The sequence below is a fragment of the Haliotis rufescens genome, unplaced genomic scaffold, assembly GCF_023055435.1.
Source record: "Haliotis rufescens isolate VD_foot unplaced genomic scaffold, xgHalRufe1.0.p SCAF_27, whole genome shotgun sequence".
Lineage (NCBI taxonomy): Eukaryota > Metazoa > Mollusca > Gastropoda > Lepetellida > Haliotidae > Haliotis > Haliotis rufescens.
In genome coordinates, this window is record NW_025963968.1 from 3,440,675 (window position 1) to 3,512,763 (window position 72,089).

The following is a 72,089-nucleotide window of genomic DNA, read 5'->3' on the forward strand; positions in this document are numbered from 1 at the left end:
CTGCATAGCGAATCGCTGCGCCTTAGATGACTCGGCCACCCGTGCCCCCCATGGTTATTGAAAATAGATAACAAAATAAATTTGAAACCTTACATGTAATCATCAGCATGACCAACATCCCCACCCGCATCATCAACCAGGGGTGTGAATTTGAAGATGATTTTCTCTATGTAAATATTTATAAAGAAAATGTTTGAAATTTTTACGTAACTAAATGATCATCAGATCTTCATCAGTTTATGAAACGCAACATAAATTCGCTTTTCATGTAAATTTAGTTCCCAATTCCAATGAGACGTTACAGAAAGTGAGACGTTGAGACGTTACAGAAAGTGGTGTGAACGTGTTGAGGTGAAAATCGTTAATGTACATGTAACAATATATACACTGTCGTGAACGACACGACTCTGGGTTAAGATGGCATTGAAAAGTGCTGTTGATTTCCCTGTGTATATATCATATGTTTCCTTTTAACATTATCAAATTGTTCAACTATCATATAAATGAATACTAAATCTTAAAACGATTCCGTCTTTTATTCATGAATGGTTTGACGTTGGCTATCAGACATTCGTATGTCATGCCCCTTTAACTCCACGATCACGTGAAGGGGGAGTAGACTCGGTACAGTAACAGGCCCGTGGCAAGATGATGCAAGCCATGCAACGCCCACTGTGTTTGGCTGCTAACTTAAATAGCGTTATGCATATCAATTCAGCATCCGGGTCAGAAGATGTCTTCAGCAACCCATGCCTGTCGTAAAAGGCGACTATCTTGTCATAAGAGGAGACTAACGGGATCGGGTTGTCAGGCTCGCTGACTTGGTTGGTGCATGTCATCGTATCCCAATTACGTGGATCGATGCTCATGATATCAATCACTGGATCGTCTTGTCCAGATTCGATTATTTACAGACCGCCTTCATACAGCTTGAGTATTGCAGAGTGCGGCGTTAAACAAACAAACTTATCACAACGTCCAGGACAGGTAATAGACCTGACCCGCTGAAGTTACCCCCCTACCCCCCTACCTATAAAACTTGTCTTGGGGGGCATTTTCGCCATGTGGATGGTTGAACGAGATACATATATATTAATCAATGAATTGGATGCAGCTATAGTGAAGACAGTTTTCAATGTGTAGTATTTTGAAAAAAAAGTAGAAAAATAATTAAAAAGGGGAATGTCTCTTTTCCGGTCCTGTGGTCGGTCGTGACTGGCTGGCGATCAACTGATCTGGTATGTAACAGTATAACACCTGTCTATTTTGGGAGTAGTTATGTGTTTCATCATCAATGCTGCTCAGCCCTCGCCATGTCAAATCATAACAGTAAATAAACACCTTCCATATTCATAAGAAATCACTGCCAAAAACAGTCGGTTGTACGATTCCGGCGACATCACGTGTTTATGTACCATAAATTTATGTTTTCAAAAAGGTGAGCGTATCCTGCCCCACCTGTGGACCCGTCACAAACACATGAAAAAGCATGTCAATTGTTTACCTGAAAAAAACCCAACAACACAGGAACATGTACAAATAAAAGAAATGTGGAATTTCACCAGACATCATTTTTGTCATTAATGGATCAAATTTGGAAATATCCTCCACATGTCTGCCATAAGACCTTTTAAAAGCTTTACCGAGGACTTGAATATTGTAACCTTGATCAAACAACTTCTGAGCAAGAGTCGTATGAAATCTCCGTAGAAAGAGCATGGTCGATTATACGTCAAAAGTTGTGAACTGTAGACACCCATGTCCCCGAGCACCTGTTGATGGTGGGTCCACCAGGCCAGGCAAGTCTTACATATAGGTTTGATAGGAAAGAAATATTGAAATACTAATATTTGTGACACACACACAAGCACACACACACACACACACACACACACACACACACACACACACACACACACACACACGTAGATACACATACATACGCACGCACGCAACGCATGCACGCACGCACGCACGCATGCATGCATGCATGCATACATACATACATACACACAGACATACATACATTGTGTATAAGCTACACTGTGGGGTGAAGATACAAATTATACAACAGGCCATTCAACACCAACTTAAACATGCATGTATGTCATAGCTAATCAGGATATACCTATAGTTATGCATTTTTTATATTTATAATATTATTGTTGAATATTATATATCTTTAAGTGTCATTTTAAAATAATAATATCGAAGACCTCCTCTAGGCTGAAGCCGCGCAGTGAAAGAAAAACTCGTTCAACCCATGCCAACACTCTCTTCCTAAATATTAAGTGTCATCGTCAGGTCAACAAGCATGACATATTTGTAACTATTTTTCTGTCGTTCTATGTTTAACTACACCTGCAAGACTCTGCCCCTTTAATTATCAAACACATGCCTTATGCATGCCAAGTCCATAAGACGATACGCCCTCTGCAAGTCAGGAAACTGTTACATTTCTCCTGTGTATGGAGAACAAATACTATACGTGACAGTATCCCGTTCGATAGCATTTTCTTGAAAGTTGTATCGCTTTGAGTAAATCCTAAACCCTTCACTCTTGTCTGCCTGGATACATCCGGCTAATTTAGGAACCTAGGAAGTACAGTTCAATATCAAAATAGCCGAGGTGAACCGAGGCTAGCGTAACTTCGTGATCTAACCACACTGTATGTTTAACGCTAAGCTATGCGCCGATTCTTGCACTTAACACACGTACAAGCCGTTATAAAATGCCGTCATCGCGAGGGACATCGAACAAGTGGATTCAACGTCGGAGCTAACGATTTCGGGAACGTACTAGCCCTTCCTCCAGTGGGCAGACTGCAACCTGCTAATTTCGCGAGAAATGTCTAAACGAGGGGGGAAGGCTTGCTGAGTTTTATGTGCAAATATTGAGTTACTCACTAAGGCCACTCGCTGGTGAAGGGACCGACACAGGAACGCTGGAGATCTGAGTGGGTTAGAAGAACACACAGCGTGGGACTTGACGCAAACATGGTGAGTGCCATTCCGTATGGATCTTTGCAGTTTCTTTACCTGCAAAACTCTTCAGTGGTTTAACGCAACGATTTGGGGGTTTATCCATGTATTTGTGAATCATTGATGTTTTCTTTCCGTAATCTCTCAAAGCATTACACAAGGTGGCTTAGGGTGGTTCATACGCTTCAAACTGATAATATATTTGAGGAATATGGATTTCATATTTGAATATGTGGTACCGTGACATGCGATTCAGGGTTCAATTTTTTTATTTAAGCATTGTCTTTAGAAAATGGTTGTTAGGCTGTGTTTTGAGAAAGTGTTGGTTGGGCTGGGAATAGGGAAAATGTTGGTTGGACTATGATTTGAGAAAGTGTTGGTTGATCTGTGTATTGAGTCAGATCGATGAGTCAGTAGCTTTATCTACCCTACACACTACCCTACACTAATCACTTGTAGCCGAATTTCTTGACTTTCCTTTATATGTGTTTGTGCCAAAGGTGGGGGCAGGATACGCTCACCTTTTCGGACCATCACTATTTGATGGTGATTCATAAACACATGTTCATGATACAGTCGGAATGGTATTATCGACTCTGCTTTTAGCAGATATTTCTTCTGGCTAAGTATGGAAAGGACTTTGTCGTTTTTATTATTCATTGTGCATGTTAATCGTGTAAGGGTTGTTAACTTTGTAAGTGAATAAATTCGTTTCATTGATGAAACATTGTCATGTTTAGATTTAAATAAAATAAAATTTCCAAATTCACACATTTATTCTCTTTTTAAAGATCTGCCCGACAACATCGCGTGCAACGTTCTTTGTACTCATCCCCGCCATCCTGATTGTCCTGTGCAGTGCAGAGGGTAAGACCACATACACATTGAACGCTAGTATTATTCTTATTATCAACAAGAACATCATCATCATCATCATTATTATTATCTTCTTCTTCTTCTTCTTAACATATTTTAAACTGTTTTCCAATATCAGCCATCACGCCATATCACGACCCTGTAAAGATGCGGGCAAACCAGGCAAATCAGTGATTGATAACACGAGCACCTGTTTCAGTATGTTCTTCACAAACCATGGTATTACTGTTTACGCATATAGAATCCCACTGGATCAGTACCTGATGGTATCATAAGGTACAGCCGTACACGTTCAATGGACAAATGGACACCTCAGACAACGAAAGTCTTAGTGAATTATTATTAGATCTTGCCTGAGACCCTAAAAATGAAATTAATTCGGATGGTTGACACAGTATTATTCATAGTTTTATCTTTAAATAGAATGAGGCTTCAAACGGGAATAGTTCGATTTGAATTACAGACATTACAACGCCAAGCATTCCCATCACAATCAGTCCACAAAATAATGCTCTCATCGACTGAACTCAGTGAGAGGAATCAATTGAACGTACCTCTTGGTATCGAACCGGACAAATTCAATATTGTTTTGTCAACTTGGAGGCAGATCGGTATTCTACTTGTTTAAATCGCGTACAAATATAGATCAGAGATTAAATATGTAGACGTCAGTGTTTACCAATGGGGAAAGTAGAGAACAAACGTACCTTGTGATGCACGTCAAAACTCAAGTCATGACTTGTGATCCCCATAATATTTCGACGGGTCATTAAGACTTCTTGCTCTTCGACATTTCCCTAGCGTCACTAAGACACCTTGCTACCTCGACATTTCCTTTGGGTCACTAAGAGAACTTACTCTCACGACATTTCCCTTGGGTCAATAAGACAACTTACTCTCTCGACATTTCCCTTGGGTCAATAAGACAACTTACTCTCTCGACATTTCCCTAGTGTCAGTAAGACAACTTACTCTCTCGACATTTCCCTTGGGTCAATAAGACATCTTACACTCTTGACGTTTCCCTTGGGTCAGTAAGACATCTTACACTCTTGACGTTTCCCTTTGGTCAGTACGACAACTTACTCTCTCGACATTTCCCTTGGGTCAATAAGACAACTTACTCTCTCGACATTTCCCTTGGGTCAATAAGACAACTTACTCTCTCGACATTTCCCTTGGGTCAGTAAGACAACTTACTCTCTCGACATTTCCCTTGGGTCAATAAGACAACTTACTCTCTCGACATTTCCCTTGGGTCAATAAGACAACTTACTCTCTCGACATTTCCCTAGTGTCAGTAAGACAACTTACTCTCTCGACATTTCCCTTGGGTCAATAAGACATCTTACACTCTTGACGTTTCCCTTGGGTCAGTAAGACAACTTACTCTCTCGACATTTCCCTTGGGTCAATAAGACATCTTACACTCTTGACGTTTCCCTTGGGTCAGTAAGACATCTTACACTCTTGACGTTTCCCTTTGGTCAGTACGACAACTTACTCTCTCGACATTTCCCTTGGGTCAATAAGACAACTTACTCTCTCGACATTTCCCTTGGGTCAATAAGACAACTTGCTACCTCGACATTTCCCTTGGGTCAGTAAGACAACTTACTCTCTCGACATTTCCCTTGGGTCAATAAGACAACTTACTCTCTCGACATTTCCCTTGGGTCAATAAGACACTTACTCTCTCGACATTTCCCTTGCGTCACTAAGACACCTTGCTACCTCGACATTCCCCTTGGGTCAATAAGACAACTTACTCTCTCGACATTTCCCTTGGGTCACTAAGACAACGCACTCTCTCGACATTTCCCTTGGGTCAGTAAGACAACTTACTCTCTCGACATTTCCCTTGGGTCAGTAAGACACCTTGTTACCTCGACATTTCCCTTGGGTCAGTAAGACAACTTACTCTCTTGACATTTCCCTTGGGTCAGTAAGACACTTACTCTCTCGACATTTCCCTTGCGTCACTAAGACACCTTGCTACCTCGACATTCCCCTTGGGTCAATAAGACAACTTACTCTCTCGACATTTCCCTTGGGTCACTAAGACAACGTACTCTCTCGACATTTCCCTTGGGTCAGTAAGACAACTTACTCTCTCGACATTTCCCTAGGGTCACTAAGACAACTTACTCTCTCGACATGTCCCTAGGGTCAGTAAGACAACTTACTCTCTCGACATTTCCCTTGGGTCACTAAGACAACTTACTCTCTTGACATTCCCCCTGTTTCCATTTAATAACTTATCAAACTCAAAACGAACTGGGATTCAAACCCACAACCACGGCCGAGTGACTGGTAGATCAACTGGAGCACCCAAGACCACTGTATACCACATGTCCACTCTTCACGTTAGAGTAGATGATCGTCTGGGATATATCTTATCATAACGTCCCAGATAGATGCAGAAACCACGCATTATCGGAGAGCTCAGACACATTTCTGGAATATGATAAAGTACATTTACCGTGAGAATAGTTATGTACTCAGTGTGCCGGTGTATATAGGACAGTTTATCAAGTACTCAGTGTGATGGTATATATAGGACTAATGAACCTTCCACTAGACTTCAGGATAATGAGATCTTCATCAGATGCTGATGAGATGATCAGATGATCAGGAAAGATGCTGGCATTGTCGCGTTATTATTTTTTGAATATTGGTATATGACCTTTATGTCATTATCTAATCATGCTAGGTAACGTGCCTATACACACTCGTAGATGCCCTTTATAATCACAATCAATTTTAAATCATTACATTGAAATACGTATTCCGAGGAACATGACTTGTTTTTTCTATTCCCGCATGGATTGTCGTTATCTTGAAGGCAGTGGATCAAAGGGCGGAGTTCTCTTTAGACTCCTTGTTGTCTTATATAGACGCCCTAATCGAAAGAGCTGAGACAAGCAGAGATCAAACAGTTGATAGGAAGGTGTAGGTCATATGAATGCTTCGATATAAGTAATACTTTGAGATAATGCTATGGGATGCTGACACACAATCAGTCACGATTCAGACATCTCTATCAAGAATTAAGCAGTACATACTGGCACCTGTTCTGCTCCGGAACTGTTTAAGAAATAAGGTGTAGTTTTAGAAATAAGAGTGAGTGAGTGTGGTTTTTAAGACATAAGGTGTAGTTTGTTAAAGTTAAAGCCGATTGTAGCAATATTCCAGCAATATCACGGCGGGGGACACCAAAGAGTATTTTGTCAAAGAACACACTTACCAAGACTGTTCCCCAGCTACTGTGGTCTGTGAAACGATTGTGATTTATTTATTTTCGATGGCATTTCGAAAACTAAGAATTGTAGGTACTGGCGTTAGACCATTCCGAGCATTTCCTGTGTGTAGTTTTATGGTAGACATTGTGGAGGACATTTCCAAAGTTGACAAAAATTATGTCCGATGCAATTCCTTATTTTGACTTGTACCATATGTTCTTTGAGGTGAACAACTGACTTGCCTTTGCAAGTGTTTGTGACAGGTGCCAAGATAAGCTCATGAGCATATGGTATCAGCACTTGTTGAGAGTGATTCATAAACACATGCCCTTGATACACTCGGTATCGTATAGTTGACCCTGCTTTTAGCAGAGATTTATTTGACTATGGAAAGGGTTTTGGCGCTTATATTTACGTTCTTCTTTTCTTGGGGCGGTCGGGTAGCCTAGTGGTTAAAGCGTTTCCTCGTCACGCCGAAGACCCGGGTTCGATTCCCGACATGGGTACAACGTGTGAAGCCCATTTTTGGTGTCCCTCGCCGTGATATTGCTGGAATATTGCTAAAAGCGGCGTAAAACCATACTCAGTCAGTCAGTCAGTCTTCTTTTCTTGATTAACGCCGCACTCGGTAATAAAACATCTATAGGAACTAAGGTCCCGTAGGGACATACATGGGGCCAATGTCAGGCAGTGTATTATGACAGTAAACAGATCAATGCCTGTTCGACTTAGACGAAATTCGCGGTCCGTATTACGCAGAAGGTCGTATACATGGGTTTGGTTTTCCATCACATGTCCTTCATTTCCTTTAACACGACTCTACCATAACGCTACCTCGTCGTGAGAATGAAACGAAATCGATTCACCTGCCGGCATGGCGAGCGTTCTACCCCTGAACATCAATACGTCATTACGTACCGGAAGTGGCCTTATGTTGAAACATGTCTCAATGCTTTAAGTGTTGCTTCTCCATCACCGGTCTGCTTGATCTCGCACCCAACTCCCCCGTGCTGTATGTCACAACCGCATCACGAGATATCAGTCCCTTGTGATCACGTGATCATACTGTCACATGCCACATCTTGGACTCATATGTGACCCAATCGTGTAATTCCGGTGAGAGTCGCTGTGCCCGCTTGAAGGCATCTGTTGTGTAGATAATGTTAGAGAGAGCCCATGTGCAGTGGTGAGGTGACGTTCAATGAGCGATCTGTGTGCTATTGCGAATAGTGTTTCCAGTTCAGATGTAAGGACATGTTGAGTCACACATACATTCATAAACTTTAACTCTGTAACTTTATGACTCAGTGACAAATATTAGTCACGGAGCAATAAGTGTAACGTGAGTCACTCACTGTTATTCAGACAAACATGACTGGATAACAAGATGACATTATTCAGATTTGTCAGTGTAAAATTAATCATCAGAATTATTTTTGTAATTACATTTTTATTGTTCCTAAAGTTGTAGAGTAATACAGAATTCCATCAAAACATTTTTCGGATTGCATAGAATGACACAATACACTCTATAATATTTAATCACTTCGGGTTTTCCTCCCACATTTAGCTGACACGCCGCGATATAACTGGAATACTGTTAAAAGCGGCGTTAAACCCAACTCACTCAGTCACTATAAAATGTTAAAGTTTCAAACTAAAACGGTTGCAACACACAATCAGACTCAAACATAGCATATGTATCAACTGAGAGTTAAGAATCAAATGCTGAGGATAAAAGTGACCATTTTTTGTTTGAGTTATTTTGTCATCCATATTTTATAGCAATACGTTTCTCCATTGAAGTAGGTTTAAAAGTTGATCAATCATGAGAATTCTTAGTAAGATTTAGTTATACAGTAAAGTACGGTTATAACGAACTCAAAGGGACTACTAATTTTAGTTCGTTGTAACCGTAGTTCGTTATAAGCATATATACAGCATAACTACAGCAATAGTCGGGACCAAAAAAGTAGTTCGTTATATCCGTCAGTTCGTTATAAGCGTGTTCGTTATAACCGTAGTTTACTGTAAATGATAACTGTATTCGCGAAATAGAATTGAAACCCTGCTCCAGTTGCGACCATACCAGATTACATAGAAGAGAGAACTAGGAGTTGAAATTAAAATGCAACACAGATTTAGAAACTAGGCCATGGTTGGTTTATTTGTAAGTAATATATTGTTTGATAGGCATTACTTAGAAGTTTACGGATGACAAGGTAGACACAATTTTATAGATATCAATTTCTTTAATACTGTAGAAAAGTGGCGTTTCGGTATAGATCCTTATACCGTTGTCAAGCAAAAAGTATGACAGTATTAAAGAAGTTGTTATCCATAACATTGTGTCTACCAAGTAATATATTGAAGAAGACGTTGTACTCTTGCCGCATGCTGCTGTCGACTTATTACACCAGGTTACAGGCTCCATTTTTTTCATCTATTTATAACATGTTATTAAGACGTTGTTTATCTTTTTAATGGATGCTATTAATCCGATGTTTATCGACCAGCTTGTTAGATAATGGGTTTCAAATGTATTGTTTATTTGCATAACAAGGATAATAAACTCGGGAGAAGCTGACTGATGGAAGCGTTGTTTGCCTGATGGACCACATGGCCTTGACGCAATGCCCCACATGTTCAGTGCCAGAATTACCCTATAGTCTTGTTCAGTTACATTGCAGAAATGTGCATAGATAGATGGATTGGTGGATGTTTTGACATGGAAGTGATCGATGGAAGGGTGAATAAGATTATTTTGATGGTGGGGAAGATGGAGGGTTGAGACGATACATGATGGATGGATGGACGGATGGACGGATAAAACCGATAGGGATATGTATGGATGGACGGATCAAACCGATAGAGATATGTATGGGTGGACGGATAAAACCGATAGATATATGGATGGATGGACGGATGGAACCGATAGAGATATGTATGGCTGGACGGATAAAACCGATAGAGATATGTATGGATGGACGGATAAAACCGATAGAGATATGGATGGCTGGACGGATGAAACCGATAGAGATATGTATGGGTGGACGGATGAAACCGATAGAGATATGGATGGCTGGACGGATAAAACCGATAGAGATATGGATGGATGGACGGATAAAACCGATAGAGATATGTATGGATGGACGGATCAAAACCGATAGAGATATGTGTGGATGGACGGATGAAACCGATAGAGATATGGATGGATGGACGAAAAAAACGATAGAGATATGGATGGATGGACGGATAAAACTGATAGAGATATGGATGGACGGATGGAACCGATAGAGATATGGATGGATGGACGGATGGAACCGATAGATATATGGATGGATGGACGGATAAAACCGATAGAGATATGGATGGATGGACGGATAAAACCGATAGAGATATGTGTGGATGGGCGGATAAAACCGACAGAGATATGGATGGACGGACGGATAAAACCGATAGAGATATGTATGGATGGACGGATAAAACCGATAGGGATATGGATGGATGGACGGATAAAACCGATAGAGATATGTATGGATGGGCGGATAAAACCGATAGATATATGGATGGATGGACGGATAAAACCGATAGAGATATGTATGGGTGGACGGATAAAACCGATAGATATATGGATGGATGGACGGATGGAACCGATAGAGATATGTATGGCTGGACGGATAAAACCGATAGAGATATGTATGGATGGACGGATAAAACCGATAGAGATACGGACGGATGGACGGATAAAACCGATAGAGATGTGTATGGCTGGACGGATGAAACCGGTAGAGATATGGATGGCTGGACGGATAAAACCGATAGAGATATGGATGGATGGACGGATAAAACCGATAGAGATATGTATGGCTGGACGGATGAAACCGATAGAGATATGGATGGATGGACGGATAAAACCGATAGAGATATGGATGGATGGACGGATAAAACCGATAGAGATATGTATGGATGGACGGATCAAAACCGATAGAGATATGTGTGGATGGACGGATGAAACCGATAGAGATATGGATGGATGGACGAAAAAAACGATAGAGATATGGATGGATGGACGGATAAAACTGATAGAGATATGGATGGACGGATGGAACCGATAGAGATATGGATGGATGGACGGATGGAACCGATAGATATATGGATGGATGGACGGATAAAACCGATAGAGATATGGATGGATGGACGGATAAAACCGATAGAGATATGTGTGGATGGGCGGATAAAACCGACAGAGATATGGATGGACGGACGGATAAAACCGATAGAGATATGTATGGATGGACGGATAAAACCGATAGGGATATGGATGGATGGACGGATAAAACCGATAGAGATATGTATGGATGGGCGGATAAAACCGATAGATATATGGATGGATGGACGGATAAAACCGATAGAGATATGTATGGGTGGACGGATAAAACCGATAGATATATGGATGGATGGACGGATGGAACCGATAGAGATATGTATGGCTGGACGGATAAAACCGATAGAGATATGTATGGATGGACGGATAAAACCGATAGAGATACGGACGGATGGACGGATAAAACCGATAGAGATGTGTATGGCTGGACGGATGAAACCGATAGAGATATGGATGGCTGGACGGATAAAACCGATAGAGATATGGATGGATGGACGGATAAAACCGATAGAGATATGTATGGCTGGACGGATGAAACCGATAGAGATATGGATGGATGGACGGATAAAACCGATAGAGATATGGATGGATGGACGGATAAAACCGATAGAGATATGTATGGATGGACGGATCAAAACCGATAGAGATATGTGTGGATGGACGGATGAAACCGATAGAGATATGGATGGATGGACGAAAAAAACGATAGAGATATGGATGGATGGACGGATAAAACTGATAGAGATATGGATGGACGGATGGAACCGATAGAGATATGGATGGATGGACGGATGGAACCGATAGATATATGGATGGATGGACGGATAAAACCGATAGAGATATGGATGGATGGACGGATAAAACCGATAGAGATATGTGTGGATGGGCGGATAAAACCGACAGAGATATGGATGGACGGACGGATAAAACCGATAGAGATATGTATGGATGGACGGATAAAACCGATAGGGATATGGATGGATGGACGGATAAAACCGATAGAGATATGTATGGATGGGCGGATAAAACCGACAGAGATATGGATGGACGGACGGATAAAACCGATAGAGATATGGATGGATGGACGGATAAAACCGATAGAGATATGTATGGATGGACGGACGGATTGGTGGATAAGATTGATAGATAGATCATTTGATCGATTGGTCGACGTGTAGAGAGATGGGTGGGGAATAAAGACAGATTGAAGGTTGGTGAAGAGATGATGAAGTTGGATATTGATGCTTAAGTGATGGGACGGCGGATGAGGAAGAACCAGTGAGAATGGCGGTTCAAGGCCGAAGCGTCGAGAATCGTTCATATATAGTAGGACCGAAATATCAAATGGCGAAATTGTCATGTTGTTATGTTCAGTACCGAACTATCGAAAAGGCCAGATAATGTATTTGATTAACAATAAGTGGTACCAATTAACTTATGGCCTCGTCGGTATTTCTATTTTCCCCACATAAGGTTAAAAAGCTAAAACTGACGACAATTGGACGGAAATAGAAGAGAGCAATACAACAAATAGCGGTCCCGAATTGACTTATGTCTTCGTCGGCATTGCTCTTCTCCCTACTTCTCTCTGCTAGATTATAAAATTCAAAATAGACACAGATTTAAGATCAAGGTGATCAATGTTACTTACAAACAGGGCAGAGGAGACCTAAACACGTGTTGAGGTAGATTTGGAGAAAGCTACACACAAAACCATGGGAACCGCGCTCCCACACGCTCAAGTTGTTGTCCATAAATTGTGTCTACTTTGTCATCCGTCAACTTCTAAGTAATGCCTATCAAACAATTTACCTCGACTCCTGGTAAATTTAGACTGATAACTTTTCCCGCAAAGTGCATTTGCATATGAACTCTTATAAAATGCATTATGATGGTAAACTATATAATAATTATATAAATAAAGCGACAAAACCCTTTCCATATCCAATAGAAGTCTCTGCAGAAAGCAGAGTCGATTGTACAATTCCGACTATATCATGAGCAAATACAATATGAAACAGTTGTTACAATAATTCTATTAAACAGTGGCAATATATGTATATGTCTTGTGTTCTGTACACAACACTGAACTGTCGAAAGTACTCGGTGCAATATGATCTTTAATCGACACCGAGCAGTCGAAAGTACTCGGTGAAATGATCTTCAACCGACACCGAACAGTCGAAAGTACTCGGTGCAATGATCTTCAACCAACACCGAACTGTCGAAAGTACTCGGTGCAATGATCTTCAACCGACACCGAACAGTCGAAAGTACTTGGTGCAATGATCTTCAACCAACACCGAACTGTCGAAAGTACTCGGTGCAATGATCTTCAACCGACACCGAACAGTCGAAAGTACTTGGTGCAATGATCTTCAACCGACAACGAACAGTCGAAAGTACTTGGTGCAATGGTCTTCAACAATGATCTTAGATTTTCGACATTTCGGACCGACACCGTATGGCGTGTGAACCAAATATATAGTTATCTACTTACATATGTGATTGAGTATGATGTTATATAGGACAACAGATGGCCACTTATATATGTGGTAACTTGATGGAAGGACGGAGATACATTGAGATGGCACATTGTGAGTGGACTGACGTGACAGACGGGTAGAAGATGGATGGTGTGATACAGATATATGGATATATGTGCGGATATTGAGATAGCGTGAGCTTGTTGGAGTTAACGCCGCTTTTAAAGTTGACACTGCACAGCAAATTGCGGCGTTTAAGACAACTGAGCCACGGAGTTAACAGAAGAACATAGGGGATGCATTGGTACTTAGCTTGTTTGACGAGCATTGACATATATCATTGATGGGTGATAAATAAACAGGTCTTGAGATAAACAAATATAGAGAGTGAGTTGGAATTAACGCCGCTTTTAACAGTATTCCAGTTATGTCATGGCGTGTCAGCTTGATGTGGGAGGAAAACCCGAAGTGATGCAGGTCGTAGATGTTTATCACTTCGGTAAAACCCAGGAGCACTGGTATGGCGCAGACATAATCGGGGCGAACCGGGATTCGAACCCACAATAATAGGTTTCTGGCGTGCCGAAGGGACGCAAGTTTGCATAGCGAGGGGTGGTCGGGTAGCCTAGTGGTTCGCTCGTCAAGCCGAAGACCCGGGTTCGATTCCCGACATGGGTACAGTGTGTGAAGCCCATTTCTGGTGTCCCCCGCCGTGGTATTGCTGAAATATTGCTAAAAGCGGCGTGAAACCATACTCACTCACTCACTCACTGCACAGCGAATTGCGGCGCCTCAGACGGCTTGGCCCCCCGTTCTCCTTACTCGAATATAGAAACAATACCGAAAATCTTTGTGATTATTGGACACATAGGGGACTGACTATGAAAGGAAGAATAACGTTGAGTTACTAGATATCACATTTTCATCTTTGCTTTCTCTTCCTCCCCAGATGCTGAATCACGCGTAGAGAGGGCTATAGGAGGCCGCCCTGTCTCGCGGGGTTCCACGCCCTGGTTGGTGTTGCTAAGGGCCACCATAGTAACCACGCGGTTCCTGGGAATTCCACTTCAGCATCGTCATATTTTCTGTGGGGGAACAGTTCTCAATGACCGGTGGGTCATCACCGCAGCCCACTGCTTTAAGGAGTACGGGTGAGTGTTTATACACTGACGGGCGATAGAACGTATGCACCCATCTTTGATGGTACCTAAAAATGTAACAAGAAATGGTTATTCGAGGTTGATCTATCTACCCATGTCGGGAATCGAACCCGGGTCTTCGGCGTGACGAGCAAACACTTTAACCACTAGTCTACCCGACCGCCCCGCACACATGTATAATGATATGTGTACATAATAAATGTATAAGTCATCATGAAAATATTTTTTAAAACAATCATAACAAACATGCCTGTGTTAGCCGGGCTTAATGATCAAAGGGAGCCAAGATCTGACACGGGAACAGTCGGGAAACGTTCATCCTTGTAACAACAGTAAACATTCAGTACGATAAGCATGAGGCGGTGAACGCTTATTAGAGAAGTATGATTCATGGTTATATAAACACTACGCACGCACGACGTTGTGGGTTTCAGTTATAACAATATCAAGCATGTCTTCACTGACCTAGGGCATCATAAAATGATGTAACAACAATGTTATTATTACTTCCAAAAGAAGTGGCGGTCGGGTAGCCTAGTGGTTAAAGCGTTCGCTCGTCACGCCGAAGACCCGGGTTCGATTCCCGACATGGGTACAATGTGTGAAGCTCATTTCTGATGTCCCCCGCCGTGATTTTGCTGGAATATTGCTAAAAGCGGCGTAAAACTATACTCACTCACTCACTTCCAAAAGATTAATTATGAAACATTGTAAAATTTACCACGGTAGAAATACAAAACATTTACTATGCCTTTTCGTCCAGCCATTGTGTGACTGCCATAATTGTTCGTCCAATTCTAGACAATGCAGCATATGTTGCTAACATATGATGTGCCAACAAAAGAGGTTTTATGCCATTGCAATTGAGTTAAAATTTAAACATTTATCATGTATACCACTATGATTGTGTCCTCTTATTCCTTGGGGGCGGTCGGGTAGCCTAGTGGTTACAGCGTTCTCTCGTCACGCCGAAGACCCGGGTTCGATTCCCGACATGGGTACAATGTGTGAAGCCCATATCTGGTGTCCCCCGCCGTGATATTGCTGGAATATTGCTAAAAGCGGCGTAAAACCGCACTCACTCACTCACTCACTCTTATTCCTTGAAGACAATACCAAATGTTCCAGGAAGTCATTGTTGTCAAAGCATGTGACGAGTTTTGTTTTCTACTTGTATATTACATATGTATTAAAACACATATGTAACATGTTCTCATTTCTGATTCTGAAGTTGCCACATGCAAATTACAGTGAGTGAGGGAGTTGTGTTTAACGCCGCTTTTAACAGTATTCCAGTCATATCACGGCGTGTCAGCTTAATGTGGGAGGAAAGCCCGAAGTGATGCAGGTCTTAGGCGTTTACCACTTCGGTGAAACCCACGAGCACGGGTATGGCGCTGACAAACTTAGAAACATACTCGGGGCGAACCCACAATCATAGGTTTCTGGTGTGCCCAAGGGACGCAACTCTGCACAGCGACTTGCGGCGCCTCAGACGACTGGGCCACCCGTGCCCCCCATTTTCTAAGGAAAACTTACTTCGCAAATCATAAACACATAAATATTTCTTACCTTGGTACACATGTACTCGAACTCAGGCTTATACTCTAAAGCACAGGAGGGACCGTTACAGAGAATCTCACCGTCGACGCAGGTGCAGGTATGACAACGTCTTTCCCATGTCGTTCCGTTCGTAATGATTTGGATTGCGTCGTAGTCTATTTCATAACAAGAACGCCCCCATGTAGTAACTTTGGATAAATGATATATCCGAAGCGTAAACAATTTTGTATAGATGATATATCCAAAGCCTAAACAATTTTGTATATATTAGCTATTCAAATTTGGATTTTGAATCATAGGTTTCTGGTGTGCCCAAGGGACGCAACTCTGCACAGCGAATTGCGGCGCCTTAGACGACTGGGCCACCCGTCCCCCCCATCCAAATTACAATTTGTTTCACCTTCTGGGTTACACATATGCGCTTTATGACAGTCTAGGTACTTGAATCAATAGGTTGGCATGCTTATAAATTTTGCGCGCCGTGTTGATGCTCTGGATTAAAGTTATCTTTACTGCATGTGTCTCATCTTCCTCAGGGAAGAGAGTTAACTGACTATAAAAAAATCAGTTTCCGCCGCAAGGGTGGGAACTGGACTTTTAAAGTAAGTGAACTCTCTTGCCTTGGGAAGATGAGACACATACTGACAAGATAACTTTGTCTATATCAATGTCTATAATATGAACCAATGAATATTTGTCCAACTGTTCGTTTTTTCATTAAAGATCAAATGCTCGAACACCTCGCAACTGGGAAGTCCGTCTCGCCACAACTAAACTCAGGGTAAGTCTCACTGTAGGTCAGTATGCCTCACTGTAGGTCAATATGTCTCTCTGTAGGTCAATATGTCTCTTTGTAGGTCAATAAGTCTCACTGTAGGTCAGTATGCCTCACTGTAGGCCAATATGACTCACTGTAGGTCAATATGTCTCTTTGTAGGTCAATAAGTCTCACTGTAGGTCAGTATGCCTCACTGTAGGTCAGTATGCCTCACTGTAGGTCAATATGTCTCTCTGTAGGTCAATATGTCTATCTGTAGGTCTGTATGCCTCACTGTAGGTCAATATGTCTCTCTGTAGGTCAATATGTCTCTCTGTAGGTCAATATGTCTCTCTGCAGGTCTGAATGTCTCACTGTAGGCCAATATGTCTCTCTGTAGGTCAATATGTCTCTCTGTAGAACAATATGTCTCTCTGTAGGTCTGTATGCCTCACTGTAGGCCAATATGACTCACTGTAGGTCAATATGTCTCTCTGTAGGTCTGTATGCCTGACTGTAGGCCAATATGTCTCTCTGTAGGTCAATATGTCTCTCTGTAGGTCAATATGTCTCTCTGCAGGTCTGAATGTCTCACTGTAGGCCAATATGTCTCTCTGTAGGTCAATATGTCTCACTGTAGGTCAATATGTCTCTCTGCAGGTCAATATGTCTCACTGTAGGTCAATATGTCTCTCTGTAGGTCAATATGTCTCTCTGTAGGTCAATATGTCTCACTGTAGGTCAATATGTCTCTCTGTAGGTCTGTATGCCTCACTGTAGGTCTCTATGCCTGACTGTAGGCCAATATGTCTCTCTGTAGAACAATATGTCTCTCTGTAGGTCTCTATGCCTGACTGTAGGCAAATATGACTCACTGTAGGTCAATATGTCTCTTTGTAGGTCTGTATGCCTGACTGTAGGCCAATATGTCTCTCTGTAGGTCAATATGTCTCTCTGTAGGTCAATATGTCTCTCTGCAGGTCTGAATGTCTCACTGTAGGTCAATATGTCTCTCTGTAGGTCAATATGTCTCACTGTAGGTCAATATGTCTCTTTGTAGGTCTGTATGCCTGACTGTAGGCCAATATGTCTCTCTGTAGGTCAATATGTCTCTCTGTAGGTCAATATGTCTCTCTGTAGGTCTGTATGCTTCACTGTAGGCCAATATGTCTCTATGTAGGTCAATATGTGTCTCTGTAGGTCTGTATGCCTCACTGTAGGCCAATATGTCTCTCTGTAGGTCAATATGTCTCTCTGTAGGTCTGTATGCCTCACTGTAGGTCAATATGTCTCTTTGTAGGTCTGTATGCCTGACTGTAGGTCAATATGTCTCTCTGTAGGTCTGTATGCCTGACTGTAGGTCAATATGTCTCTCTGCAGGTCTGAATGTCTCACTGTAGGTCAATATGTCTCTCTGTAGGTCAATATGTCTCTCTGTAGGTCAATATGTCTCTCTGTAGGTCAATATGTCTCTCTGTAGGTCTGTATGCCTCACTGTAGGCCAATATGTCTCTCTGTAGGTCAATATGTCTCTCTGTAGGTAAATATGTCTCTGCAGGTCTGTATGCCTCACTGTAGGTCAATATGTCTCTCTGTAGGTCAATATGTCTCTTTGTAGGTCTGTTTGCCTTACTGTAGGCCAATATGTCTCTCTGTAGGTCAATATGTCTCTCTGCAGGTCTGAATGTCTCACTGTAGGCCAATATGTCTCTCTGTAGGTCAATATGTCTCACTGTAGGTCAATATGTCTCTCTGCATGTCTGAATGTCTCACTGTAGGCCAATATGTCTCTCTGTAGGTCAATATGTCTCTCTGTAGGTCAATATGTCTCTCTGCAGGTCTGAATGTCTCACTGTAGGACAATATGTCTCTCTGTAGGTCAATATGTCTCACTGTAGGTCAATATGTCTCTCTGTAGGTCAATATGTCTCTCTGCAGGTCTGAATGTCTCACTGTAGGCCAATATGTCTCTCTGTAGGTCAATATGTCTCTCTGTAGGTCAATATGTCTCTCTGTAGGTCTGTATGCCTCACTGTAGGCTAATATGTCTCTCTGTAGGTCAATATGTCTCTCTGTAGGTCTGTATGCCTGACTGTAGGCCAATATGACTCACTGTAGGTCAGTATGCCTGACTGTAGGCCAATATGTCTCACTGTAGGTCTGTATGCCTGACTGTAGGTCAATATGTCTCTCTGTAGGTCTGTATGCCTGACTGTAGGCCAATATGTCTCTCTGTAGGTCTGTATGCCTGACTGTATGCCAATATGTCTCACTGTAGGTCAATATGTCTCTCTGTAGGTCAATATGTCTCTCTGTAGGTCAATATGGTTCTCTGTAGGTCTGTAGGTCTCACTGCAGATTAATATGTCTCACTGTAGGTCAATATGTCTCTCTGCAGGTCTGAATGTCTCACTGTAGGCCAATATGTCTCACTGCAGGTCAATATGTCTCTCTGTAGGTCTCACTGTAGGTCAATATGTCTCACTGTAGGTCAATATGTCTCACTGTAGGTCAATATGTCTCACTGTAGGTCAAAATGTCTCTATGCAGGTCTGAATGTCTCACTGTAGGTCAATATGTCTCTCTGCAGGTCTGAATGTCTCACTGTAGGTCAATATGTCTCTCTGCAGGTCTGAATGTCTCACTGTAGGCCAATATGTCTCACTGCAGGTCAATATGTCTCACTGCAGGTCAATATGTCTCTCTGTAGGTCAATATCTCACTGTAGCTATGGCTTGGCCCACTGTAGGTCAATATGTCTTATTGACCTTACAGATTTCTTTTATTATTTCATTAAAACCTGCAATATTCTATATGATGTCAATGTATCCGGCCGAGGAAGGGGATCGTGAAACAGGACTGCAAGGGTCATGTATCGTGTGTTTTCTCTGTCAGACATCGCCGGCGGAGCGGCTACTACATCTGCTGGGGCGACTTCTACAACGATCTGAGTGGATGCAGTGGGAGATCGGGGTGGAGAGGATAGTGATCCACCCGCACTATAACGAGTCGAGTAGGTAGTCATCCTGTCACCATTGGCGTCCATCACTTAAGTAGCACACGAAACCTCGCTACCTACTATGTGGCCCCGTCGTTGGTTCTTATCCTTGTTCGACCTGAATGCTTATGTATGTCCACTCCATACCCATCCTCGCTCACTCACTCACTCACTCACTCACTCACTCGCCAAGAACCTACTCGCCCTTCCACTTACTCACTCACTCACTTCTGTTCTCCAGGTATCTGGGCCAATGACATTGCCTTGGTCCGGCTGAGTCGTCCAGTGCCTTCCGGTCCCGAGTTCGGCTACATCAAGAGGGTCAACCTCCCCCGTGCCTTCGACGACAGTTTCCCAGGGGTGGGGCAGCTGTGTGTCACTACCGGGTGGGGGTGCACCAGTAACGGTAAGTCAACCACCATGCAGTTAAACAAATACATTAACTATAAAGAAGCACCACGTTTGAAGAAGAAATTGCACTTTGTATTACCGTGCAGGTGAAAATGAAAAAAGTTAAAATTATATGATATTTTGGAAACGAGAATCTGTAATGGCAAACTACTTGACTTGTGATACCCACTAGGTGGCGGGCCATCTCCTGTAGCACGTGAGATTCAGCTTCCGGTGTACAGTGACTACATGTGCGAACTCCACTACAGTATCCGGGACATGGACAAACGGGTGTGTGCAGGCTACAGGAATGGAGGAGTCGGCGTTTGCTCGGTATGGAGTTCATACTTCAAGCTGTTACGTCGCCAATCTGTTAATGTTTGTTTGTTTGTCTGTTGTTTTACGCCGCACGCAGTTTTCCAGCTCTATTACGGTGGTCTGTAAATAATCACTGGACCAGACAATCCAGTGATTGATATCATGAACATCGAACCACGCAACTGGGATACGATGACATGCATCAACTTAGTCAGCGAGCTTGACCACCCGATCCCTTTAGTCGCCTCTTACGACATGCATAGTCACCTTTTACGGCAAGCATCGGATGCCATATATGTGATCCCCGTGATACTCCGGGTATACACCAACCCATGCTTATCGTAAGAGTCAACTAACGGGATCGGGTGGTCAGGCTCGGTGACTTGGTTGATACATGTCATCGTATCCCAATTGCGTAGATGGGTGCTCATGACGTGGATCACTGGATTGTCTGGTCCAGACTCGATTTCTTTACAACCGCCATGATATAAGTGGAATATTGCTGAGAAAACCCCAGCAATTTTGAGTCAAGGTCTTGTAAGAATATATTTAGACGAATCTACTTTTAGCCGGCCACAATGTTGGGATTTCCTTTATATTCATCCTCGATGAATTCCCACAGGTACTTAATGAGGTACAAAATTCCTGAGATTGAAAGAGAGTATGTTATTATCCTACGGTAATTTCAGACTGTACGTTCGTCAGTTGTTGGCTCGCATTGGTCGAACTGTACACGTAGTGTCTGCCATGTAGCCGTGGATTTCACTACAGTCGTAAACATACTGAGGGTTTCCGATCCCCATAACGCTGACACGCAGGTCTCCAGCAACCCATGCTTGTCGAAAGAGGCGACTGTGCTTGTCGTAAAAGGCGTCTAACGGAATTGGTTAGTCAGGCTCACTGACTTGGTTGATGCATGTCATCGTATCCCAGTTGTATGGATCGATGCTCATGATGTCAATCACTGGGTTGTCTGGTCCAGACTTGATTATTTACAGACAGCCGTCAGCAGGAATATTGCTGACAAACAAACACAAGAACTGTTGAAAGCAACGTTAACCGTGGTCACTCACTCACTCTTGCAGGGGGATAGCGGGAGTCCACTAGTGTGCCGGGAGGACGGTGAAGACGTCATAGCGGGCGTCGTCTCCTTCACCAGCCGTGATCGTCCCGGGGAATTTCCTGCCGTCTTCACACGCGTCACCGACTACGTGACATGGATCCGCAGCGTCATGGGCGTATCATGACGACATCGACGATGGCATGTTCTGTGATACTGCTATACAAGTGTAGATGTATAATGTTAATTAGCGTTATCGGAGCGGACGATGCACGTCAGAATGTATACCCACAAGGCATCAAACTCGAATATAGATTTTCATAAACTCTGATGTAGGTATCAGGACGCACTGGCTCTACTAGTATCTGGTATCTTTGCACGAAGCACATTTTTTAACAGTTATCTGGCGTCAGCTGATCGCGTGTATGATGCACCCTTCATCAGAGGCGGAGCGAGGGTTTTGTAAGGGAGCAGGGGTGGGGATGCACACAACCGAAGTCACACAATTAACAAAATCAAAAGGCCTCACAAATTGACACGGAAGTGTCTTGAAAAGGGGATATGTACGTTCTGCACGCCTTTGGGTCCATGTGATTCACTACTGCCGTGAAATCTACCGTTATCTACAACATATCGGCTTTCCGGACTTCAATCATCTACCGCTATGTAACAGTTAATAAAGGGAGGTAAGCAGGAAGGTTAAGTAATGTTTGAACGATCTCATTCACATTTACTGGGTAAAATTCACAGGAACTCGTTATTGGTCAGTAAATAAAAATATATACCCCCTATATGTAAGTAGAGGGGGTATATATTTTTATTTACTGACCAATAACGAGTTCCTGTGGTAAAATTTGTATCGTAATGTGCGCTTTCTATTTGGATCGGAAAATGATAAATTTATTACTTCGACTGATATCGGATGTAGCTTTATACTAATTCCAGGGGGTACTGATGCTGGCGTTATGATGAGAAACATGATTTTTTTCCTATTGTGTCCAGTGTCTCTGTCCAGGACATATGGCTGAAATGTGGAAGTATATTCACAAAATGCATTCATGTCATAATATGTCACGACTTTAGGTGCACGTATATATGTCGTTGTGCAACATGTTTCATAATACGATTCAAGTCGGATACATGTTTGTAATTAACCCCCACAATGGGAAATATTTCTCATGCTATTTTTTATCTTTATTATCTTGAATAAATATTGTTTTAATTTGAATTTTGATATTTTTAGTCATTTTTTAGTTAATGAATGTCCTTCTACAGGCACATTACCGTTGTTTATTGTTGATTCTCCTTGCGGCAATCTGTCCCAATCTGCTCCAAGGTAAGGTTGGCAGCGTTTGGGCTGGTCGACGTGATGCTTGAGTGAGTGAGTGAGTGAGTGTGTATTAACGCCGATTTGAACAATATTCAGTCGTATCATGGTGTGCCAGATTGATGGGGGACGGGGGGAGGTAAGTGAGTGTTGCAGGTCCACATTTAATTGGGCGGAGTGGGCAGGCGGTCCCTACCGCTTAGGCTAGGCAGGTTGTTATTCAGCCTCTTTACAGTGTTGTCACTACCCCTAGGGTACTAGTGTTCAGTGCATTCACCCTGTGCACTCAAAACAACTCACTAATCCGATGGACTCGTGAAGACCCACGTTGGAATAGGTCTTTAGCAACCCATGCTTGCCGTAAAAGGCGACTTTGCTTGTCGTGAGATGGGATCGGGTGGCCAGGCTCGCTGACTTGGTTGATGCAAGGAACAGGACCGGTGTTGATTCAATGTTCTCATTTATTTCTGTATACTTGCATATATAGGCTACAACGAAATAATAATTATAATAAGGTTACGCCTTTAGCCATACATAAAACTGACTAAAGCGCCTTGAGACTATTCAATAAAGGACTTGAGCGTTACTACGGAGATTGTACGTACGCATCACATAACCCGACACGTGGTTTCTTGTGAACAAAAAACCTGAGTTTTTATCTTACTGGTTTTCCGCAAAATATAGTGTAATGGACACTAAAACAATTCCTAAAGATTTTCTAATAAATAATAAAGTAATAAAATATTTCTAAAGAATTTTTACATTAAAATATGTAAACTTACACAATGGGTAGCAGATGTTTCAAATAAATAAAGCATGATTGTTATAATGAAAACTAAGTTCGGATCCCAGGAGGCGCTCACCGCAAGTGAGGCGCACAGATGCATACCAAATATCCGTTTTTGTAATTTGTTAATTTGTTGTTTAACGCCGCACTCAGCAATATTCCAGCTATATGGCGGCGGTCTGTAAATAATCGAGTCTGGACCCGACTCATGAGCATCGATCCACTCAATTGGGAAAGTCAGCGAGCTTGACCACCCGATACCGTTACGACAAGCATCGTCGACTCTTATGACAAGCATGGGTTGCTTAGACCAATTCCAACCCGGATCTTCACGGGTACGTTATTTGTAGCAGTAAAACTGTCGAGGGCATATGTGTGTTCTGTGGCGGTTTTCTTTTGCTGAGAACGAAAGTCGAATCGTTTAGAAGAACCTAAACTTCTTCTGTTGAGTGGGTGGACACAGGATTCACCTGACGTGACCTTCTATTAGGTCTCATCTTTCCTTGATGCAGAGAGGTATCGTATCGGAGGGAAATAAGTCACTGATAATTGGAAGTTGAGAGACATGCTTAATGACTGAGAACAGAGGGTCGGGGTATGGTCGCGAAATACGGTTGTAAATATATTGTTACCTATATCAATACCTTATCCTGTCGTTAAATCAAAGTCACCAACTCACACCTTTATCCTCACTCGCAGTTGAAAGACACAATGAGAATCTTTGGTGCCCGTACCAGCCTCTGCTGTTATCTCTGGGGGCATATGATCTCCCAGTCTCTCTAAGGAAATGTCCCCGTGAAGATCTGGGATAGAATAGGTCTTCAGCAACCCATGCTTGTCGTAAAAGGCGACTATGCTTGTCGTTAAAGGCGACTACGGGATCGGGTGGTCAGGCTCGCTGACTCAGTTGATGCATGTCATGGATCCCGATGGCGTGGATCGATGCTCATTATGTCAATCACTGGATTATTTACAGACCGTCGCCATATAGCTGGAATATTGCGGCGTTAAACAACAAACCAACTTAGGAAACGGACCTCTCGATACTATCATAAGGTTAACGCATCTTCGGTTGAAACACCGACAGCCTCAGGTGGGTGTATGTGAGTGTGTCGGGGATACCGATTCTTAGTTTGATACAATGAACTGTCAGCTTTCAGCTTCTGGTAGTAACGGGGCAGTCGGGTAGCCTAGTGGTTAAAGCGTTCGCTCGTCACGCCGAAAGCCCGGGTTCGAATCCCGACATGGTTACAATGTGTGAAGCCCATTTCCGGTGTCCCCCGCCGTGATATTGCTGGAATAATGCTAAAAGCGGCGTAAAACCAAACTCACCTTACTTTATTTGTATCTTGCTTATAATATTGATCGACTTAATACACTGCATTTTGCACTTACAGAACAATTCTATAAGAATACACAGCAATTATCTCCCTTTTCCAACATATGCAAAGAAAAACAAATTTGGATATCTAATATACAAAATTGTTTACGCTTCGGATATATCATCTATACAAAATTGTCTACGCTTCGGATGTATTATTTATCCAAAGCACATAATATTATAAGCTTGTATATCTGGACTTTTTTTTGCAGTTAGAGTTCAGTGATCAAAGTTAAATGTAACTTCTCTCCACAAATGGTAATCCATCGTGCATCTGTTACCACGTTGTCAACAACATCTGCATCAGCATCATCTTCTCATATCTTCACGTGATCGATGGACATGTCTGTTCTGCCACCTATCTTGACCAACTGTGTCACTTAACACTCATCAGTTAATTGACAACAACCACGAACGCTTGCATAACTTACCAGATCGATCTCGAGGTCAGATGAAGGTTATATCAGTGGCTCTATCAAGTTGCTATCAAGGTTTCGACAAGGATAATTATGGTATGACATTTTGGCCAATAATTGTGTGACGCTATATGTCCCTCCTATAAGTAGGTGTGCGTGACGCGTGGCAGTATTCTGTAATATGTCGTCCACGTCCACCCTCACCTCCGTCGTGTCTGTAGTGGTTGTCCTTACATCCTTCGTAGCAATACACGGGATGCCCAAAGTTACTACATGGGGGCGTTCTTGTTATGAAATAGACTACGACGCAATCCAAATCATTACGAACGGAACGACATGGGAAAGACGTTGTCATACCTGCACCTGCGTCGACGGTGAGATTCTCTGTAACGGCCCCTCCTGTGCTTTAGAGTATAAGCCTGAGTTCGAATACATGTGCACCAAGGTAAGAAATATTTATGTGTTTATGATTTTCGATGTAAGTTTTCCTTAGAAAATGGGGGGCACGGGTGGCCCAGTCGTCTAAGGCGCCGCGATTGGCTGTGCAGAGTTGCGTTCCTTGGGCACGCCAGAAACCTATCATTGTGGGTTCGAATGCCGGTTCGCCCCGATTATGTTTCTAGGTTTGTCAGCACCATACCCGTGCTCGTGGGTTTCACCGAAGTGGTAAATGTCTGAGACCTGCATCACTTTGGGCTTGCCTCCCACATTAAGCTGACACGCCGCGATATAACTGTAATACTGTTAAAAGCGGCGTTAAACACAACTCACTCACTCACTTAGAAAATGGGTTTCATAAAAATGATAGACGTCTATGGGCTTTTCTCCTACATTAGGGTGACACGCTTATATCACTGTTAAGCGGCGTAAAATCAATCACTCACTCACTCCGTACATTTTGATACTCCTCGGAGTGACAGTAGGCTGTTTTGTTTGTTTGTTTGTTTGTGGTCTAACGCCTCACTAAGCAATACTTCAGCTTTTTGGTGGCGGCCTGTAAATAATCGAGCTCTGGACCCACAATCCAATGATTGAAATCATGAGCCTCAATCATCGCCTTCGGGTTACAATGACACGCAATGAACCAAGTCACCGAGACTGACCCTCCGATCAGTTAAGTCACCTCTTTCATACTACCAGCACAGATTGCTGGGGACCTATTCTCACCTGGAATCCCCACGGCGGTAGTATATACATTGAGAAGCATTTAATCCACGCCAAAAATATAATAATATATATCAAACTGGTTATCAAAATGATGTTGACGTTTAATTAAATGTTTGCCTGCAAGGCTGAAGTGAGTGAGTGAGTGAGTGAGTATGGTTTTACGCCGCTTTTAGCAATATTCCCGCAATATCACGGCGAGGGACACCAGAAATGAGCTTCACACATTGTACCCATGTCGGGAATCGAACCCGGGTCTTCGGCATGACGAGCGAACGCTTTAACCACCAGGCTAACCGACCGCCCCTAAGGCTGAAGTGACAGGACAGGAATATTGTTGAACTGATTTGCAATTCAATCGTTACGAAAATTTGATTGTCTCAAAATACGTTTTGTTGCGGGAACACTTTCATGTCACTGTCCTAAATACATCATTCCTCCTTACAGTGGACTGAGGACGGGTGTTGTTGTGAGCACGTGGGGTGTGTGGTGGACGGGGTGGTCATTGATCTGGAAGCGTGGTACACCCGTCCCGACGACTCTTGTACCCAGTGTAGATGCGGAGTCGGATTTCAGCAGTGTAGGTCGACAGAAAACTGTGTCTCGGGACCTATGAACACATACTGACGGAAATGTCATGTTAATAACAAGCCGACTTATTGATTTGTTTGGTTAGTAACCGAAACATTCCGATCTCTGAAGTTTTTTTCGGGAGAATAAAATATTTAAACATAATGCAAGAGTTAGTTGTGGTGTTTCTTGTAATGTACATGCAAATAGCTGTATTCCCATATCGTTCTATTTTAGAATTTTGTATTTTACTTAGGTTTGTCAACTGACTATAGGTCTCCAGTAACCCATGCTTGACTATGCTTGTTGTAAGTGGCGACTAACGGGATCGGTAGTCAGGCTCGCTGACTTGGTTGGTGCATGTCATTGTATTCCAATTGTGTGGATCGATGCTCATGATGTCAATCACTGGATCGTCTGGTCCCGACACGATTATTTACAGACCGCCGTCATATAGCTAGAATATTGCTGAATGCGGCGTTCAACAACAGCAAAACAAACAAACAGCTGACTCGCTTGGAAGAAGTCTGTCAAAATTATACTTCAATTTTCATTTACGGTCGGTGATCCATGCCGCACGAATTCGATACCACACAATCATTCATGTTGTGTATGTTTGTTGTTTTACGCCGCATCCACCATTATCTCTCGCCAGAGAATAGTCAGTCTCAATTATTTGTGGAGATTTCATAGGACGTAAAAGGCAGAAGAGTGGTGCCCTGAACATCAGTTGTGACACGTGGTGTTGGTGAAAATGGTAAGAATGACCTGCTCTACCGGTAGCACCCGCTACTCACACAATTTGCAAAAAGAATATTAGTGTTTGTTTGTTGCCAGGCGCCGCCTCCAGCAATACTACCATACGACGGGCCTGTAAACAATCGAGTCTGGACAAGACAATCCAGTGATCAGTATCATGAGCAATGATCCACGTCGTTTGGGTACGACGCCACACTGTCAAGTATGGAATACTGTAAGGGACATTCTCGCGACCTCGCATTCTCGCAATCTCGACCGTTGGAATCGAGCTAAATATAAATATGCCAAAAACACGAAAATGCGAGATCGCGAGATTTTGCCAAAATCTCGCGATCTCGCATTCGCGTGTTTTTGGTACATTGTATGTTTTGTCAAAAGTCGACAACGCGAGAATGCGACATTTGGACATGATGTTAAATATCGCAATCTCGCAATCTCGACTTGCCAAATTAGGCCACAAAAACATGAAACACATTTCATTTTCTCGCGATCTCGCGTTTTAGACGCTGTCCGTGCGCATGCGTAATAAGGTCAAGGCGCATGCGCACCTTAGTAGTCCTTTGGTCATGCTTCTTTTATGCTTTTCATTCTCCATTTAGCATTTAGCAAAAACTTATGACTTGAGCTTGAAAATGCTATGTTATTTACACACACAAAGTTCTTTGCTGAGTAGGGTAGAGTCCTCTCCCTTTGGTACAGTTGGCCAAATCTCGCGTTCTCGCGATCTCGCATTCTCGTGTTTTAGGCATATTGAGCTCGTTTTCAAAGGTCGAGATCGCGAGATTGCGAGATTGCGAGAATGTCCCTACAGTATTCCATAGTCAACCAAGTCACTTAACATGACCTCCGATGCATTTAAGTAAAACGCTCACGTTTTGTGTCTCCTGCCCTGTTAATGCTGGAAACATGTTCCAAAGGGCGTACAACCATACTCGCTTACACTAAGCAACAATAGAGGTTTCAACAATTTTGTACACGAGGATGTGGTGATCAGTTGCCAATTACCATTGGCGATCAGCTACCTCATACGTGCATGATATTTGTCGAATTCCTTCACCGCAGAAGGGGGCACGCCGCAATTCGCTGTGCAGAGTTGCGTCCCTTTGGACACGCCTGCAGCCAATGATTGTGGGTTCGAACCCCGGTTCGCCCCGATTATGTTTCTAGGTTTGTCATCACCATACCCGTGCTCGAGGGTTTCACCGAAGTGCATCACTTCGGGCTTTCCTCCCACAATATGCTGACACGCTGTGGTATAAGTGGGGTACTGTTAAAAGTGGCGTTTAACACAACTCACACACACAAACTGCAGAATGTTGTCTATTGCCGCATGCTAACAGATAACGATCGTTCGTAATGTGCATTTCTTCATTTTTAACCGAGAATAGACGATGTATACTTGCAAGTTCTGCCGTCACAAAACACTGCTGTGACTACTGCATGCATAACCTCAAGAGTATATGCTAAAACATCAGCTATCAACTTTTGATCGAGATATTTCTATCATACCATGATACCACAACCTGATTACCTCTAATATGTATGAAATTGATATGAAATACCCTAATATGTTAATAAAGTAACAGTATATATTTCATACATACATGAAAAGTTAAAGGTATTTTTAAGAAAAAGTTGCTTAAATGTTTTGTAACTGGCATTGGTTTATTTGTTCACGTGTCTAGAGGTAGAGCGTCCGCCCGGAGAGCGGAAGGTCCGGGGTTCGATCCCCGGCCGCGTCATACCAAAAGACGTTAAAAGATGGTACTTGTTCTTACCCTGTCTGGCGCTCGGCATTTAGGGGTTAAAATAAGGACTGGTCGGCTCGGAGTCAGTATGCTGTGTCTGAGTGAGATATTCATGATAAACTGCGGCATGGTATCTCAGTGTGCTAGCACTATAAATCGGCATCAGTCCGGACTATAGTACAAGCAGCCACACACACGTACATGCACGTCGCTATATAAGTGCAAATAATCTTGGACGCGACGTTAAACCCCATTTCACCTCACCTTATGTAGAACTAGTGCTATCGAAACATTTCAGACACCTACAGTGGTTTCCACATGACCACTGGGTGGTGTCGATATCGGAACGGCGTATTGTACCGCCGGTTCTGTCAGTTGTGATTTGTTTCATCACGACACCAAGACTCGATACACAGGTGTGTTATTCCACGTCATGCTGTTGCACAAGTCGGACAGGTCACAGTGACACTGGTTCGAGGAGGCAAGGGTGAACTGTACTCTTGTTACAAACACTGTAATAGTTCAACACAGTGTTAAACTTGAAGCAATCCAAGGCCAAAACACTTCTGCTTTTCTTCTCTTGTCTGCTCCAGAGTGAGAGCTTTTCTTCCCTGACTTTGATACACGCTAAGGGCGGGTCGTTAAAAGTACACTTCAAGTGTAGTTATAATTAATGACATTTTCCATTTAATTACGCAATCGCATCGATTCTAAAATATACACACTGCGATAATCAATATAAACGTCAATGCAAGAGAATTAAGGGCAAAATATGTGTGAAAATTATATGAATGGACCACTGAAAATCAGTGATGACACCAAGTGTTCGCGAAAAGGGTAAGCATGTCCTGCCCTACCGTTAGCACCAGCCATAATGATTCAAATATTTTTTTAATATAAAAACTGTATTTTTAACTTGACGCCGCACATCAGAACTCCTGACATGCAACGGCGGCCTGTTAACAACACAGAAAATCAAATGATCTTCGATCCGAAAATACAGCGACTCGGCAGTGAATTTACTGATTTTGCTGAAACTAATAAAAACGATATGTTCATTTTGTGTGTACAAATTTAAGAAATATATATTTTAAAATCTCGGCCCAAGCAGTTTTTTTCCTTTCCAATGATACGTCATTAACGTGTAAAAATAAATTATATGTCAAAACGTACTTAAACAAACTGTAGTGGTTGTGAGAGAGTAGAGCACACCGTATTGTGTTGTCTGAACCACTGCATGCTGATAGGCTTCATGAAGTGAAAACATATCTGACAATATCTTGTTCACAATGCAATGTTTGAAGACACAAAACCAAAGAAACAGACATCTATAGTTCACAAACAGAGAACTCAGTATTAAACACAAACAAACACTGGTTAAGGCACTTCAACGGATAATCACACAATGGCTTGTTTATTATATTTTGTTTAAATTGGGTACATGTTTTCATTTTGTCAAGAAATGTGACTGCTTATTGAATGAACAATATATCATTGTCTTTTCCTTGACAAGACGACAGTGAGCTCTTACACGATGTCCTGGGGATGCCCAGAGAGTATCAATGTCCGTTTTCAGAGTACAACTTTGAGAATATGGGTGTGCAGGTTAGAAGAGACTATCAGTTATTTTCAATGCTTGAAAGCCTAATGTTGGAGACAAGTCTATCCCGCGACCAGGATCCTGTTATGACTAAGGCCCGCAACTCTGTACAAGGAAGTGATACCCTCGGGTAGCCAGACTTATGTCTCCTCGTACCTGGCACACTTGGTTATGATATTCTCCACGTGATATTGGGCGGTGGGATAGCCTAGTGGTTAAAGTGTTCGCGCATCATATTGAAGACCCGTGTTCGATTCCACATGGGTGCAATATGTGAAGCCCATTTTTATGTCGCCCGCCTTGAGTTTCCTAGAATATATCTAAAAGCGGCGTAAAAGCATACTCAGGTACTCACTGCATTGAATACACGGCATAGTCATTTGGCAATAATGAATAATATATAATGATCAATGGTAGTGTCAGATAAAGGAATATGACCATTCAAATTGTTCACAAGAAGAAGAATGCACACACACACACACACACACGCACGCACGCACGCACGCACGCACGCACGCACGCACGCACGCACACACACACACACACACACACACAATTATTGGCTTCAAGTCAATCATTTATTGTTACCTTGATTGTTTTGTTTGTTTGTCTGACTGTTTGTTGTTTTACACCGCACTCAGCAATATTCCAGGTATATGACAGCGGTCTGTAAGGAATCAAATCTGGACCAGGCAATCCTGTGATTGATAACATGAGCATCGATCTACCTAACTGGGATACGATGACATGCATCAACAAGCCAGAGAGTCTGAACACCCGATCCCGTTAGTTGCTTCTCACGACAAGCAATCGCCTCTAACAAGATGGCTGACTGAAGACCGATTCTAATGGGGGAGGAATTGTTACCTAATACAGTGTTCCTAAACTAAGTTCTGTTATTGCGACTAAATGCCCGAATGGCAACAAGAGCTTTGCTATACATTCTGATCAGCGGGTCACTGTACGTGTCCACTAGGAACTTATCGTTGGTAAACCTTTCCGCCATTGCGTCATCCTGCAGCTCTCTGTAATGGTGAACATACGCGATTTCAGGAGGAATCTCTATCACGCTGAAGTTTGCAACGTCGGGCCAGGGTCGACTCACGTGGTGTATCCCCATCTCAAATACCTTATATGGATCAACCATCACTTTATTCCTTCCCATATTTGGAAATCGTTCATGTCTCTCCGTAGCACGTAACACTGTCATGCATCGGTTGTCATGGTTACAAGCTGGTAAATTATTAATTTGGAAATATGCGTTTCTAAATGAGAGCCCACATATATTTGGTTTAAACATGGTCGTCAAATCATGCCAAGATCTCGCGGAAATGTCACGTGGTACGAGAAACTCGTCTAGATCGTTAAACATGAGATATTTAACCGCCGACATATGTCGGTATAGGCAATCCGTAAGAGCCACGCTCTGTCCAAGATACCATATTGCCTTCCATGGAACTGGGAGATCCCACGGAATGACGGAAGCCAGCCCAACAGACTGGTAGTACTTCAGTGCTAATTGCACATCCGGCGTAATACCAAAATCATAAAAAACAAAATGGCGCGCGCCAAGAAGACGACTCAGCTCAACAAACTGTACAATAGAAAATCTGGTTAACCTTCCATATAAAGGCGGGACACAAACAGCAAAATCAGTCTGCTCTTCCGGTTGCGACCTTTTTGTTGTGAGAATGGACATCTCAACACTATTGACAGTGTCCTTCCGAGACAAGCCGACGTAGACAAAACATGGTTGTCTCCCTTGAATCTCCGGCAGAGGGCAGGACAAAATCCATCCCCCAAACGCACGAAGATGGTTCTCACACAGCTCATATCGCTCAGCCTCAACGGAAATCAGCTCGTGAATCTTGCTACCATCATCCGTCATCACTGGAACCTTGTAGTGGCAATATAGACTCGTATAGGCCATATTTTTGTTGATAATTCCTATGATACGAACACGTGGCGTCTCAGGTCTATAGTCTGCATAGGCTGAGAACAGGAAGATCAGAGATGTAAGTTTAGCGTGAACATATTGGAGATTAACGGCGTACCGTGGATCCTGCACGCAGTGTTCAGTCAGAGGGTCAGACACCGTCCTCTTTGGTATACGCGGTGTCTTCAGTTGTCTCACAGGTTCCTGCTTTTTGAAAATGGTATTCTCTCGTTGACTTTCTTCTGATGTAGTTTTAGTATCTTGGGAATTCTTCAAAAAACTGTAGAACATGATTGAACATACAAAATATGTCACCACACCGATAGCGATGTATCTCTGCAACTTCGCCACCCTCATGCTGAAGGGTTATGTTCAATGACAGTTGGTTTTCGCCTCAGTCAATATTCCTCATTTTCTCACAGACCTGACCTTGTGTCAAGTATTTATACCTCCATCTGCTTACTGTTTCCAAATGTTGCAGCATTACACCGCTGAGTTAGGTCGTTCTCTGGGTTCTCTGGCTCTTTCAAGAAGCACGCAATGACACCAAGTAGCATAAAATGGTCGTCCTTGTCCCAGACTATCGGGTCATGCATATGTGCACCAGCTGTTACTATCATTCTAGAAATTAATTCCACATAAATAGTTCTTGAAATTCTTATAGTACCCACCTTAACAACACACGTTGAAGCTTTATTCTAGATAACCGTTATATTCCTTCTCCGTGAGTTCTTTGTCTTACTCAGCTGCTTGTCGTCAGTCCGGTGGCTCCCCGGATGCTCACTTGTCTATGAAGATAACGATGATGAGGATGGGTGTAGATGCACTGGGTGGATTGTACTGTTAAGCTACATGCAAGGACGTTTCACCACCACAGTCACGAGAAATGTGACAATCCAGTTGCTTCTTAGAAGTGGATCCAAAGCTTTACTCTTCTGTCAATATCTGTCTAACATCTGTCCACTCAGACACACTCATACCCTTTACATACACCAGGGTTTTACATACACCAGGTTGTGATGATATCACACGAAGACTAGCGTCTGACAGACTTCACATGAAGACTTGCTTCTGGCAGATATCACATGAAGACTTGCTTCTGACAGACATCACATAAAGACTTGCTTCTGGCAGACATCACTCGAAGACTTGCTTCTGGCAGACATCACATGAAGACTTGCTTCTGGCAGACATCACATGAAGACTTGCTTCTGGCAGACATCACTCGAAGACTTGCTTCTGGCAGACATCACTCGAAGACTTGCTTCTGGCAGACATCACTCGAAGACTTGCTTCTGGCAGACATCACATGAAGACTTGCTTCTGGCAGACATCACATGAAGACTTGCTTCTGGCAGACATCACTCGAAGACTTGCTTCTGGCAGACATCACTCGAAGACTTGCTTCTGGCAGACATCACTCGAAGACTTGCTTCTGGCAGACATCACTCGAAGACTACAGTCGGAATAAAACAACATGAAGACAAGCTTCTGCTAGACATCACGCGAAGACTAGATTCGGAAAAGTACCACATGAAGACACCACATCTCACACAAAACATGGAGACTAAAGGCAGACAAACATCATATGATCCTGCAGTAATCCTCAATTGTCCAACATAAATGTCTCACGTGACACTGAAACGTCGAACACGACCTATACCCTGCACTCTGTACATCGAAAGCTTCATCGACTGTTGGTTTTATTAAATGTAATTATAAACACAACTATTGATTTTCCGTAAGGTTAGACACTGACACGCATATCGACCTAGGTTGAGGAGGCAGGTATTGAACAACATGATACAACGGCGTCACAGGTGCCCGCTAGGTGGGACACCACGCCCACATCGTAGCTCGGATCGAACAGAAATTGACAGCGGCCTGAAATGAATATGTTTATGAGGCAACACCTGTATTGCAAAATGGAAAGAAGAATATCAGACGAGGACTTATTATGTACATAGCAATACGTTTATTGAGTGCATATATAATTTATCCTCACTCGCATATGTCAACCGTTTATAAAGGACATTGGCAATTTCAATGCCCTGTTTATCTGTGCCATATGGTCACCAATAACAAATATATATAAGCAGCATACAGGAATTTTCTGATTGATTTGGACAGTTCGTGTGACATCGCGGCCCTCATTGATCACAATAATCAATACACGATGTACAGAAACTACGCATAAATCGATGAGTGATAACGTACATCTGTTATAACGAATATAACTTTTACATGGTTACATTAGATTGCCCACTGTATGAACATGTTAAAGATGAATTAATTTTCCACTTTACTGCAATGATTCAAAATTTCGCTGAGCGCCAGGATGCAGAAACAGTTGTTTTTTTTGGTCAAGACCATCGTCTGTGGCTGTTAAAGCCTGTCATGTCATTTTAAAACGTAGAAAATCCGTATTTTATAGTACTAACTAAATGTTATTTTATATATGTATAAGTATGTTAATAATTGTATGTACAACTTTTATAGTCTCTCATAACTCAGAAAAGAGTGACTCACAACATGATTTTATTGCTGTGTTTATGTATGTTTATGTAATGAGGTAAGACTGAAATAAATCATGTGTCCATCTGACGCGGGGTTGTAGATAAAATGACTTAGTACATAACGGTAAGGGGCTACGGTGGCCCAGATTCGCTGTGCAGAGTTGCATCCCTTGGGCACGTCAGAAACCTATGATTGTGGGTTCGAATCCCGGTTCGCCTCGATTGTGTTTCTAGGTTTGTCAGCACCATACCCGTGCTCGGGGGTTTCACCGAAGTGGTAAACGTCTGAGACCTGCATCACTTCTGGCTTTCCTCCCACATTAAGCTGGCACGCCGCGATATAACTGGAATACTGTTAAAAGCGGCGTTAAACCCAACTCACTCACTCACTCATAACGGTAAGAGGCGTGGTCAGGCTCGCTGACTTGGTTGATGCATGTCGATGCGTGGATCGATGCTCATGATGTCAATCACTGGATAGTCTGGTCCAGACTCGATTATTTACAGAGCGCCGTCATATAGCTGGAAAATGTTGAGTGGAGCTTTAAACAACAAACAAACATAGCTGTTCTTTGTCATGTCCTGTCATCTAGACCAACCAATCACCAATAAACAGAACAATGCGCGGCCATTTTATGAAAAGGATTTGTCGAGATTTATTTTCGGAATAAATAACACTGCCTAGAAACATGCAAATGGCAATTTTGCCCCAGTTTTGAATGGTATAAAATGTGCATATGAAAGCAGAGTTTAACAGATGCAAAATAGCTGTCATTCCCGGTTAGTTACTATATGATATATAACAAAGAGCAACAAAACCCTTTCTGTAATCAGAAAACATAACACAAACGTTAACGAAAACGTTAAAGGTAGTATGTAGATCATTGAACCTGACTACACGGTATAGAAATTGGATATATGTTATTGGAAAATGTTTGTTGCCTGATATTCGACAAACGGTGCGTCAAAACGCAAAAAGTCTTAAACGGCATTGTTTTGACACTTGTTCACAAATGGTATGGTGGAAAACAGTCAAGCAAAATGCATGTGCAAGTTATGGCATTCGTAACTTGTGGTAGTGGCTATAAAAAGGCAAGCATAAGCCAATAATTTGGCATTCAATTGTCAACATTTTTCAAGTTCGAAGATGCCGAGACGTAGCGCTGCCGATCGGAACATCGCCACAGGACGTATCCAAAGAAGGGAAACGCAGTCTTCTGTTGCACCCCACTTCAACGTCCACCACAGCACCATTTCCCGCCTTTGGGACCGATACACACAGTTCAATTCCATTGCAGACCGTCTGAGAACCGGCCGACCAAGAGTTACCACCCATGCACAGGATCGCTACATTCGATTGTTCCACCTACTTCATCGAAATGCCACAGCTACGGAGACTGCAGGACGCATCCCTGGTTTGAGGAGGAATTCGGGCCAGACTGTCAGGAACCATCTTCGCGAGGCTGGAATCCGACCCAGAAGACAAGTTATCGTCCCTGTTATGCAACAGATCCATCGACAGCGACGCTTACGTTGGTGCCATACCTTACAACCTTTGAATTTGAGAAACTGGAGACGAGTCTGGTTTAGGGATGAATCACGATTTCTTATTCACCAGCGAGATGGAAGACAAGGTGTTTATCGTCGAGATCTGGCCACGAGACCTGACTTGGTTGTGGTTAAGGGAAATTTGACAGCAAGTCGCTACATGAATCAAATTCTTCAGCCTCACCTTCTTCCTATCATTGACCGCCAGAGGGAGCTGTTTCAACAGGAAACACTCCAACGCTCCACCGCACACAGCTTGTTTCACGATAGACTACCTTCATAATACCAACATCAACGGCTTGTCCTGGTCGTCGAGATCTCCAGATCTCAACCCAATCGAACACCTCTGGGATGAACTCGATCGACGTGTACGTCAACGTCAGAACAGGTCGCAGACACTCCCACAACTGGCCAACGCGTTACAAGCAGAATTGCGCAGAATTTCGCAGGACAGAATTCGTACACTTATCCAGTCAGTGCCGAGGAGATGCAGAGCCGTGATTGCTGCCCGGGGCGATCACACGAGATACTGAGTTAAGCGCCACCTTGTGACCTTATGTGACATGACAATGAAATGTGACTATCGAGCTCCAAACTTTCATATGTGTATCAATGATAGTAAATTAAATATATCGACTTTATTAGGTGCAATAAATTTATTAAAAATCTACCTTTGCTTTCCTTTTTTTTGGAGAGTGTATTTTCGTATTGCATCAGTTTAAATGTCTCGGCCCAAACATTTCTTTTGTTGTTGACTCAGAGTTCTTGATAAATGCTACTGAGTTTATGATGAGCCTCAGGGACTTCAGTCAGTCAGCAGAACATCAACTTAGTTTAAGTAAATATAAAACGCCAAGAACATACACGGTCTCGATTATCGAAAACAAACACGCACATGCCTGCTACATAATATGGTGTACTCAGATTACAGATGAGCAAAAACATAATAACAAATAAGTATTTTTTATCAGACCTTAAACACATTTATTTTCTGAGAACAAATACTACAGGATATTGCACTTCTTTTCAATTGGTGTTTAATCCAAACCAGCGCTTGGGATGGCTGAAATAAACAATACAGGAAATATAAACGAATACGACATTAAATGGAATGAAATATACTAGAATATAACATGTCATATTAGTAAATATATAATTTAAATAATGACATGTAATATTTTTTTTAAAATGACATGTAAGTTTTTAAATTAAATTAGTTGCATGACATGAACAATAATGAAATATTCAATGTATTTGACATTAAATATATAGTGATATTTACACTGTATATGACATGTAAAATATTGAAATATACAATGAATATGACATGAAAGATAATGTTTTACAAATGTCCGTGTTTATGACACGTAATATAATAAAATATACAATGTTTATGACTTAATATACAAAGTACTTGACATGTAATACAACGAAATATACCAACAATCGGGTATCCTACAGACGAAAAAAGTACCTATTTCAGAAGGTTTCAACAAATTAAGAATCATTTGTAATTGGGATCTCTCCGCTACACAATGTTCAGCAGTGGAATTTAGATCAATTACAATTATTCTATTCGGACAAATACAACCAGAATGGCTGATGCGAAAACAATGTGTGCAGCCCGTAAAAAAACAACTCTCTGTTCAAGTTCAAGAGTGAGTGAGTGAGTGAGTGAGTGAGTGAGTGAGTGAGCGAGTGAGTGAGTTTTAACGCTGCTTGTTACAGTATTCCATTTATATCACGGCGTGTCAGCTTAATGTGGGAGAACAGCCCGAAGTGATGCAGGTCTCAGACGTGAAACCCACGAGCACGTGAATGCTGCTGACACACCTGGAAACATAATCGTGTCGTAAACAGACATGCCGACCCATCCTGTCGTAAATGTAGAATAAACTTAAAAAAACATTCATTATCGTCACTGATATCACCACTAAAATATCCCTTCAAAGTACTTGTAGATATGAGAAGGGATGTTCTGGCATTCGAAGACACGCTCAAGACGCAAGTTTCCTTCACCACGTTCTTTGGGGTTTCCTCAAACATGAAGTAATGTTCACAGCAGCGTCATAAAAACTCATTCACTCACTCGTTATGTTTCTTTCGTAATCCTAAATAATCTTCAAAGAATCATCATTCTGCAGAATGTGGGGCACGGGTGACCCATTGTCAGAGGCGCCGCATTTCGCTATGCAGAGTAGCGTCCCTTATTTGTGCCTGAATCCGCTTATCTTGGGTTTGAATCCAAGATACGCCCTGATCATGATTATTGGTTAGTCAGCAGTGTACCCGCGCTCGTGGGTTACAAAAAAATGGTAAACGACCTGATACGGTATTTCTTCCCAAAATACAGTTGACGCGAAGTGATGTACCTTAACTAATGTTCTACCCTCCCGCCTCCGTGGTCTAGTGGTAGAGCGTCCGCCCGGAGAGCGGAAAGTGCGGGGTTCGATCTCCGGCCGTGTCATACCAAAATACGTTAAAAGTTGGTACTTGTTGTTACCCTGTCTGGCGCTCGGCATTAAGGGGCTTAAACAAGGACTGGTCGGCTCGGAGTCAGTACACTGTGTCTGAGTGGGGTATTCATGTTAAACTGCGGCATGGTATCTCAGTGGGCTAGCACTATAAATCGGTATCAGTCCGAACTAGTACAAGCAGCACACTTGCATGCACGTCGCCATATAATAGCAATAATCTTGGATGCGACGTTAAACCCAATTTCACCATAACTAATGTTCTACTACACACACTCATTTAAAAAGACCGCCTCCGTGGTCTTGTGGTAGAGCGTCCGCCCGGAGAGCGGAAGGTCCGGGGTTCGATCCCGGGCCGCGTCATACAAAAAGACGTTAAAAGATTGTACTTGTTGTTACCCTGTCTGGCGCTCGGCATTAAGGGGCTAAAACAAGGACTGGTCGGCTCGGAGTCAGTATACTGTGTCTGAGTGGGGTATTCATGTTAAACTGCGGCATGGTATCTCAGTGAGCTAGCACTATAAATCGGCATCAGTCCGGACTAGTACAAGCAGCCACACACACACATACACGTGCATGCACGTCGCTATATAAGTGCAATAATCTTGGACGCGACGTTAAACCCAATTTCACCTCACCTCACCTCATTTAAAAATATGTTTTATTTTATCCACTTATCTTCATGTACTCCCCGCGCCCTTCAAATAACCCGTAAACAAAGCAATACAGAGAGACATTTGACTTACTGGCAACACAGTTCTCATCCGACCGACAGGACCTCTGCCCAAGACCACATTGGCACTCCAAACAGGGGTCAGCACTTGTCTTGTACCAGGCGTTCATGTCGATGGGTACTCCGTCCACCATACACCCCACGTGATCACAGCAACAATTGTCCGGACTCCACTGTAAGGAATAAATGGGCTTATTGATTAACTGGTTCCACTGTTAGAACGCGCAGCTAAACTACCGAGCAAACAGTATACACTTTAAGGGCTCAGTCACACATTCAGGATTTTTACTGCCGTCCTTGAGAGGACCATTCCCGATTAAAATTTGTCAAAAGTCTGATCAAGATCCTGTGATTCGTGGCGGGAAATTTCGTTTCCAGGCGAATTCCTCCCTACTCTCCCGTTCTCAATCCGAATCTGGACTCAATCGACAAGAAACGACAATAAACAGTTCATGCCGGTTCATCACGACAGCGTCCCGATCCACACGACACCGTCCAGACAACACAGGACATTGTTACGATTTTGATCCGATACTGCAGAATCTGTCTCGATGTAGCATGATGGTAATCCGACTAGACAAAATCGGCTGAGTTTCCCAAATGTTACGGGACGCACCATAATTTCGAGAGTGCTTGGCCGACCTCTCTGGACCTATCCCGATCCGTAGGAGTGAGTGAGTGAGTGAGTGAGTGAGTTGGGTTTAACGCCGCTTTGAACATTATTATCACGGCGTGCCCGAAGTGATGTAGGTCTCAGACGTTTACCACTTCTGTGAAACCCACGAGCACGGTGGTGCTGACAACCCTAGAAACATAATCGGGGCAAACCGGGATTCGAACCCACAATCATAGGTTTCTGGCGTGCCCAAGGGACGCAACTCTGCACAGCGAATCGCAGCGCCTTAAACGACTGGGCCACCCGTGCCCCCCGATCCGTACGACTGACAATGATAGGACATTCCAGGTCATTGAGGATAGTAATCCGACTTTTTCACTTTCCGTGTCTTTGCGCTGTTTGATCTCAAACGGGAGCCAAAATCGGCACTGTGTGAACCTGGCCTTACCAAAAATTATCAGTGTTACAAGGCTGAAAATAGTCACCGACACACTGCAAACGTAAAGTCCAAAACATAACTACGATACTTGTATGAAATACATCACCATCGAATAACATTTTTTTGTTTGTTTCATTTTTCACCACCATCAAACATTGTTGTATACTTTCTTTTGCCCGGCAGTGTAGACAGGGGCCCAGTCCAACCTACTGAACAATTTGAAACGTCAGAAACTGGAACAAAACAAGTTTGGAAACGGGTGGTGGGGTGAATTGGGCTTTAACGTCGCATCCAAGATTATTGCACTTATATACCGACGTACATGCACGTGTGTGTGTGGCTGCTTGTACTATAGTCCAGACTAATGCTGATTTATAGTGCTGCCATGACGCGGTTTAACATGAATACCCCACTAAGACACAGTATACAGACTCCGGGTCGACCAGTCCTTTTTTTAGCCTTAATGCTGAGCGCCAGACAGGGTAACAACAAGTACCACCTTTTAACGTCTTTTGGTATGACGCGGCCGGGGATCGAACCCCGGACCTTCCGCTATCCGGGCGGACGTTTAACCACTAGACCACGGAGGCTGTCGTTGGGAAACAGGTGTAGTTAGGACATGAATTACATGCAATGCTGTCCACAGCTTCGTGTGAAGCGTATTGCTCCACTTTCACATAGCAATGTACGCCCAAACATGGAATGTTATTCACCTCTAATCTTCTTTTTACACTTATGACATTATCATTTCCTTATTTTCGTTCATTGCTTGTCATATCAGAAGGTAATGGCAGCCTTCAATTATCCCTACGTGAAAAACATAATATATAAAATTGAACGATACATTAACGGACGAGTCAGGATGGGGGACCTTTTCGGCCAACTGAAAATGTCAAATTTATCAGAGACTGTTCACCAGAAGAAATGAGAGATGTTCATATTGATGACAACTGACGATATCTTTTTGCCAGTTTTGAACTTCTGACACAGTGAATGACACAACAATGGGTAAACTGAGAGTAAAAAGACGATTCTGTTTACTTCAAGATAAAAGCATATTTACAATAAAATCGTTTCCATACTTTTTAGCCTTACCAATACTTTTCAGTGTAAGTGTAGAAATCAACAAGTCTCATTTATATGAACTCATCTGTTAACCTTCATTTATAAATGTACGCAGATCCTCCAGGCCAAAGGGAGATAATCATACATTGTCCTTTATAAACCATCCGTCGTTACTCTTTCCCGAACGACTTGTATAATAAAATGTGGACAGTTCCAAACCCCAAACCCATACCTCAACAAAAGCAACGCCATGCATTAACAATGACCTTACAAGTGCTGTAAGATCATTCTAATGAAGCGTATTCTATGTAAAGATTATTCCGAGTTGTCATGACGGTGTCTGTCAAACGTATCATGCCCTACACAGACCCCAGTTCTACCACATTGACTTCGAATCCGTAAATGCAATATGTGATATATGGTTTTCCTACACTCCCTACATCAAATGCAAATACCTGTGACGAACAGTAACGAACACTCCATCCGTGCGTTCGCGAACACCTGGTGTCATCACTGATTTTCAGTGGTCCATTCATATAATTTCCACAGCTTACATATCTAGGTATTAAATTCTTTCCCGATGAAAGTTTGTACCTCAAGAGTGACAGAGAGTATCAAGTAGGTAGATATCGTTACCTTTTGTAGAATAGTTTTAGGTCGTTTGGAAGAGAACTTGATTATTTGATAAAATAGTCATACATGATGGAATGATAACATGAATTTATGTTTACTCGCAAAGCATATTCAAAATAATCAATTGTCGCTTACAATACGTCGGCCATATTCACGTGTCACTGTTATTTCATCAATATCGTATCCTTGATATCATCACACACAAATGGGCGTCAGATGGGCGTTTATAGGTTAATGTGCAGCTACTCATGGGTGTGCAACAGACTGGCGTGGCGTGCTTCACTATATGCTGTTGTATTGATCTGTTAAGTCACGTATGAAATCGACAAGTGTAACAGAGGCCATGTGTCAAATTATGGCAGTTAACCGTACAGGCAGTTTGTAACAGCAGGGGTTCTTTGGCGTACATTCTACACAGTGGAATAACGGTAGTTTACATCTAAATTTAGTATTTGTTCTTCTCGTTCGTTTTTCTCAAACGTGAAGATAGGGGTGATGACATTTTACATCACTGTCCTATATGACAACTTAAAAAAATCATTCCTTGATCCATGGGGCTTTTGTTACAAAACGTGGTGACCATAGATACAGTTACATATCAGAGGTTCCTGACAATTTGTCAAAAATGAAAGCAGATGTAGTTTACGGAGAAGACAATATGTGAAATGTTGGACTTCCTCGTTGGTAAATCAGTGTAAAAGTTTGGGATAGGACATTAAAGCAAGTAGATAAATAGACACCAAGTGTGCTTCCCTTCTTGTTCTATTTTATTTATGCATTCGGAATTTCTTTTCGAATTGGCAAAATCAAAACAAGAAGATTGATAAAGCTTAAGGAATATCGATGGTCTGATATCGTTCAATAATGGTAACATGGCCAATTCCTTTCCACTGATATACACACCTGAACTAGACACGAAGGAGACCAGTGGGACGACCTCGTCTGATTCATAGTCAGATCTCCGTATAAATATACAGAGTGACAAAACACTCTCCACAAGGCTGTATGGCAAGAGGGATGTCTTCAACTTTCCGTTAGTTAACTTTCCCTTTATGTTGAGCAATATTCCCGCAGCTCTACCCTTTGCTGTCTACATTTCTCAACTTATATCACAATATATACACAACGCTGAGAATACTGCTCACCTTAGTACACATGTACTCGAACTCCGGCTTATACTTGTTCGCACAAGAAGGACCGTCGCAGGCAATGACTCCGTCGATGCAGGCGCAAGTATGACAACGTCTGGTCCATGTCGTCCCGTTTGCGATGACGCTAATTGCGTCAAAATCAATTTCATAACATGGGTCCCCTAATGAAGGAACGGCTGCTGAGGCTGTGATGAGAACCAACACAGACAAGGCGGAAGTGAGGGTGATCGTGGCCGCCATGTTGACACACGGAGCTGGAGCTTCAGAATAACTACAATAGTTATATCTCCTTATATAATAAACTTTTTTTTATAGTCATGGTGTAAGCTGAATTTAAAGACCGCTCATTGATCTGACCTTATACTAAGGTTTGATATTTACTGTAAGTGTTCGCGTGTGATGTCAATTAACTGGCTACAGCGGGATGCAAGGTGTTAGCAAGTAGGAAAGGAATTTGGTTACCCCTATTCAAGATTCTATGTTGTAGATCATGTCACAAAACGGACGGACGTCGTGCATTTAGCCAGCGCAGTTTAAATGTGTAGTGATAACAAATTGTGTACCATTTACGGCTGCAATCATCTATTTACATGACCATATTTGACATGCTGATAACGCACGTGCACAATTATGACCAATTACAGAATTATCTCACCAACCTCACACTGAGCTCCCGCATAGAAAATACTTTATCACTGGTATCTCTTTCCGATAAATACTTTCATAGTCACATCTCCCAGTCATACCACGTATTAAAATAATGAAAAAACAATCGGAAATAGCATATGTCGTCGAGGTCAGTTCTGACAGTTAAGGGTCATTAAAGTGAAACGACATGACGCTATTTCGACGTGGCATTATCAATCTTTAAATCTGGGGACAAGGGCCATGACTAAATATTTACTTCAACAGTAATTGTTTGTTGATGTATGATAAAAGTAGTTGTTTGCAAGTGACCTTTGTGAATACATTCACTCATCGGATAGAAAAAAAACATGTCAGATAACTGATTACTTGTTTGTGTTTTCTTACTGTACTCCCCAATATTCCAGCTGTATCGCGGCGAGTAAATAATCTTTTAATATTCGCCCTCAGTAAAATTCCAGCTATATGACGGCGGTCTGTAAATAATCGAGTCTGGACCAGACTATCCAGTGATTAATATTATGAGCATCGCTCCACGCAACTGGGATCGATGACATGCATCAACAAAGTGTAACTCGTGGTAGTTGCTATAAAAAGGCAAATATAAAAAGGCAAAAGCCAATAATTTGTCATTCAACTGTTTACATGTTTCAAGTCCGAAAATGCCGAGACGTATCGCTGCCGATCGGAACATCGCCACAGGACGTATCCAAAGAGGGGAATTGCAGTCTTCTGTTGCACGCCACTTCTACGTCCATCACAACACCATTTCCCGCCTTTGGGACCGATACACACAGGTCAATTCCACTGCAGACCGTTCGACCAAGAGTTACCACCCCTGCACAGGATCGCTACGTTCGACTGTTCCACCTACTTCATCGCAATGCCACAGCTACGGAGACTGCGGGACCCATCCATCGTTTGAGGTGGATATCGGACCAGACTGTCAGTAACCATCTTCACGAGGCTGGAATCCGACCCAAAGGACTAGTTATCGTCCCTGTTATGCAACAGATCAATCGACAGCGACGCTTGCGTTGGTGCCATACCTTACAGCCTTTGAATTTGAAAGTGTGGTTTAGCGATGAATCACGATTTCTTCTTCACAGGCGAGATGGAAGACAACGTGTTTATCGTCGCCGAAATGAGCGTTTTGCCCTACATGTGTACGTGAATTCGATAAATTCGGTAGCGGTAGTGTCATGGTATGTTGGCCAATATCATACACCACGAGATCTGACTAGGTTGTGGTTCAGGGAAATTTGACAGCAAATCGCTATATGAATCAAATTCTTCAACCTCACCTTCTTCCAATCATTGACCGCCAGAGGGAGCTGTTTCAACAGGACAACGCTCTACCGCACACAGCTCGTGTCACAGTAGACTACCTTCGTAATGCCAACATGAACGGCGTGCCCTGGCCGAAGGATCTCCGGATCTCAACCCAATCGAACACCTCTGTGACGAACTCGATCGACGTGTACGTCAACGTCAGAACAGGCCGCAGACACTCCCACAACTGGCCAACGCGTTACAAGCAGAATGGCGCTGAAATCCGCAGGACAGAATTCGTACACTTATCCAGTCGGTGCCGAGGAGATGCAGAGCCGTGATTGCTGCCCGGGGCGATCACACGAAATACTGAGTTAAGCGCAACCTTGTGGCATTATGTGACATGACAATGAACAGTTTTCAATGCCCTTGTACAACGACAACATGTGACTATCGACCTCCAAAATTTCATATTTGTATCTGTGATATCAAATTAAATATATCGACTTTATTAGGTACGATAAATTTACTTAAAATCTACCTGTGCGTTTCTTTTTTTGGAGAGTGTATGTTCGTATTGCACATCAGTTTTAATGTCTCAGCCGAAACATTGTTGTTGATAAATGCTAATGAGCTTATGATGAAACTCGGGACTTCAGTCAGTCAGCAGAACATCAACTTAGTTTAAGTAAATATAAAACGCCAACGCAAGAACATATACAGTCATATACAATAAATTTACTAAAAATCTACCTGTGCTTTCTTTTTTGAAGCGTGTATATCTATGTATTTGTGTGCATGACTGTGATATGATAATGATGTATAACACTGTAAATAAAAATCGGAAATGCCACAATTTTGTGTTTAGTGATGTGTGTAATCCGGACCAACGGCTTAAAACAACATGCGACATAGTCTGTTCTACCGCTTAGCCTTTATTTGACAAAATCTCACGAAGTCGACCAGGGGGATTAACGTACTCGTGTCCAGTCATTGGAAACTCGACTTCGTGTGCATAAAACTTTGAGACATCCAAACAAATTGCATGCCTGTATCCTAAAGGATGGTTTTAACGATTTTTGATTAAAGCAAAGTTACAACTGTCGTACTATTTGACAAATTATACATAACACAATACATATGGGGTAACTACAAGACATAAGCTTGCCCCAATGTGACACTATTCTTACCTTTACGTGGAGGGGAATGTCCGCGTAACTCACCATTCCTTAAAAATTAGAACTATTTTTAAGGAATGGAAAGTTACGAAGGTATTCTTCAGCTTAAAACTCATCCCTTCTTTCAGAGTTTGACCAAATATTCTGCTGTGGAAATATACTGAACCGCAAAAGAAACGTCACCATGGATAGATATATGAGAATCCTTATTTGTCCAAACACTGTAAACATACAAACACTGTAAAGTTGGCAAAACTGATAATCAAGGTTGAAATAAAAGTGCCAAATGTTCTTAAAGTGAAACACAACACAAGTCTCTGAGAAAATGGCATCACAAGTCAGTATCTCGTGTGTCCGCCATGTGCATTGATGACTGCCGTGCAACATCGATACATTGAATGGAAGAGGCGATTGATGAAGGCCATAGACACTTAAGCCCACACTCTGAGGAACGCCTGACGCAGTTCAGCTGCAGTTGTCGGCCTTGGTCGGACGTCATTCAGCCGTCTTTCAATCTCGTCCCACAGGTGCCCAGTGAGATTTAAATCGGGACTGAGGGAAGGCCACTGCATGGTTCTGATGCCATTTTGCTGGAGGAAGTCTCTTGTTGTTCTCGCAGTGTGGGCACGGGCGTTATCATGCTGAAACTCGTGGTTGAGGCGACGTGCCAAATGAGGTATGGCGTGTGGTCTCAAGACTTGAACAATGTTCCGAGCTGCTGTGACAACATTGCCTCTCCCTGGACCGATGTTCTGGAAGAGCACAGGGCCGACCCTCTGTGCAAGACCAATTCCACCCCACACCATGATGCTCAGACCACACCACGAGTCTCTCTCAACAACACAATCTGCTGTTGAGATACAGTAACGGCTCTCGTCTCAGAAGAAGACTCATCTCCACTGCTGGTGGCACCAATGCTGGTGCTGTGTTGCCCGCTGAAGACGATCCCGGCGATGACGTGGTGTTAGAATGGGTCCTCGGTGTGGCCTGTGACAGTGGAGGTGTCTGCTGGTCAATCGTAGACGCACGGTGTCCGCACTAATGTGTCGCTGGTGTGTCCCCATGGTCTGTCGAGCAGTTTCCACGGCAGTAACAAAGCGATCTTGTAGATGCTGTCGCACAATCTGAATATCCTGACGTTGAGTGGTGACCCTTGGTCTTCCGGTCGGTCATGTGTAGTGTTGGTGATCTGGTACCGTTGCTTGAGCCGGTATATGGTCCTGACGTGGACTTGAAATGCATTGGCTACTTGTCGGGCGGTTTGCCCAGCTTGCAATCGTCCAAGGGCTGGGTGTCGCTGATATTGTGTCAGTTTTGGCATGTGGTAGCAATTCAATAACGAATGAATGTTATCTGATCTGGGTGGATTTTTAGGGCAAGAAATGGGGAAACGCATGTGCATTTCAATTTGCACGGAACACATTGGGTTACCATGGCCGTTGCCGTGATGCTTTTGGGCGATCGGCTTTATTGTCATCTGCTTTGTTCTTTTATCATCAAATTTCATTTTTCCGGACAAGGTGATGAACAGTTAAAATTTAGTAACTTTGACAAAAATTCCCCAGATATTTAAATTACAACTTTTCATGCAATGTTACTTGGGGTGACGTTTCTTTTGCGGTTCAGTATATTTAAAGTTTAAACCAGAACTCTTTGTGCACTATATTTATACTGCGTGAGTCGCCTTTGCATGATACACAAGGAATGCGGTCTCTGCCGCTGTTGCATGTGCACTAAGCACCGCTGACATTGACATGCTGACGGGAATAATAGGAACTATAGAGACCCTAACAAGGATATATATATGTATATAACCTGATTTGTTTTTTTCTCGTCAAAGGTTTTTCTAATGCTGTAAATATGAGCATTGTTGTAGGTAGCCTGATATAACACAAAATATATGCATATTATTTTGAGCTTAACTGAAGGTGAGACAATGCGAATTGGCATCCATCGCAACTTTGATAATGCAGTGGGAAAAAAATTCCTTGAAGCCCTCTAGCAATGCTCTTAGCTATATTTAACGTTTCCTTTTACTTAAAACCATCCGTGAATCTGCACTTGTACACAGTAGACGTACTAGAAAGAAACCCATTTTTTTCCTTTTTTGTTTCAGCAAAATCAGTGTATGTGCTATCGTGAATGCTAATGGTCTGGTTTGTTTACAGGCCGCCGTCGCATAGCAGGAGTACGTATGTACTCCCTCAGGCAACAAACAAACAAACACTTACCTTTTACTCTTTACTTTTTACTTGCAAATTGTATGAGTGGCGGGTCCTGCCCTCACGTCACCTCACTTAACTCCACATCACATCACTTCACTTCAGGGGGTATGGGTGGCCCAGTCGTCTAAGGCGCCGCGATTCGCTCTGCGTTCCCTGGACACGACAGAAACCTATGATTGTGGGTTCGAATCCCGGTTTGCCCCGATTATGTTTCTAGGTTTGTCAGCACCATACCTCGTGGGTTTCATCGAAGTGGTAAACGTCTGAGACCTGCATCATTTCGGGCTTTCCTCCGACATTGAGCTGACACGCCGTAAAATAACTGGAATACTGTTAAAAGCGGCGTTAAACCCAACTCACTCACTCACTTCACTTCATTTTATAATCAAAGACGACAGTACCCGAGCGAAATACAGTTTTGAACCTATTATGTGAACAATTCATCAAATTGGTTGGTACTCAATTTCATATGCATTCCGACAGTTTGTTTCATGATATTATTGTTTGTCAGCATTTTTGTCAAATATAATACGTTGGGCCACTTTTGTATTGTACATGTATGAGTGTTTATCTGGGTTGTAACAGTACTTTCAGTTTAAATAAGACTGCAGGAGAGTTACATTAATATCACACTATGTTTCCCAAGGGTACATTTTTCAAACTACCAGTTTCAACAGGAAAGTTATGCTTCATAGTACTATAATCTAAGTAGTGGTAACGATGTCATACTAGGAAGGAATAAATGATTTTCAACTTCTGATAGTGTTTTAAAATGAGTATAATAAAATCTCTTTGAACTCGAATGTTACTTCAGCTGTTTTGAATAAACTGAACTTTTAAAATCTGGTTAATATTTGAGGCTAGCCATGGTATTTTGCAAGAGGGAGGGTTGTCGTGAACATGTAGCTGTCAAAGTCAAAGTCAAAATTAGTTTATTTGTGTGTCGGCCTTTCGCCCATATACAAGAAATGCAATGCCAATAATACAATGCGAAGCACATAAGATGGATTTTACTACTTCATGTCTTTTTTTGTATGCATAATATACAAAATATTGCAGACGTTTTAATAACTCATCCTGAGTTGTACACAATAAACTTTTGAATTTATATAATGTACTTGTCCATCACTTGAGATCATTTTTAAACAAGAATAAGCAAATGGTTTTTTTTCTAATAGAGTCATTTTGTATGTTATTAAATAGCATATGCGATTACATTGTAGTATCATCAGGATAGGTAAGATTATGCCCAAACGAGATAAAACGGTTATATATTTGGGTATTATGGGTTTTCTAGAGAGTTCAACATACACCATAAACTTCGGTGTGGAATTTTGTAATCCAGGTGCAAATTTGAAATATTTCAGATGGACTCTTTTTTACAATCGGTCCCTTCTCAAAACCACAAAAAAACGAAACCATATAACAACAGTGCAACCACTGTATTGAATGCTAGGAGCACACAATCGACAGGAAAGTGTAGATTTCGAGCTTTTTGTAAGAGGCGGTACATGGCTTTAGTTGCAATTTCAGTTAATGGCAAAATGGCGGTGAAAATTTCATGAATGGGTCCCTGAAAATTGGTTTGAAACGCATTCGTGAATCTTAAAAAGGCACTAAAAGTGTGTTTTTTGTTACTTCCAAAATATGACGAAGACATCTTTTCTAATCATAAGATAATATTTTTATTCAGAAAGACATTTAGTATTTGCATACACTTTTGACCATTTTTTCATACTAGTATTAAGCCAGCTGTTGTCTAACTGATATGGCAATACCGCCTGAAAGGTTGGAAATCACACTCGGACTCGTCTCACTCTTAGCGGGTTGCTCCCCTGTCCCAAGCCTTGCAACTAGAAGTCCGAAGTCGTGGTCCTGTGTGGAAGCCTTCCCGTCTACGTCCTTCTGGGGGTATTAATAATGGTGCTAGACACCCTCGACACGCACTGTGTGCCCCCATCAGCAAATTACTCTTAAGATTCTTATCTCTGGCTCTTTTAAAAACGTCTTGTACCTTACTTGCCCACTCCTCCAGTCCCTCTGGTACCCATTTTAAAAAAAAAATTCTTCTGCTCTGTCTTTCCTGGGTCACTAATACTGTCAGTCCTGTAATACAGTTCGTCCACTTTGTTAGACGCTTCATCCCATTTAGGCTGAGATCGGCCTGTTCTACTCTGTTTATACTGACTCCTGTTCTCAGTTCAGATACCTCTGCCTTGATTGAATGCACTTCTTCTCTCAAAGATCTATGTCTCTTGATAACCTGGCGTCTGATTCCTTAAAGTGAGGGTTAATTCTAATCCTGAAGTCTCCATCAGTCGGTCCTTGGTTCGATTCTATGTCACCGGCAACCAATAGCAAAGGAACGAACAGTTGTCTGACTTCGTGGGTACTGTTCAGTTTTGGATATGTAAGCAAGATTCCTTTGTCATGTACAATCACACATAACGCACCTTTAAAACCTGTTAGTGACGCAAACTCCAATGCAGATATCGCATGTTCCAAAGATGATGCAGTGACCGATCCCATAGTCCACATTGTGATGAAAGCAGTTGTACACAACAGAATCCTACACGCCATAGCTGTACCCTCCGCCCAGTCCGACGCAGGGGTGTAGGGAAACTATTTCTACACACGTCCGTGGCCTCTAGCTTGCACAAACCTATCGATCCGAAATCTCCATGCTTCTAAAGATATTCCCATAATAAGTTCTTTTTGATGTACATCTGTTCCACAAATTTGATTTTATATATTATCCTCGGTGAATTTGAAACACACCCGTCTGCTCAAGGGAGGTAATCACCCAAATAAATAGTGATTAAAGTGAACTTCCACACCTAATTGTTACTTTATCAAAAATATTAGTGTTGGGTGTTTCAATCACAATCTTTGTAGCCATCAAATATGTTGTAGACACTGGTGACATAAACAATGTGAAGCCCAACACGGTATTGTTTAATGCATTTACTCACGTATATAGATCACGAGAACACACACGTTATACTTCGCCTATGTAGGATATGGAGAAGTTACATTTCGCAAGTACACATTTCAGTCTGCACTTATGTCATTAGGGCTACACCCGTAAAGATCTAGGGTAGAATAGGTCTTCAGCAACCCATGCTTGCTGTAAAAGGTGACTTGTCGTAAGAGGCGACTAACGGGATCAGGTAGTCAGGCTCGCTGACTTGGTTGATGCATTCCATGGTATTCCATTTGCATAGATCGATGCTCATGACATCAATCACTGGATTGTCCGGTCCAAACTCGGCTATTTACAGACCGCCGTCATATAGTTGTAATATTGCTGATTACGGCGTTAAAAAGCAAACAAATCATTTAGGCTATAGGCCAGCATTCCTTCTACACCATCACATCTGCATGAATCGAGTGATAACAATTATGTTAATGGTATAATATTATTTGTATTGCTAACACGAATAATGCCTAGCATTAAACATCTAGCAATATGATGAGTACTTTCAGCATTATGTCCAGTGAAAATACAATTACTGATTGTCGTAGTAATGCATGTAGAACCTTACAACGTCAACGCCAGAGAATAACAAGTCTCAATGATCACCCGAAAAAAGTCCCTTTGGGCGTAAAAGGCAAAATAGCGGTGAAAATGATGTGAATGAAATCAGTTATGACACCAGGTGTTCAGAGTAAGTATGACCTGCACTCTCCGTAGCACTCGCAGTCTTTATTGCCCGACGCAGAACAGCAGCGATTGAGCACTTCTCGTTATATCGGTATCTGTACTGTCTGTGGTGTTTCATTATGAAATGAAACGTCTTGAGCGGGACACGGATATATGCTGACCAAACATGTTAGGGATCATGAATATTTCTTTAGATATCTTTATGAAATTGCATGTGTGTTCTTCACTCCAAAACATATCCCCTTCATGATCCCTTGCTTTGTTGGTCAGTATATAACAGATCAAAAACTGTTTCATGAGGGGTTTTGAAGGACAAGTACAAGACGGCCAGGGGTACAGAAACCCTGTGTACAAGTGTAGGTATACCACTGGGATACATTTCTCAACCGAAATCGATTACATCTGAAAAAGACATTTAACGATCGAAGTTATGGAACACAACATTCCATCACTGTGGAAGCATCAGTCCCCAGACAACAAACACCAGCATGATTAAGTGATAACCTTCCGGAACATCCAGGGCGCAGCGATACGACACTGCAGGATACTAAAGTCACTGTGACTGGTGTTTCTGCAGCAACCCACCAACAGGTACGAAGAGGCGTTCTGTTGAGCCTGCGAAATGTCAGGAATTTTCAATCAATATTGAGCATTGTCATTTTCAAGTCTTCAGTTTCTTAAACACATCAGCCGTGTTGGTAAAAGAATTGTTCAGCGACAGTATGGCAGACCTCTACTCCCGGATCTCTTTCCTGCTCGTCATATATTTGGATGGTAAGGTCTCATTTTTTTGTTAAATTCGTAAGAAATAGGTTTATGGGCTATACTTCGGATATATTTTGTACAGCAAATGAAGGTTTATAGCCATATAATAAGAGACAGAAGCTATTTAGATATCTAACGCTTTCTCCTTTCGAATCAGTGAGACTTAAGCCATGTCAGGGCAGTAGAGATTCTGAAGATAATAGGCTGCACAGATTGTACTCATACTGGAGCAGAACATGTCTAATGTGAGCACATGTCCTGTTTCAAAACAAACCCACTCTGTTCATGGACGATATTTCTAAATATTATGAAAAAGAAACGATGCATTGAAATGCAGGGAAATGGTTATTCCTCACATAATGTTACTCATTTTCCCTTGTAAAGTAAAGTAGTCACAAAGAAAAGTAATGTAAAGAGGGTAATACTGTATTTTGTCACTATCACGAAGGCAAATGTGCAGGTGTGTGCCCCTGGCAACTGGAAATACACATTTTACAAAACATAAAACATTTGGTTCTTTCAGATACATTCATTGTCGATACACACATATGACTAAGAATCTCAATTTTCAGTCTGCAAATTACAAAGTTTGAATCTGGCTCTGAAGAAACCAGCATGGATGAGCAGCTTGAGGGGTTTACGCGATATCGCTGCTAATGCTGTGGACGGCAGCCGTAGAACCAATTTACGCGACGGTGTCTGCAGTCACACTCACCCTGGTGACATGTCGCCCTGGTTTGTCATGGATCTCCTGGGGCAGTACAGTATCTACAACGTCACCATCTACAACAGGGGAGACTGCTGTGGTACGTTAGGGTTTCTCAAACTACTTCTACTCTGCGTCAACCTTCATCAAGAATTCATCTTTCATTCAAATTATTATCATCGTCAAATTAGTATCAGTCGACCATACAAATGGTTTCTGAAGATGCTTGATATACAAAGTTACTGTAAGACATGCCACATCACATGGCATGTATATACGTATTCATCTTAAGCACTGTTTTTGTATAATTATACTTGAAGCTGAATGTTTTTATGCCAAACATAATAAGAGTATTGTGTTTATTATTTTAATGTTATTTTTCAGGGGATAGACTCCATGACTTTGTAATCCAGCTGTATGTACAAAATCCATCGCGATATCCATCAGCAGCTTTCTCCATCTGTAAGAACTACACTGGCACGTTTGGTTCCGTGGGGAACATAGCATGCGATGCTCCAGTCTTGGGAAGGTTCATCAAACTGTGGAAACCGAAAATCAGACACGAACATGATGTTCTCAACTTCTGTGAACTTGAAGTGTATGGAGTACAGTCAGGTAGGACGGCCTATATAAATAAGTCACCTAATAAATAGCCATTGAAGTTCCGAAAAAATATGGTAATTGGAAAAGATAAAGACATAAAATCCTGTTCAATGATTCCTGCCTTAAAAACGACATAATACATCTAAATGCATGGATTCCTGCTTGAGATTTATTATCAATGTTTCACATTTTTCACATTTCACAAAGTTAGTCATATTGCAAAGTTACGTATTCAAAAACTCCGCCTCTATAGTTTCATAAAACACAAAAGAGGTTAAATAGTACACTCATGACAGTAAATATTGTTACGTGTGGATCCACTAAACCGTTTCCATACATAACAAGGAGAGATCACACAACAATTTGAAAATAATTTAATACTGGCAGTCTAATCAAGATTCATATTATTTACAAACAGCAAAAGCAATTATCAATCACAATAAAAACAGTCTTACTTTATGATGAAAAATCACATCATTTCCAAACAAGATCCAGTGAATGTTTCGTGTAATCCATAATACACCATAGTTCACAAATTGCCGACATGGCATACACAATTAAAGTGTAAAATCTTGCCGACATGGCATGTCAGTTAACACCTCCAACCCGACCTGGGAACTGACCACTTTGTCTACCTGTTGAGCAATAGCCAAGCTACAATTGCATAACATCAGCCTTAACTTGGCTGTGAGCTTACCAGGGCTTACATATAGACAATGTGAAGTGAAGTGTGTAATTGGTCAGTGTTGATCACTGGCAATCTGTACACAAGCAACATAATATATGAAAAGGTAGGAATATACATTTCATGATAACAAAGTACATTTAATATAATTATTCTACATATACGTATAGTAAATATACATGTATAATGGATTCTCATAACATTCCCCCACTTGAAAAAAAGTTTTGCATGTTGAAAAACTTCAAAGCTAAACTATGTACAACAATTGTCATAAAACACATCATGATCACACATCATAATTCAGGAACTCATGTTCCACTGTTTGAAAATATAGCTGGTTTTGCTTTTCAGTTCATAGGGGTGAATGTAAATTGTCACCTCCGTTCACACTGCACGTGAGAGTGCATCAGCCAATATATTGTCTTTTCCCTTGATGTGCTGACTGTGCAGATCAAAGTTCTCAAGCTGAATGCTCCAGCGCATTAGTCGCTGATTCTTGTTCTTTAGTTTCTTCACAAACACAAGCGGATTGTGATCTGTGAACACAAGTATTGGTGTCACCGTTGTACTAAGGTACACTTCAAAGTGTTGGAGAGCTAGTATCAGGGCCAGAGTCTCTTTCTCTATGGTTGAGTAGTTTCTCTGATGAGTGTCAAATGTTTTGCTAAAGTAGCAAATGGGATGGTCTATCCCCAAATCATCTTCTTGCTGTAGTACTCCTCCTGTCCCTATGTCACAGGCATCAACATAGAGCTTGAAGGTCTTGTTGAAGTTTGGCACAACCAACACAGATGCATTAGTTAGAATAGCTTTGATCTTCTCAAAGGCCTGTTGTTGAGACTTTTCCCAGTTAAATTTGCAGTCTTTCTTCAATAGATTGGTCAATGGAGCTGCTACTTGAGAAAAGTTCTGACAGAACCGGCGATAATATCCAGCCATCCCTAAGAATCGCATCAGTTCTTTCCTGGTTGTAGGTTCTGGAAACATGTTCACAGCTTCTACTTTGGCCTGGACAGGTTTAACTTCACCTTGTCCCACAACATGTCCTAAATACACCACTGTGGCCTTCACGAATTCACTCTTGGACAAGTTGATCGTGAGTTTAGCACGGGTTAGAGAGTCAAATAACATTCTCGTGGTCTTCATCTGATCATCCCACTCAACTGTAGCCACAATGACGTCATCAACGATGCCTCACAATGGTCAATACTTGCTGTGATGGTGTTGATAAGTCTTTGAAAGGTAGCTGGGGCATTCTTCAATCCAAAAGGCATTACATTATACTGATATAAGCCTTCTGGTGTGACTAGAGCTGATACTTGCTTTGCCCTATCTGTTAACGGGATCTGCCAGTATCCCTTCAATAAATCAAACTTGCTTCCATACCTAGCATTTCCTATCCTATCAATACAATCATCTATTCTAGGCATTGGGTAAGAGTCAGATTTTGAAAGGGCATTAACACGTTTGTAATTATTACAAAGACGAATGCCGCCCCCAGCCTTTGGTACAAGAATACATGGTGAACTCCAAGCACTGCTGCTGGGTTCGATGATATTATTGTCCAACATATACTGAATCTCTGTTCTAAGTTGAGCTAACTTGATAGGATTCACACGATATGGGTGCTGCTTGACAGGAGTTGCATCCCCTACATCTATGTCATGAAAGATACAATCTGTCCTAGATGGCACATCTGGAAATAAATGTGAGTACTCATGAATTAACTCTTCCAGCTCATCTTCTGTTCACTGGTCACATGTGATAACTTAGCATCCAGATTGTTTAAGACAACTGAGTTATTAAGCTTCACGTCAGGTTCTCACTTGCTCTTAGTACAAGTGTCTCTAGTTAATGTGACCTCCTCAGTTATCTCTACTGTGTCTATGGTGCTAACACTCACAGTCTGTGACATACTTTCAGTACACCTATCATAGTAAGTTTTCATCATATTGATATGACAAACTCTTTTGGACTTTCTCCGATCTGGAGTCTCTATGACATAATCTGTGTCACTCAATTTCTTGTGTACAAAATAAGGGCCATAGTACCTAGCTCTTAGTGGGTGTCCTGGTATTGGTAAAAGAATTAGGACTTTATCACCTGGTGCAAACTCCCTATGTTCTGCCTTTTTATAATACCAGGTTTTCATCTTCTCTTGGCTAACCTGCAAGTTTTGATTTGCCATGCTACAAGCCTTAATGAATCTCTCTTTGAAGTTTGAAACGTAATCTAGCAAACTGATTTCCCTGTCATCATCTAACCACTTCTCTTTTAGGAACTTTAATGGTCCCCGAACTGTACGTCCAAATACCAACTCAAAAGGACTGAAGCCCAGTGACTCCTGCACAGATTCTCTAGCTGCAAACAACATGTATGGAATCCCTTCATCCCAATCTTTCTGATTGTCCTCACAATAAGCCTTTAGCATGTTCTTCAGAGTTTGGTGGAACCGCTCTAAAGCACCTTGTGACTCTGGATGATATGCACTTGAACTGTACTGAGTGATATCCAACTCATACATAACCTGCTGAAATATTCCAGACATAAAGTTAGATCCCTGATCTGATTGGATTGACTTTGGTAACCCAACTAAAGTGAAGAACTTAATTAAAGCCTTGATAATGAGAGGAGCCTTAATATTCCTCAGTGGAATAGCTTCTGGAAAACGTGTTGATGCACACATTATTGTCAATAAATAGGCATTTCCTGTCCGTGTGCGAGGGAATGGTCCGACACAATCTATTATAACCCTGCTAAAAGGTTCTTCAACTGTTGGAATTGGCTTTAAAGGATATTTTGCAATCTTCTGATTTGGTTTACCAACCATCTGGCAAGTGTGACATGTTCTACAGAAATTTCTGACATCATTCTGAACTCCTGGCCAATAGAAGTGAGTTAAGATCTTTTGATAAGTCTTGTTAACTCCTAAGTGCCCTGCAAGTAGAGTATCATGTGCTAGACTAAGAACTTCCTGTCGATACACTGGTGGAATGACTATCTGGTGCACTATTGTCCATTCTCCATCTGCTGGAGAGTCTGGTGGTCTCCACTTCCTCATCAAAATATCTCCTTTCAGATAATAACATACTGCCTCCCCATCACTTCCTTTTTCTGAAACAGCTTTGTCTCTTAACAACCTAAGTTCTGGATTCATCTTTTGTTCTTCAATAAGTTTCTCCCTAGAAATAACTCCACTTGAATCTTTCCCAAAACTGTACTTATCACCTTCAGATCTAAGCCCTTCAGATAATAATCTGCCCCTTTTATCTGATTCATCCACTTTTCTGACACTAGCAGGAGACATTTCCATATCTTCAATTTCATCAGGATGACTAATAAAAGTCTCTGATAAATCAATTTCGCTGGATCTAGGGAAGTCAGACTTAGCTTTCTGTTGAGCCCTAGCCCTAGTAACAGCACACGAAGGATATACATCCAACTCTTCTCTCTCTTCCTGCTTATCGGTTGGTATCTCACTAACTTTAGGAAGATCAGATACAACCTTATCTTCTGCAATATCATTGCCCATGATAAGTGATACACCTGAGACTGAGAAAATCCACGACCTGTAAAGTTACGACCTCTGTCATTTGACCATAAAGAATTACTCCCTGTAGCATTTGACTGACTGAAAGAACTAAACCTTCCTCTACCAAGGTAAGCTGCACTTCGCAATGAAGCTTTATGTGTAAGTGCATAGTCATCTGCTAGAGTAGCTGCTTGTTCTAATGATTCAGCCTTTTGTTCATCCAAATAAGTTTTAATGTCACATGGAATACACCTCTTGAACTCCTCAACTAGCATAAGTTGTTTCAACTTCTCATAGTCTTTGTTTATCTCTTTGGAGGAACACCATCTATCAAACATCATAACCTTGGTTCTGGCAAACTCAACATAAGTCTGCCCTTCATGTTTTCTGCAGTTTCTAAACCTTTGACGATATGCCTCAGGAACTAACTCATAAGCTTTCAATATGACACTCTTAACCAACTTGTAATCAGAGCTCTGCTCAATAGATAAAGCTGCATAAACTTCCTTAGCTTTGCCTGTTAGAACACTCTGAATAAGTGTAGTCCATGCTTCTAATGGCCATTTTAAATTAGTAGCTAACTTTTCAAAGTGCAAAAAGAACTTGTCTACCTCGTTTTCCTGAAAGGGGGGTATTAGTTTTACAAATTTTGCCACATCAAATCCCTTTTCCTTCTCACCAGTTAGACTCTGCTGCTTTATCTTAAGTTCTAGCTCTAATTTCTGAATATCCAATTGCCTAGATCTCAGTTCTCTTTCTGTCTGCTCTTTTTCTTTCATGCACTCTAATTCCATTAGGATTACCTTTTCACTCTTGTCTGTTGACTTAAATTCTAGACTCCCATCTAAAATATTTTCATCCACTAAGTATTCTATAACGAGGTTTTGAATATGGGATTTCCTAGCTAATGGGTCGATTTCAACCTGAAAATATGTCGCAACCTGTATTACTTCAGATTTCTTCAAAGCAAGGATACCTTCTACACTAATTGTCTCTACAAAATCCTTCACTTTGAACTCCATGGCTACTAATTGTTGTGCTTTCTCTATTTACAACAATTAAGATCAATAAACAATTTGAATTGGGAATTAAAAACCATTGGAAGTCAGTAAGTGTTTTAGTTGCACAATATTAATTTTTTATCTCCCTTTATTAAACATTCCAAATAGTGAAATGAACAATCCCGGACGAGCCCCCAATTTGTTACGTGTGGATCCACTAAACCGTTTCCATACATAACAAGGAGAGATCACACAACAATTTAAAAATAATTTAATACTGGCAGTCTAATCAAGATTCATATTTTTTACAAACAGCAAAAGCAAGTATCAATCACAATAAAAACAGTCTTACTTTATGATGAAAAATCACATCATTTCCAAACAAGATCCAGTGAATGTTTCGTGTTATCCATAATACACCATAGTTCACAATTTGCGGACATGGCATACACAATTAAAGTTTAAAATCTTGCCGACATGGCATGTCAGTTAACACCTCCAACCCGACCTGGGAACTGACCACTTTGTCTACATGTTGAGCAATAGCCAAGCCACAATTGCATTACATCAGCCTTAACTTGGCTGTGAGCTTACCAGGGCTTACATATAGACAATGTGAAGTGAAGTGTGTAATTGGTCAGTGTTGATCACTGGCAATCTGTACACAAGCAACATAATATATGAAAAGGTAGGAATATACATTTCATGATAACAAAGTACATTTAATATATTCTACATATATGTATAGTAAATATACATGTATAATGGATTCTCATAACAATATATTATTAAGATACTATGTTTATATAATTTTTACTGGGGTGGTGGGGTAACCTAATGGTTAAAGCGTTCGCTCGTCGCGCCGAAGACCCGAGTTCTATTCCCGACATGGGTACAATGTGTGAAGCCTTTTACTGGTGTCCTCCGCCGTGATATTGCTGGAATATTGCTAAAAGCGGCGTAAAACCATTCTCACTCACTCCCTATTATGTTTACTCATTTCAGCTTGTCAGCAGTTCAACTATTTCCGAGGATCAGCCATACGAATTGTCTCCCCTGTCATTGTATCTTCACCTGACATGTCGCCATTGTCCTGTGTCCTTCAGTGTATGCTGTCTGGAGCCTGTGTGGGTGTCAACTATAACAGAGTAACTCGAGAGTGTGGACTCCTCCCGCGAACTCAACCAAATGACAAAGTATCCCCGGATCTAGACTGGGTCTACTATGGAAACGATCTCTGTTGAACTGACACAGTCTCCTCTGATCTAGGCTGGGTCTACTTTGGAAACGATCTCTGTTGAACTGACACAGTCTCCTCTGAGCTAGGCTGGGTCTACTATGGAAACGATCTCTGTTGAACTTACACAGTCTCCTCTGATCTAGGCTGGGTCTACTTTGGAAACGATCTCTGTTGAACTGACACAGTCTCCTCTGAGCTAGGCTGGGTCTACTATGGAAACGATCTCTGTTGAACTTACACAGTCTCCTCTGATCTAGGCTGGGTCTACTTTGGAAACGATCTCTGTTGAACTGACACAGTCTCCTCTGATCTAGGCTGGGTCTACTATGGAAACGATCTCTGTTGAACTGACACAGTCCCCTTTGATCTAGGCTGGATCTACTTTGGAAACGATCTCTGTTGAACTGACACAGTCTCCTCTGATCTAGGCTGGGCCTACTATGGAAACGATCTATGTTGAACTGACACAGTCTCCTCTGATCTAGGCTGGGTCTACTTAGGAAATGATCTCTGTTGAACTGACACAGTCTCCTCTGATCTAGGCTGGGTCTACTATGGAAACGATCTCTGTTGAACTGACACAGTCTTCTCTGATCTAGGCTGGGTCTACTATGGAGACGATCGATGTTGAACTGACACAGTCTTCTCTGATCTAGGCTGGGTCTACTATGGAGACGATCGATGTTGAACTGACACAGTCTTCTCTGATCTAGGCTGGGTCTACTATGGAGACGATCGATGTTGAACTGACACAGTCTCCTCTGATCTAGGCTGGGTCTACTATGGAGACGATCGATGTTGAACTGACACAGTCTTCTCTGATCTAGGCTGGGTCTACTATGGAGACGATCGTAGTTGAACTGACACAGTCTCCTCTGATCTAGGCTGGGTCTACAATGGGGACGATATGGAGACGATATATGTTGAACTCACACCGTCTCCTATATCGTTTCCAAAGAAGACCAAGTCAAGATCGAATATATATATATATATATATATATATATATATATACTGAACTGACACAGTCTCTTTCGATCTAGGCTGGGTCTCATATGGAGACGATCTTTGTTGAACTGACACAGTCACCTCCGATCAGGACTGGGTACCATGGTGATCACTGTGATAACTTGTTACAGTTTCCTCTAGGGTTTAGATAGTGTCTACTATAGATATGATCTGTGTTAATCTCGAATCTGGACCAGGCAAACCAGTGATTGAAAGCAAGAGCAATGAACCATGACTCCAATCCTATAGCCAGGTTACAAAGCATGACAACACTCCAATGTTACAAGAATGGGATACTGATCTGACATGAAATCCCCACAGGGCTATGGATCTGAAAGAAATGTTAAGACGACGGTGTTTAGATTCTAAACGTGCGTCCAATAGAGTTTCACATTTGAGAGTTTCACATACAAAAACATGTTCTTTAATACCTTTACAGGGTAAGCATCGAGGTTCAACTCGCCCGTTGATATGAGCATTTCACTCAATATCGAATGGCTTGTGAAACCGATTATACATGGGGTCATGTGCGGAGAAAGATGCAAATATCAAAGGAAAAATAGGGACTTCTTTCAGTGTTTACAAACATGGCGTCGTCCGTGTCAATCGGCGATCAAGGCAGCATTAACCATCGCGAATCTGGAGAAACTACTGGGATATTGTTATCATTGTCAAGATAATAGTCTAATATTCTGAAAATCAGTGTCTTACTATGGCGTAGCTCAGGTATTTTACAAGTTTTATCAAATTTGGAGATAAATTGAAAACAATTTAGCCAGGACTCTTGCTTGCGGGATCAGTTTCCATATCTGTGCTTGTAGACCTTGCGGCTAGGAACCTTTTCCCCAAACTAAAACTGTTAGATTTTATATGTACGTATTGTAACCTTGTTTCTATATGTCCGAATTGTAACCTTGTTTCGTTTTGTCGCTGTGTGTACATCTGACAGCACTTCGTGATGTTATGACAGATCAAGCAGACATGACGTCTCATAGACTAGAGTTAGAGTAGCTTCCCTTTGATAAAGGGCCCTTACTCTATTGGCCAGAACGATGGATTGCCGCGATAGGCGAGCAGAAACAATTTGTGTAGGCAACTGTTGTTTGCGTCTATGTAGTTACGCTACTGTAAAAGAAACAGGTTTCAGTTGGAATTATATTGACTCTTGTCACTGTCCGACTGACACATCACTTACCTTCTGACGTAAAATATATATATCCACACATTCCAGGAAAACTTTCAATGTTTAGGTAATGTTTGTGAGAAATGGGAAGAGATTTTTCGAGCACAGAATTGAAGAATGATATTATATGATAAAAAGGTTATCACGCTTGTGTGTTTGGGGATGGTAAATACCCTGTATCAGGAAAAACAAACTATGTATTCAGCTCGCTAGATTGTTTGTTGTTTTACGGAGTTTTTAACACATTTCGGTGACGCTTCTTTCGACAACAAGACGAAGTGTCAATGAAATAAGGGAAATACCTTATAACTGTCTTTACATCAACGGACAATCTGGTGTAAAGTATTAAATAACTTCGATATTTTTTATGTATATTTGAAAGTCCATTATTGTAATAGTATCATTTGTTGTAAATGTGAGAGAGACAATTAAATCCATGTAATGGCATTAACCTGGCACCTTCTTCCCTATTCACCTGGAGGGGCGGTGGGATAGCCTAGTGGTTAACCGTTCGTTCGTCACGCCGAAGAACCGGGTTTAATTCCCAACATAGGTACAATGTGTGAAGCCAATTTCTGGTGTGCCCCGCCGTGATATTGCTGGAATATTGCTAAAAACGGCGTAAAACCATACTCACTCTTTCCCTATTCACTTTGAGCTACAGAATTTTAACACTTGCTGACTATGCTTTAGGGGTGTTTTTAAATTTTTTATTTGATGTTAATGTTTTACGAAATATCAAGTAATTTGCTGAAATCCGGGAATATATATGCTTTCCTATAAATTGAACTACAATCACGGGATTTTTAGCTGAAAAGTGTTCGGCAGGTAACTTTTTTTAAAATACCGAAAGTGATATAATCCAAACAACAAATGACATAGAGCGGTGGGGTAGACTGGTGGTTAAAGCGTTTGCTCGTCACTCCGAAGATCCGGGTTTGAATCTCCTCATGAGCACAATGTGTGAAGTCCATTTCTGGTTGTTCCACGCCCTGATGCTGCTTGAATATTGCTAAATGTGGCGTTAAACCATACTCACTCACAAATGACGTAACTCAACACTTCGTTACGAACTAAGCTAGAAGCATAAGAATTCTAATTAAGTAAGGAAGTGTTTTCCGGAATCGGAAGAGACATAATCAAAACAAAAAGTGCCAATATACACTGAGAAGAACCATAGGACATTCAGATTTAAGGTTTTGATGCAGGGAGAATGTGTTTTAGGAAATCGGAAGTTTAACACTAATAGCTTTGTTGCAAAACGAGCTACAACCATGGAACTTTCGGGTTTATAATAAGAAAGCACAAATGACATAATACGAAAAGAGGAAGTACTAATGCTTTTGTTATAAACTAAGCTAGAACTATGAAACTTTGTGGTTTAAGATTCTGCTGAAGTGAACATTTTTTGTCCGGAACCGGAAGTGATTATTTCTTTGAGCAAACGGAACTACAAAATGTACTCTGGATCTACAGACACTTACAGAAGGTATCTGTTGACTTTCCTCAATAAGACAAGACGTATATACAGCTTAAGGTTATTTAACTGAGCTAAACGATGGAGAACATTAGATCATTGCCGTCATTTTTCGTTAACCGAAAGTGAGACAATGCAAATTGGCATCTATCGCAACCATGATCATGCAGCATGACAGAGTGTCCTTGGACCTCAGACTGCTCACAGCTATATTTCTGATACGTTTCTCTATACTTAAAATCAGGCGTCACTCTGCACTACACAGCAGACGTAATTAAACAAACCCTTAGGCTTTCCGTTTCAACAAAATCAGTATATGCGCTACATGTCTCCTGATTGTCTGGTTTGTTTGCATGCCGCCGCCCCATGCGAGAGTTCTGTTGCGTTGCGCCAGGCAACAAACAAGCAGTTACTTTTTTAAGCAAATTGTGTGAGTGGCGCCTGCTGGCTTCACTTCACTTCATTGTATTCTGAAATATACTGAAGTTAACAATTCATCACAATTGTAGGTACACAAGTTCACACAGGTTCAATAACTTCCTTAGTTGGAGAAACACATTGCGGCAGTTTTTTTCAGGTTTTAAATATACTACTAAAAAAAAGTTGAAGAACACCCAATTCTTTCAAATGGAATGACATATTAACTATAGTCATATGAAAGAATCAGGTGTCCAATATGCAAGAGTGGGTGTTCTTGAACCTCTTTTGAGTAGTATAGTATTATTTGTCAGCATAATTCTCAATTTAAATACATTTGGCCACTTTCTGTATTGTACGGGCATTAGGGTTAATCTGGATTGTAACAGTACTTCACAATTGCACAAGTAGTGGAATTCGTCACCAACTGCAGGAGGGTTACATAGATTACAGAGTATGAGTTCTAGTGGTATATTTTTTACCTGCAGTTTCAACTGGTAAGGCATGGCTTGTGGTGCTGAATCTAAGTAATGCCAACGAGATGTTACTGGGAAGGAGTAAATACGTTTTTTTCAAATTCTGGTAGTTGTTTTGAACGATATTCCAGTAATATCACTGCGAGTCTTCTTAAACAATAATGCAATCAATGACAGTTTTATCAATGACGTTTTCCCTATCAGTTCATCTTTATCAATTCTACAGCTGCATTTATTTCAATTAGCCCAATACCAACGTAATGTTCTCTGGCAACACTTTATGTACTTCAGTGTGTATGTATGTTTGTTTGTTTGTTGGTTAACGCCGCACTCAGCAATATTCCAGCTATATGACGGCGACCTCTGTATAATCGAGTCTGGACCAGACAATCCAGTGATTGACATCATGAGCATCTACGCAATTGGGATACGATGACATGCATAGACCAAGTCAGCGCGCCTGACCACCCGATCCCGTTAGTCGCTCTTACGACAAGCATAGTCGTCTGTGACAGCAAGAATAGGTTTTGGAGACCTTTTCTACCCCGGATCTTCTGTATGTAGCAAATGTAATTCATATTATATGAATTCTGTTTCTAAATTGCTCCCAGTATGACCGCTATCTACTACATGTCGGCTTTCCAGACTTCAATCATCTACCGCTATGTAACAGTTAATAAAGGGAGGTAAGCAGGAAGGTTAAGTAATGTTTGAACGATCTCATTCACATTTACTGGGTAAAATTCACAGGAACTCGTTATTGGTCAGTAAATAAAAATATATACCCCCTATATGTAAGCAGAGGGGTATATATATTTATTTACTGACCAATAACGAGTTCCTGTGGTAAAATTTGTATCGTAATGTACGTTTTTTGCTTGAATCGGAAACTGATAATTAACCCCAACAATGGGAAATATTTCTCATACTATTCTTTATTTTTATTATCTTGAATAAATATTGTTTAAATTTGAATTTTGATATTTTTAGTCATTTTTTAGTTAATGAATGTCCTTCTACAAGAATACTACTTGTTTATTGTTATCCCTTACAGGACCAACTTGAGCGTTACTACGGAGATTGTGCGTACGCATCACCAACCCGACACATGGTTTCTTGTGAACAAAAAACCTGAGTTTTTATCTTACTGGTTTTCCACAAAATACAGTGTAGTTGACAATAAACAATTCCTTAGTAATACAATATTTCTAAAGATTCTAGACATTAAAATATGTAAACATACACAATGGGAAGCAGATGTTTCAAAGAAATAAAGCATGATTGTCATAATGAAAAGTAAGTGGGGATCCCAGGAAGCGGTCGCCGCAACGTTTTGACTGGCACTTCATAAGCGAGGCGCACAGATGCATACCAAATTACCGTTTTTGTAATTTGTTAGTTTGTTTGTTGTTTAACGCCGCACTATTAGTAATATTCCAGCTCAGTAGATTGACGGCGGTCTGTAAATAATCGAGTCTGGACCCGAGTCATGAGCATCGATTTACTCAATTGGGATTTCAGCCGTGTAGGTCGACAGAAAACTGAAGCTATGAACAATTACTGACGGAAACGCCATGTTAATAACACGATTTGTTTGGTTAGTAACCGAAACATTACGATCTCTGAAGTTTTTTCGGGAGAATAAAATATAAACATAATGCGAGAGTTAGTTTTGGTGTTTCTTGTAATGTACATGCAAATAGTTGTATTCCCATACCGTTCTATTTTAGAATTTTGGATATCACTGAGATTTGTCAACTGACAATAGGTCTCCAGTAACCCATGCTTGACTATGCTTGTTGTAAGAGGCGACTGACGGGATCGGTAGTCAGGCTCGCTGACTTGGTTGGTGCATGTCATTGTATTCCAATTGTGTGGATCGATGATGTCAGTCACTGGATCGTCTGGTCCCGACACGATTATTTACAGACCGCCGTCATATAGCTGGAATATTGCTGAATGCGGCGTTCAACAACAACAAAACAAACAAACAGCTGACTCGCTTGGAAGAAGTCTGTCAAAAGTATACTTCAATTTTCATTTACGGTCGGTGATCCATGCCGCACGAATTCGATACCACACAATCATTCATGTTGTGTATGTTTGTTGTTTTACGCCGCATCCAGCATTATCTCTCGCCAGAGAATAGTCAGTCTCAATTATTTGTGGAGATTTCATAGGACGTAAAAGGCAAACGAGTGGTGCACTGAAAATCAGTTATGACACAAGCTGTTGGTGTAAATGGTAAGAATGACCTGCTCTACCGGTAGTACCCGCTACTCACACAATTTGCAAAAAGAATATTAGTTTTGTTGTCTAACGCCGCCCCCAGCAATACTACCATACGACGGGACTGTAAACAATCGAGTCTGGGCAAGACAATCCAGTGATCAGTATCATGAGCAATGATCCACGTCGTTTGGGTACGACGCCAAACTGTCAACCAAATCACCAAACATGACCTCCGATCCATTTAAGTAGAACGCTCACTTTTTGTGTCTTCTGTCCTGTTAATGCTGGAAACATGTTTCAATCGGCATACAACCGTACTCGCTTACACAAAGCAACAATAGAGGTTTCAACAATTTTGTACACAAGGATGTGGTGATCAGTTGCCAATTACCATTGGCGATCAGCTACCTCATACGTGCATGATATACCTTCACTGCAGAGGGGGCACGGGTGGCCCAGTCGTCTAAGGCGCCGCAATTCGCTGTGCAGAGTTGCGTCCCTTGGACACCCCTGAAGCCAGTGATTGTGGGTTCGAGCCCCGGTTCGACCCGATTATGTTTCCAGGTTTGTCAGCACCATACCCGTGCTCGTGGGTTTCACCAAAGTGCATCACTTGGGGCTTTCCTCCCACAATAAGTTGACATAATAGTGATATAACTAGGATACTATTAAAAGCGGCGTTTAACCCAACTCGCACACACAAACTGCAGAATGTTGTTTATCGCCGCATACTAACAGCAAGTAATAATCTTGGACGCGACGTTAAACCCAATTTCACCTCACCTTATGTAGAACTAGGGCTATCGAAACATTTCAGACACCTACAGTGGTTTCCACATGACCACTGGATGGTGTCGATATCGGAACGGCGTATTTTACCGCCGCTTCTGTCAGTTGTGATTTGTTTCTTCACGACACCAAGACTCGATACACAGGTGTGTTATTCCACGTCATGCTGTTGCACAAGTCGGACAGGTCACAGTGACACTGGTTCGGGGAGGAAAGGGTGAACTGTACTCTTATTACAAACACTGTAATAGTTCAACACAGTGTTAAACTTAAAGCAATCCAAGGCCAAAACACTTCTGCTTTTCTTCTCTTGTCTGCTCCCGAGTGAGAGCTTTTCTTCCCTGACTTTGAAACACGCTAAGGGCGGGCAGTTAAAACTACATGAAAATTATATGAATGGACCACTGAAAATCAGTGATGACACCAGGTGTTCGCGAAAAGGGTAAGCATGTCCTACCATACTGGCAGCACCAGCCATAATGATAATGATTTTTTTATATAAAAACTGTATTTTTAACTTGACGCCGCACAGCAGAACTCCTGACATGCAACGGCGGCCTTTTAACAACCCAGAAAATCAAATGATCTTTGATCCGAAAATACAGCGACTCGGCAGTAAATTTACTGATTTTGCTGAAATTAATAAAAACGATAATTACGGTCATTTTGTGTGTACAAATTTAAGAAATATATATTGTAAAATATCGGCCCAAGCAGGTTTTTACCTTTCCAATGTTACGTCATTAACGTGTAAAAATAAATTATATGTCAAAACGTATTTTAGCAAACTGTAGTGGTTGTGAGAGAGTAGAGCACACCGTATTGTGTTGTCTGAACCACTGCATGCTCATAGGCTTCATGAAGTGAAAACATATCTGACAATATCTTGTTCACAATGCAATGTTTGAAGACACAAAACCAAAGAAACAGACATCTATAGTTCACAAACAGAGAACTCAGTATTAAACACAAACAAACACTGGTTAAGGCACTTCAACAGATAATCACACAATGGCTTGTTTATTATTTTTTTTAAATTGGGTACATGTTTTCATTTTGTCAAGAAATGTGACTGCTTATTGAATGAACAATATATCATTGTCTTTTCCTTGACAAGACGACAGTGAGCTCTTACACGGTGTCCTGGGGATGTAATTGCCCCGAGAGTATCAGTGTCCGTTTTCAGAGTACAACTTTGAGAATATGGGTGTGCAGGTTAGAAGAGACTATCAGTTATTTTCAATGCTTTGAAAGCCTAATGTTGGAGACAAGTTTATCCCGCGACCAGGATCCTGTTATGACTTAGGCCCGCAACTATGTACATGGAAGTGATACCCTCGGGTAGTCAGACTTATGTCTCCTCGTACCTGGCACAATTGGTGATGATATTCTCCACGTGATATTGGGCGGTGGGATAGCCTAGTAGTTAAAGCGTTAGCGCATCATATTGAAGACCCGTGTTCGATTCCTTATGGGTGCAATATGTGAAGCCCATTTTTATGTCGCCCGCCTTGATTTTGCTAGAATATTATTAAAAGCGGCATAAAAGCATACTCAGGCACTCACCGCATTGAATACACGTCATAGTTATTTTGCAATAATGAATAATATATAATGATCAATGGTAGTGACAGATAAAAGAATATGACCATTCAAATTGTTCACAAGAAGAACAATGCACACACACAACACACACACACGCACACACACGCACGCACACACACACACACACACACACACACACACAAATATTGGCTTCAAGTGAATCATTTATTGTTACCTTGATTGTTTTGTTTGTTTGTCTGACTGTTTGTTGTTTTACACCGCACTCAGCAATATTCCAGGTAATGACAGCGGTCTGTAAGGAATTGAATCTCGACCAGACAATCCTGTGATTGATAACATGAGCATCGATCTACCTAACTGGGATACGATGACATGCATCAACAAGCCAGCGAGTCTGAACACCCGATCCCGTTAGTCGCTTCTCACGACAAGCAATCGCCTCTAACAAGATGGCTGACTGAAGACCGATTCTAATGGGGGAGGAATTGTTACCTAACACAGTGTTCCTAAGCTAAGTTCTGTTATTGCGACTAAATGCCCGAATGGCAACAAGACCTTTGCTAT

At 41.7% G+C, this 72,089-nt stretch overlaps 5 protein-coding genes across 5 annotated transcripts in view; 3 read left to right on the forward strand and 2 right to left on the reverse strand.

Annotated features, from left to right (window-relative positions):
- The first annotated feature begins 2,916 nt into the window (after positions 1 to 2,916).
- LOC124139386 (transmembrane protease serine 9-like) lies at positions 2,917 to 22,805 on the forward strand. The gene is made up of 8 exons (XM_046506420.2): positions 2,917 to 3,000; positions 3,774 to 3,849; positions 14,704 to 14,905; positions 17,201 to 17,258; positions 20,130 to 20,247; positions 20,474 to 20,638; positions 20,816 to 20,955; positions 22,026 to 22,805. Exons 1-8 carry the CDS (start codon positions 2,998 to 3,000, stop codon positions 22,185 to 22,187), a joined length of 924 nt encoding a protein of 307 aa, XP_046362376.2. The 5' UTR covers positions 2,917 to 2,997; the 3' UTR covers positions 22,188 to 22,805.
- Positions 22,806 to 25,837: 3,032 nt separating this feature from the next.
- On the forward strand, positions 25,838 to 27,784 carry LOC124139408 (von Willebrand factor C and EGF domain-containing protein-like). Its single transcript, XM_046506446.2, has 2 exons — positions 25,838 to 26,356; positions 27,523 to 27,784. The coding sequence occupies exons 1-2, from the start codon at positions 26,093 to 26,095 to the stop codon at positions 27,700 to 27,702; spliced, it is 444 nt and encodes a 147-aa protein (XP_046362402.2). The 5' UTR covers positions 25,838 to 26,092; the 3' UTR covers positions 27,703 to 27,784.
- A 10,928-nt stretch (positions 27,785 to 38,712) lies between these two features.
- On the reverse strand, positions 38,713 to 45,142 carry LOC124139407 (kielin/chordin-like protein). The gene is made up of 3 exons (XM_046506445.2): positions 44,858 to 45,142; positions 40,973 to 41,132; positions 38,713 to 38,815 (listed from the first exon to the last, which is right to left on the reverse strand). Exons 1-3 carry the CDS (start codon positions 45,101 to 45,103, stop codon positions 38,790 to 38,792), a joined length of 432 nt encoding a protein of 143 aa, XP_046362401.2. The 5' UTR covers positions 45,104 to 45,142; the 3' UTR covers positions 38,713 to 38,789.
- Positions 45,143 to 54,569: 9,427 nt separating this feature from the next.
- On the forward strand, positions 54,570 to 55,971 carry LOC124139418 (fucolectin-like). The gene is made up of 3 exons (XM_046506456.2): positions 54,570 to 54,621; positions 55,185 to 55,418; positions 55,703 to 55,971. The coding sequence occupies exons 1-3, from the start codon at positions 54,570 to 54,572 to the stop codon at positions 55,969 to 55,971; spliced, it is 555 nt and encodes a 184-aa protein (XP_046362412.2).
- Positions 55,972 to 71,846: 15,875 nt separating this feature from the next.
- LOC125384133 (beta-1,4-galactosyltransferase galt-1-like) overlaps positions 71,847 to 72,089 on the reverse strand; it is a 9,360-nt gene continuing 9,117 nt past the window's right edge. Inside the window, exon 2 of the mRNA XM_048402565.1 lies at positions 71,847 to 72,089. This exon is cut by the window's right edge and continues 736 nt beyond it. Coding sequence (XP_048258522.1) covers positions 72,037 to 72,089 — 53 coding nt within the window. The 3' untranslated portion in view covers positions 71,847 to 72,036.

What these genes read in the sequence shown, in the direction of transcription:
- LOC124139418 (XM_046506456.2), top strand. Translation starts at nt 54,570, where the DNA reads ATGGCAGACCTCTACTCCCGGATCTCTTTCCTGCTCGTCATATATTTG. An exon ending in GCTCGTCATATATTTGGATG is followed by an intron (nt 54,622 to 55,184) that starts GTAAGGTCTCAT and finishes CTCAATTTTCAG; the next exon opens with TCTGCAAATTACAAAGTTTG. An exon ending in CAACAGGGGAGACTGCTGTG is followed by an intron (nt 55,419 to 55,702) that starts GTACGTTAGGGT and finishes GTTATTTTTCAG; the next exon opens with GGGATAGACTCCATGACTTT.
- LOC124139408 (XM_046506446.2), top strand. Translation starts at nt 26,093, where the DNA reads ATGTCGTCCACGTCCACCCTCACCTCCGTCGTGTCTGTAGTGGTTGTC. An exon ending in TCGAATACATGTGCACCAAG is followed by an intron (nt 26,357 to 27,522) that starts GTAAGAAATATT and finishes TCCTCCTTACAG; the next exon opens with TGGACTGAGGACGGGTGTTG.
- LOC124139386 (XM_046506420.2), top strand. An exon ending in TGTCCTGTGCAGTGCAGAGG is followed by an intron (nt 3,850 to 14,703) that starts GTAAGACCACAT and finishes CTTCCTCCCCAG; the next exon opens with ATGCTGAATCACGCGTAGAG. An exon ending in TCGCCACAACTAAACTCAGG is followed by an intron (nt 17,259 to 20,129) that starts GTAAGTCTCACT and finishes TTTCTCTGTCAG; the next exon opens with ACATCGCCGGCGGAGCGGCT.
- LOC124139407 (XM_046506445.2), bottom strand. Translation starts at nt 45,103, where the DNA reads ATGGCGGCCACGATCACCCTCACTTCCGCCTTGTCTGTGTTGGTTCTC. An exon ending in TCGAGTACATGTGTACTAAG is followed by an intron (nt 41,133 to 44,857) that starts GTGAGCAGTATT and finishes TATTCCTTACAG; the next exon opens with TGGAGTCCGGACAATTGTTG. An exon ending in GGATGAGAACTGTGTTGCCA is followed by an intron (nt 38,816 to 40,972) that starts GTAAGTCAAATG and finishes TGTTTATTTCAG; the next exon opens with CCATCCCAAGCGCTGGTTTG.